The sequence below is a fragment of the Siphateles boraxobius genome, unplaced genomic scaffold, assembly GCF_051911475.1.
Source record: "Siphateles boraxobius isolate OS27281-9 unplaced genomic scaffold, OSU_SipBor_1 49, whole genome shotgun sequence".
Taxonomy (NCBI): Eukaryota; Metazoa; Chordata; class Actinopteri; order Cypriniformes; family Leuciscidae; genus Siphateles; species Siphateles boraxobius.
In genome coordinates this window covers 5,445,346-5,517,434 of record NW_027509130.1, presented here as the reverse complement: position 1 = coordinate 5,517,434, position 72,089 = coordinate 5,445,346, and the positions used below count along the sequence as shown (strand labels likewise).

The 72,089-nt window shown below is 38.0% G+C and overlaps 1 protein-coding gene across 1 annotated transcript; it reads right to left on the bottom strand.

Moving 5' to 3' along the window:
• Positions 1 to 30,357: 30,357 nt before the first annotated feature.
• On the bottom strand, positions 30,358 to 49,886 carry LOC143710959 (interferon-induced very large GTPase 1-like). Its single transcript, XM_077202225.1, has 4 exons — positions 49,773 to 49,886; positions 40,613 to 40,720; positions 39,478 to 40,484; positions 30,358 to 35,116 (listed from the first exon to the last, which is right to left on the bottom strand). Exons 2-4 carry the CDS (start codon positions 40,614 to 40,616, stop codon positions 30,428 to 30,430), a joined length of 5,700 nt encoding a protein of 1,899 aa, XP_077058340.1. The 5' UTR covers positions 40,617 to 40,720; positions 49,773 to 49,886; the 3' UTR covers positions 30,358 to 30,427.
• Between the last annotated feature and the right edge of the window lie 22,203 nt (positions 49,887 to 72,089).

Genomic DNA, 72,089 nt, shown 5'->3' with positions numbered 1-72,089 from the left:
TCCATTGTCAATTGCGCTCATTCCTGTTGCGTATCCTCAATCTGGCAACCAGTGTGAGCGTCGAGCCTAAGGAGGGGGCTGGAGAGACAACTCTCTACAATATTTTGGTAACAATATTACCAAAGACCTTAGATATACAGTGCTATATGAGATCATCATACCCCTTTAAAATAGTTATTTTATTTGTTATACAGCAAAAAATCAAAACCCATTCCAAAAAAAAAAAGCTTTTCCTGCTTTTGCCTTACAAAATCAAACTAATGAAAGAAAAAGGCTACAGTTCTGAAAATTTGTTTGAAAAAAACATGAAAATAACAGGGTTGGAAAAGTCATCTGTCCCCTGATTCAATACTTCGTAGAGCTACCTTTTGCTTTAATTACAGCCAATCTTTTTAGATATTTCTGTACTAGGGTTGCAAAATTCCGAGAAGTTTCAAGGCTGGAAACTTTCAATGGGAATTTGCTATAGTGAGATACATATTTTCTATATTTTCATCTAAATAGACAAGGGGAGCTCTAAGCTCACTTTTGGGCCTAGACCCTTGGGTCGCTTCCCCACTACTTTCTGTAGTCCTAGGTTACCATGGATTAAATCCATTTGACTAGTATCCCTGTACCAGTCACCACAGAGTTTTATCAACCATCATGAATCACTCCCTCTCAGATACCTTTTTATCAGTTAATTTTTGTCTCTTACCAGTCTGAGTTTGTGCCACCGCAGTTCTTTTTGATGCTTCCAGTGGTGTTTCTCCTGGACCCCCGGCGGTCGGCCCCTCGTCTCTCAAGTTTATGAGGTAGGGCTGGAACTGCTCAGTCCAGTTGGCCAAACACCGTCGGCTCTCGGGTCCAAGAGGCACATCCAAGAAATCATGCCGACTACGCCAAATTGTTGTGGCAAATAAAATGTTATCACTGAATAAGAGACAAACATTTCCAATTGTCTTTAAGGTTTATTTTATTGCAAGAAAAGGCATATAGTCACGCAGAGTGTGATAGTGAGGGGAGGGCATCCTTCTTTTATAGTCTTAACTCTCAGAATGAATCTCTCTGGGCCAATGATGGTATTTTCAACCATATGTGGAACATTCTTAGACTTGTTCATAATATTTTATCCTTGAGTGGTGGACCTCCTGTCACGTACCAACACTCTTTTCCATTCCAATGTAATTCCATATTAGAATAAGGTTTGTGTGTGCTTTTACTGTCATATGATGCTCACACACATTTTAAAGATAAAATTTCTTCCACAGTGTGTAAAAGGAACTTCTTAATAAGCAGGTAGTGTAAATATTGGCGGGTGTAACAGACAATAGCCTACAACTCTCAATTCAAAAATACATATAGTTTCTAAGCAGCTTTACAGAAAATGCATGTCTATAATCTGTTATCAAAAAAACCGGACACAAGTTTAACTCAATTGAAGTGCTTGTACTAAATGTTATACTCTCAGATATAAGAAAGAAAATCCATACTATCTCTTGATTTGGCTATCATAGATCTCAATCTTTTGATTTCTTAAGAGTTTGCAGATTTTTCTCAGTCCTAAAAGGTCCTTCAACCCCTAACTGTCGAGGCTATGGAATACGACTTAGGGATGATGAAGGCACTTGGTTACCCGTTTACCCAGGATGATAATGTAATCAATGTAAATGACATGGAATGACATGGAAACTGAGGACAAAACTGGCTGGGCCCCAGTTAGATAGTCCAGGTCAAACCTGTTTGGGCCCCACATGGCTTGTGCTGGCTGGGTTACAGACCCTTGAGAAATTCTGTGAGCTTTAAATACACTTACCAACAAATATTGTGCAATAAGTAAAACACTCACAATTAAAATGTCTTTTGTCTTTTATTAATATTACTATTATTATTATCAGTATGTATGCATGTTCTCTAATGTGTTAATTATGTATGCGTTGATTTGGCATGAACTTGAATAAATCCTGATTTTACTGTCTGACCTGCAGAACAACATACCTAAAGATGATCAGAAACTGGTCCACCCTCTTAAAACATTTACCAGGAAGAGACTGACTTACAGAACAAGTGTGGGCCTGAGACGAGAGTTCAAGAGATTTCCACGACGCATGCGTGAAAACTGAGAAGAGGACGTTCTTCTTCTAATACTTCTTGTTCAGTTCTCGCGCATGCGTCGTGGAAATCTCCTGAACTCTCGTCTCAGGCCCACAAGGAAGAAAAGGAATAGTCGAATAAAGTCGTTATTTATGTTTTTTTTTTTTTCGGAAAAAAAGTATTCTCGTCGCTTGATAAACGTATAGTTGAGCCACTGTAGGCACATGGAATATTTAAACATGTTCTTTAATGACTTTCTGGGCCGTCAAGTTTCATTCCCTCAGGCAGCCTATGTAGCAGTGATCCACCTCTCAGATTTAATCAAAATAATCTTCATTTGTGTTCCGAAGATGAACGAAGGTCTTACGGGGTTGGTACAGCATGGGGGTGAGTAATTAATGACTTAATTTTCATTTGTGGGTGAACTAACCCTTTAATATGTTGCTGCAACTGTTCAGTAATTGCCTCAACACTTTTGCCACTCACAAAAACAACTGCATCATCTGCATACATTTGGAAACCTGCGCCTGGACATACATTTGGTAAATCATTAATGTACAATGTGAAAAGTAGAGGCCCAAGAATTGATCCCTGGGGAACCCCCGTTTTCAGCATTGCAAAGGGGGACTTTTCATTATTAATTATTACACATTGTTGTCTATGTTCCAAATATGTCTTAAACCACTGTAGAGTTGTTTTATCAAAATTCAGCTGAGATAATTTCTGTATAAGTACATCATGATTAAGTGCGTCAAAGGCTTTTTTTATATCCATAAAAACTCCTCCAACTATTTGACCTTTGTCAATTGCTAGTTTAATTTGTTCAATAAAATAGCAATTGGCCGTTTCTGTCGAGTATTGTAGCCGGAATCCAAATTGCAGAGGATGCAGTATGTCATTGAGCTGCAAAAAAGACATTAGCTGATTGGCTACAATCTTTTCCAACACCTTAGAAAAAATTGGTAAGATGCTGACTGGTCTATAATTGCATGCTAAATCAACCTTCCCAGATTTATATATGGGTATAACCCTAGATTGTTTCCAAACACTTGGAAACTCTCCATTTTTAAAAGAGAGATTTACCAATTTAGTTAAAGGTTTTACCAGTATTTCTTTATTTCTTTTCAAAAAGGAAGTGTCTATCCGTTCTTTGATAGTTTTTCCCCTCTGAGGATCTTACCGTTCAATAGTCAGTAAACCCTGTAGGTCTGGATCGACCTGCTTTCATCTTTTACAGCAGTGGTTCCCAATTTTTTTCCCTTTTTTATCTTAACATTAAAAATCTTTTGCTCAAGGAATGTTGATTACATATAACAGTGTTGTTCAGTTGTTGTGTTTAAAGATCCATAAGAAGATTAAGTGAGAGTAAGATGAACACAAATATCATCTAAATTAGGGATGGGCATTCAAGCTAAAATAATATTCAATATTCGCTGGGAATTATTCCATTATTATTAGAAAATCGCACCCCTCCCTCACATGTTCACCGGTTAAACGGCGTTAACTCAAATCCCTCTCTGACATTAAATTTCTGTTCTGTACTATACGTGTTGTAGCCATTAAAGAAAACTCATTTAGTTTCATATTTATGTTTAAATAATATAATGTTATTTTTTAATTTAATCTACTGTATGTTGATTGTATTAAAAGTGAACAGAATGAGTAAGATAGGATCACAAGATGTGCAATATATCGGAAGACAGTTTTGTTTTGTAGAGAGCCTTTCTTTAATGTAAAGTTCGTTTTGTATAAATTGTATTTTCATTTTAATCAATGTTTCATCAACCAATTGCCTGGATTTAATAAATAAGAAGCAAATATAGGCTAGCAGACAATAATCAAGACATGGAGACGCTGGCACGATCACTTGAATTGCATGTGATCTGTAGCTCGTCTCATAAATGAACCGAAACTTAACGTATAGGCTACTTGCCTCACAGACATTAGAAATATATCTATAGAAAGCTTGAAATGTCTACTTTTCAACAAAACAATTAAAAACTAAAAGAAACAGACAACACTCTGCTTATGTAATCCATACGAAATGTACATTTCTCTCTAGGCGCGTTCATTACAACTGACACTGACACAGAAAACATTCGTTTTTAAATAAACAATAAAAATGCATCCTTGCTATATCTGACACATTCACAATCATTACATTTACTGGTTCTTTGTGGAAAGCTTTATGCATTTTTTTTATTGAATATGTATCAAACAATAAGCAGACAAAGGACAGAACAGATAGAACTTCTACAGGAATCAAATTATATCGAGTTCCATAGGTTAGTTCACGTAGTGTAACAGCGCAGTGCTTCTGTGTTGTACACCACACGCATCACACACGACACACATTGACCGTCTGCCAATAGTGAGCCTACGTGTGACGTACAACACAGAAGCGCTGCGCTGTTACACTATGTGAACTAACCTATGGAACTCACTCGAGGCCCACAGAGAAGGAAATGAATAGTTGAATAAAGTCGTTATTTTTTTATTTATTTTTTTCTACAAAAATTATTCTCGTCGCTTGATAAACTTATGGTTGAGCCACTGTAGTCACTTGGACTATTTTAACAATGTCTTTAATAACTTTTCTGGGCCGGAAGGTTTCAATCCCTTAGAAGCCTATGGAGGAGTGATCCAGCTCTCAGATTTAAAGCTATAGTATACGATGTTAAAAATCGGTCGAGAAAGCCTGAGACGTTAGGGAAGTTTTAAAAAACTCATCCCGCCCCTCCACACACACACCCCTCCCCTCTGTGCTACCTGATCCCTCCCACCGGGAAACGAATTGAACAACGTCACTCAGTCAAGCTGTGATCACCGGTAGTAAACATCAGAATTGAGATGTACGCTGTCATTTACTTTCACAACATTGCTTAGTAGCTTCAATCTAATGACCTCGCTAATGATACATCATATGTAAAATTGCCTTTAGACACTTGAACTTAGTTGCTTCATTAACAATTCAATGTCATGTTTGAGTTCACGTCAACGCAAGATTAGCAACACATGAAATGTTCTACACTCCCCACCACCATTAGTATAATACTACTACTATTGCTAAGGTTTTCAGTAATTGTTATTCCAGCACACAGCGCATCTTGTTCAAATTTCGATAGGCTCGAACAGAAACCCGCTAGGCCTACTGAAATATATTCAAGGACTTCAAGAAATATAATTACTTTGACCCGTGATAGGCGATGCTAAACGGCTAACATTCCAATGCCGACCGGCAGCTAGAGCAAGTTGTCAAACTGATAAAAAGCTATTTATGTAACACGTCACACCATAAAAGTATAAATAAATGTTTACCTGCTCAACAAAAAGTCAGCCGTGTCAGCGTCGGTCTTCAGTCCCAGATCTTCCTGAAGCTTCCTCCAACGGTCAATGGTGGACCCTATATTTATCCTACTCAAAGTTCGGCGTTCTTCACATTTTTTTTATCTCTGCTCGTTCCTCTAATGACTTTCTCTTTCGTCCTAACTTTACTGTAGGGGAAAGCAGGGGACGCTTGCTGCTGTCTTTTTTTTTATCCATTGCTGATATGCTACTTAGCTAGCTACCATAGACTGTCAGCTGCTTACGCGCGCGGGAGGGGGGCGGGGGCGGGTGCGGGGGGTGGAGACGCGAGCGCCAGGCGGAGTTTCAAGTGGAGCTGGTAATTGGATGAGAGCAGTTGACCAATGTAAGCTGTCCGGCCGGACAGCTTACATTGGTCAACTTCTCTGCGGCTGTACAGCCAATAGAGTGAATGGATTTTTTTCATTCTTTTTCTATTCATATTGTTAGGATTGTACTATATAACCATAACCAGCATCTAAACGAGGATATTAATAATGAACAATCTTTGAAATCGTAGACCATAGCTTTAATCAAAAATATCTTAATTTGTGTTCCGAAGATGAACGAAAGTCTTACAGGGTTGGAACAACATGAGGGTGAGTAATTACTGACAGAATTTTCATTTTAGGGTGAACTATCCCTTTAACGATAATAGTTCTGTAACTAAAATAATACAAATGGGGAAATTGGACAGCCCTGTCTGACACAGCAAAATCCCCAGTTTAGATATGTACACTCTCGGTGTACATATAGGTCCAACTACAGGGTGTTAAAAATGAACACTGAAGCAGTGTTGAAGTTAATGAGATAATTAAGTGATTAATTAAGTGATGATTGGCCATTAGTGGTGACACCTGATGTTAATAAGCAGAATCATTGAAGGAAAGAGAAACAACAAGAACAGAAAAAAGAGAAACACAAGAACTACTGACTTCGAGCCTTTACACATTATTGTACTTATTATTACCAGTGTATTTCTGTCATACATCTATACACATACTTTTATATTGAACAGCAGTTTAGATGGTAATGTTTTATGGAATGTTTCGTTTCATGTCACCATTATGGCAATCAGTGTTTGCTTTAGTTGGGCTCTTGACCCTTTGCTTTTTATCATTAGTTTTTCTATGGCTGCTCCAACTGTGTGTTTATAAAGCACATGTGTTACTGCAAGAGAAACCATTTCATTGGCTGTGTTTCGTGAAAGCATCGTAAGCCTAATTTGATTGTACAGACCTTATATTGCAATTGTTCTACGATCAGGTTAGGCTTAAAATGCTTTTGGGAAACACAGCCCTGGTTATGTATAAGTAATGAAGTTAAAATCCTATAGTGTCCTGATTCACTCAACCAGCATAATAAACTGATTATACAAAAGTTCTAATCATATTCATTACAGTAGCTAATTCCAGCAGTGCTTTAATAATCAGATGGTTTCAAAATCCCACACCGACATCAAGAATCTACATATGAATCTCAACAATGGTGACAATCACACAAAAGATTCATGTTGCAGTGCATGATGGGAGCCACCAATCAAAATGCACCCATAGCTCCCATCATGCATTGCAGTATGAATAAATTATGCAGCTGAATTGTCCTGTAATTTTCATTTTTTTCCCTGTTTGTTTTTATTTTGCTATTGTTTTGTTATGACTTTAATAGCTTGTTTTGTGATGTTCAGAGTTGATCTGTTTGTCACTAGTGTGTTTATTGTCACCATTGTTGTGATTCATATGCTGATTCTTGATGTTTGTGTGTCTAATCACAAGAGCTCCAGTGCACAAAGAATTTTCAAAAATGTTTATATTGCTGTTGGATCTCACACTGTAGAATCTTAGGGCTACAATCACCAATGCTAAAGCGCAGCATCAATCAAATCGTCTAAGATTTAGACTCTGAATGACATCAGTGAATAAGGTCACTACGTTATGATAATGTCATCATCACATCATATTGTTAGAAGGTTTTCTCGAGCAATAACAAATGTGCTTTATAAACACACTGTTGCAGCAGCCTGAGAAAAACTAACAATAAAAAATGAAAAGGGTCCAGAGCCCAACTAAAGCAAACACTGGTGGCTTGAAATAAAAAAATTCCATAAAACGTTGCCGTCTAAACTTCTGTTGAATCTCAATAACTTTTGTAGATGTATGACAGAAATAAAGTCACACTAGTAATAATAAGTGCAATAATGTGTAAAGGCTCGAAGTCAGTAGTTCTTGTTGTTTCTCTTTCCTTCAATGATTCTGCTTATTAACATCGGGTGTCACCACTAATGGCCAATCATCACTTAATTAATCACTTAATTATCTCATTAACTTCAACACTGCTTCAGTGTTCATTTTTAACACCCTGTAGTTGGACCTATATGTACACCAGGAGTGTTCATTTAACACTGGGAATTTTTGCTGTGTGGGTAATGAAAAATCTCTTAGAAGTATTGAAGCTAATTAAGACAGAGCTGCTAATATATCCATTTCAACAACATTAACAAAAGTCACCAAAGCCAAATAACTTGAAAGTCTGCAAAAGAAATCCATGCACAAGGGTGTCAAAAGCTTTATAAAGTCTAGGAAAAGAATCATGGCTTTAGAATGTATAATCCAAAAGATCTAAAATAAATCTTATATTGTTAGTTACTGATTTGCCTATCTTTTATAAAACCCGATTGTGTCTCTGCAACCAACTGATTAAGTATGACCTTTAATCTATTAGTTAAAACCAAGGCTAATTTCAGTGTTGGGAGTAACGCGTTACAAAAGTAATGCATTACAGTAACATATTACGTTTTGCTGTAACGCAGTAGTGTAAGGCATTACTAATCAATTTTCAGTAATATTTTACTCGGTACATGTTCGGTAAGGCTTGCGTTACAACAGACTTTTAGTTTTAATTGTAAAACAAACAACAACAAAAAAACAGCAAGACCGCCAGACATGAACGAATAAAAGATGCAAGTAGCTAAATTACCTGTTCATGGTCAGTCAATAGCCGCATGTGGTGTCCAAGTCTGTAATTAAAGACTAAATGGCAGCGTCTGATATATTTGTATAGCGATTTATTTTGTACAGGAGTGCCGTGAGGTATGATTTCGGCCTCTGTGCTCGCGCTGGCCAGAGGGAAAGCGGCTAATGGTGAAGATGGCATGGAAAAGACTACATTCGCGAGATGGACGTATGCGCATTAGGCTATTCGTTCTGTGTTTTCTTTCTAAACAGTTAGGCTATGTTTATGTGGTATTTTTCATGTTTTCATCACGCAATCATGTTTTTGATGCGGTGGTGACGCGTTCATTTAAGGGCGGCGGCGCTGCCGATAGAGCACCTAAAAGCTGTCACAAAGAACCGGCAAAAGCAATGATTATGAATATGTCAAATATAGCAAGGAGACATGTTGATTGTTTATTAATAAAGTCAAGATGAAGTTGACGATGCTGACTCGCGATCTTCGCAGTAGGCTAGTGAATGCACCAGAGAGAAATGCACATTTCATAAGCAGAGAGCAGTCTGTTTTCTTTCGTTTTGAATTGTTCTGTTTACAAGTAGACATTTCAATATAGATATATTTTTCAGGTCCGTACAATTAATACAAAACGAAATTCACTTTAAAGAAAGGCTTCGTGTCTTCTGAAAGGTGTCTGTGAAAGTTTTAAAGCAGTCTTTTAGTGCCGCTTCAGAGCGGTCGCGTCCGTAACGGAGAACTGTCACGTCTGTAACATTGTTTTTTCCTCATAAATGCGAACACGAAAAATAAAATAAAATGAATATTTTATGTTCTGTGGAGAGCCAACCCTTCTTCATTAGATTTGTGCAGTGTAATTCACAGAATTACAACAACAACAAAAAATCGTTGCCTCCTAAAAGTTAAAGATTTTTTTTGTCACACATGACTGTCGATTTCCCTAATATTAAATATAAAACGCATGTGTAGACTGATATTTTTCTAATGTCTGGACTCCTTTCTGGGAGGAGCCTATGGATAAACAGAAGTTTCAATATTTTGGTATTAATGCATTTTCTGAGAATTTATATAATTAGGCCTATATAAGTTTTGACTGCAAGTCTGCAAATGTCATGTCCATAACGCTGGAATTCCCAAATTTTAAATAATTTATCCTCAACTAGTTTTGTGGTGTAGGTCTACATATTTTATAATGTTAAGGGGTGTGTCGCCATTCTGCAGGTTCGTGGATCTGAGTGTCACGATTTCGGTTTCATATCGCATATCGTTACAGCCCTAGTCATTTTAGAATGTTAAGTTCTACTTCTGTATAGTTATTTTGGTGAAAGTAACTCAAAAGTAATACAGGAGTAATGTAACGCATTACAATTCTGAGACAGTAATATTGTAAGGTAATGAATTACTTTTAAATAACAGTAACAAGTAATATATAATGTATTACAGTTTGGAAGTAACTTGCACAACACTGGCTAATTTTATAATCAATAGTCAGGAGCGTAATTGGACGCCAATTATCTATAAAAGAGTGTCCTTTTCCGGTTTGGGAACAAGGGAGATAACGCCTTGTTTCATTGATGCTGTCATTTCCTTTGAATCAATACATTCTTTATACATGCAAAGCAATGGCTGTTTGATTAGTTCCCAAAAATGAATATCTGCAAAAATGAACATCACTGTCTGGAGATTTTCCTTTCTTCATTGAGTGAAGCGCTATTCGAACTTCCTCAATGGTCAAACCAGAATCACAGAAGGCTTTGAAGTCAGTATCAATAACTGGAATATGAGCTTGAACCTTCTTTATAAAATTGTTGCCATTGTGTTTATCAAACACAGATGTGTAAATGTTTTTATAGAAGGCTGTGACAAAATTAGATATCAAATTAGGATCTGTGCAGTTGACACCATTAATATTAAGAACAGTCAGAGAATTTCATTTGCAGTTCCTTTTCTCTAATGCAAAAAAAATAACTAGAATTCACCTCTCCGTCTTCCAGCCACTTAGCCCTGGACCTGACAAAGGCACCTTTGGCAATATCTAGATATGCTTGATTAATTTGTAGATGTAACTCCCTTAATTCTAACGCCTCTTCCTTAGACAGATTACCTATCAATAAAGAAATTATTCTTTCCATTTGTTTAGTTATTTTTTAATTTTTTAATGTTTTTAAATCTTTATTTCTTTTTATAGCTTTTTGTCTAAATTGTTTTTAAAAAATCCCAATTGGCTCTATACTCGTTATGAATTTTATTTAAAAAAAACATATAATTAATTAAAAAACATATATATTGTCATTGAAGATGTTATAATTTAAAAGACAGTTATCAAATTTCCAATAACCACGTAACTTTGGACTCTCCCCATTACAGCCTAATTTGAAAATTAATTGTTTGTGATCAGAAAGGGGGGCGAACGAATGAGATTGCAGGGCTGATGATGGAACTAACATTTTACCATTTGACCAAGTAAAGTCCTGTGTGTCAGGATGAAAAAAACGCCAAGGATCTGTGAGGGAGAGAGAAGAACATATTGATAAAACATTATTAGAATTATGATTACTATTGAGACCTTTATTGCTTCTTGGAGGAAATCTGTCCAGTTTGTTAACTAAACATTCATTAAAATCACCGCCTAAAATTAGAAAGGAGCCCGGGTATTTACAGTATTATGCAATTCTGTCAATTTACTAGTAATTTGAGAAAATAATGTTTTGTTAGCAGAGAGGGAATTACAGCCATATAAATTGCAAATAATAAAAGTTGACTTATCTTGCTTTAGCGACATCATAATCCATCTGCATTCACTTTTACCTCCAGAATTTGCCCCTTAAATTTGTGTAAAAGAATTGAAACCCCAGCTGAGTGATTAGAACCATGGCTACAATAAATTAAATTTCCCCATTGATTCTTCCAGAATTTAACATCCAACTCACAAGAGTTAATTTAAAAATTAAATCAGTTTTGCAGCTTTTACAAAATAAAAAAAATAGATTTACTCTTTACCACATCACGCATACCTCTTACATTTAAGGGCATAACAGAGAATGAACTAAACTTGAAATCCATAACAAGTAGAAAAAGACAAAAAGAAAGGATAAAGTATGTACCAACGACTGAAGAAACTGTACGGAAACTTTACTTTAAAGGAAAGAATGATATACAACCAACTGTGGTCATAGAACAAATAAAATGACCTGTAATAATCTTGAACCTATATTATCACTTCTTAAATATTAAATGAAAAAAAAGAAAATCGAAACATATAAGACAAGCATCAAGTCTAGAAATAAGCATTGAAGATTGGAACATTGATAAATCAGTCTGGCCAAATATGAGGCATTAATTTACCAGGGTAATCAGCTAAAACAAAATAGCTGAATACCACCTCCACGCGGAGAGAACAGAGTAATGCATATATCCTACTTCACATTGGCGAAATCAAATCTCTTCCCGTCAATCAGAGCATTAAAACCACGGAAGGAAGCCTTTTTCCCTTCATCTCGGGCCTTCTTGACCAAAGGCCAGAGTTTTTCTCTTGCCACCCTGTCCTAAGGGGATAAGGCCTCAGTGAGTCACAGCTCCTTGTGATTAGTCACCTCAGTAACAAGCTGATGTACGGTTGAAGACAAACTTTCGATTTGCTTTGCAGTAACGTTAGTTGTCTTGTCAATTGTTTAAATTTTGTGGAACATCTCATCGCGAAATTTGCGAATGGCCGCCAAAATTTCAGCGGACGTGTCATAACGCTCACTGTTACTCTGTTATAAATTCTTCAACTAACCATTCAGAAATGTCCTGTTGCTTCTACATGTTGTCATTTCTTCTTGAGTCTCTCCATCATTGTCTGACTCCAGTTTGAACATAAAAGGCTAAAAGTTTTAGAAATTTTCAGTGCATGTCTGTGTGAGGTAAAAGGACACAACCTCTTGAAGCTCCACCCTCTGTGCTTGGAGCTGCATCTCATTTGCATTTAAAGGGGCACACACAAAAACAGTGTTTTTGCTCACCCTCAAAAAGTGACAATTTTAACATTCTATATTAAAATAACTGTGGGGTATTTGAGCTAAAACTTCACATACACACTCTGGGGAAATCAAATACTTATTTTACATCTTGTGAAAAGGGCATTTTACCACCCCTTTAATATTCTACATAAACTTCCGGTTGATTGGGTACGCTAGCGCGTTTGACCAGGGGCGGCGCCAGCCGATTTTGCCGGGGCTTCAGCCCCGAATGTTCTGAGTCAAGCCCCGAATGTAATGACTGTCACTGAGCAAATATGAAACTGGACAATAGCCTATGTAAACGCCCGAAATCATAAGTTGCTTTATTTAATTGCGTTTTGGCTTTGCATACTGCATACAGCCTGTAAAAATAGACCTTAAAAATAATCTAGCCTATAGAATACATTTCTTTGCTGTCGGTAGCCTATGGGCTACTCCGTGTCTTCCTCTCTGTTGAATATGCAGCAGCAGCAGCAGCAGGTAGGGGAGGAGCTAGCACAGTCAACCGCAAGAGTGCGAGTTAACAACTGAGACAGTCAGCGAGCGGGAAAGAAAAGAATAAAGAAAAATGAAGCAAACGAGACTTTGGGGATTTTTCGGAAAGAAGTCAGTGGGTAAGAATTCATATTTTTTTATCCTTAAAGTCTGAAGATGGATCACCATCTGGCTGGCTTTCACTGTAGGCCTAACTTATTTGTTTAGCTAGCTAGTTATTACCATAGGCTAACGTTATACGTTAGCACTTCCCAGCGGGCACCTTGACATCAATTTAACATCAATATGACATCAAACATTATGTCAAAATGACGTCGCAAAATAGGTCAAAAATGAAAGTCATATTGACGTCAAAGTGTCAATGTCAATTTGATGTCAAGATTTTGACCTCTGCTGATGTGATTATTGAAGACACCTGATGTTAACAAGCAGAATCACCAAAGGAGAAAATCAAATTTTTAAGCCACCATTTTGGTGGTCAGTGTTTGCTTTAGTTGGGCTCTTGACCCCTAGATTGTTAATATTTCAATTTTGTTTGGCTGATGTTAATGTCACTGCCAGATGAACATTGAGAAAAGGTGTTCAGGCGGTGTTGGTTTTGTTTCGACATAATCATCACTTGACCTAAATCACTTGAGTCAAATAGAGTGTCTTTGCATTGTTAATTACAGCAACACTGTGATTCTATAGCAAACAATTATCAGCATTTTCAATATAATCCAAATCATTTCGTAAAAGCTGTTCTGATCGGAAGACTTGAAATTTTTTTTTTTATTTAGACACACTGACATCAATAATCAGCCTGTGAATCTCAACAATGGTGACAATAATAAGTTGCAGTGCATTCTGGGTGCCACCAATCAAAACTCATCCATGGCTCCCATCATGCTTTGCGGTATGAATAAATTATGATCTGATTTGTTTTAGTAATTTCCTTTTCCTAATTGAATATTTTGTTTGTCACCATTGTTGAGATTCATACACTGATTCTAGATGTCTGTGTGTGCCTAAAATACTCACTTGTTTTATCAGAACAACTTTTAGGAAATCCTTTGGATTAAATTAAAAATTCAGGATTATATGCTGTAGAATACCGTGATGCTGTGATTACCAATATAAATCTTAATCAGAGATTAGACTCTAAATGAGTTCAGTGACACAGGTCAAATGATGATTATCTCAAAACATAACCCACACCATCAGATCACCTTTACTCTTTGTTCATCTGGCTGTTCATCACTCAGTTTCAGCAGCCAAACAAAATCTAAAGTTAAACACTTGATCACCAAAATGGTGGCTTAAAATTGTGATTTTCTCCTTCAGTGATTCTGCTTGTTAACATCAGGTGTCTTCTATATTGGCCAATCATCACTCAATTAATGACATCAGCAGAGGTCAAAATCTTGACATCAAATTGACATCGACACTTTGACGTCAATATGACTTTCATTTTTGACCTATTTCGTGACGTCATTTTGACATAATGTTTGATGTCATATTGATGTTAAATTGACGTCAAGGTGCCCGCTGGGTTGTAGCCTACTGGCATTTTCTATAACATGCCAGATAAAAACACAGGAGAAGAAGAAGCTGAAACAAGTGATAGAAGATTGCTCACTAACTCAAATATAAAATAACGTTATCATCATCAAACATTAAACAGTGTGTAAATCAAAAACCCGCTTAATATTATCAAAGGGGCACCATCTGTCCCGCATTTTGTGAAGCTGTGAAGAATGTGAAGCTTTGTTGTCCCGCGTCTCGCAAGTCATAAGGTGTGTGCCGCATTTTAATTTTGTCTGCATCATTTTATTTTATCGTCCTTTAAATTACAATTGTAATGTTGCCTTTCTTTATGAAACTTACCAACATTCAAGTGTTGATAAAAAAAACAATGCATGAAGACAGTGAAATGTCTTTAAAATTAAAGTACCAATCAGTGTTCAAAAAGGATAACGTTTTTGGTGTTTGGGGTCTTTTAAAGAGCAATTTCATAAGGAAATATAATTTTTTATATGGAAAACTATATATCTTTTTTTATTTACTTCTCAACTATACATTTATGCTGTGTTTTTGTGGAAATTTGGAAGTTGTTTACCTATTTACTGCACAAATACTTAACTAGGCCATAAATTGGCTCATAAACATTATTTTTTAAAGAAAAAATCACTTAAATGACGATCTTAATTAAATTTAAATTGTTTTTGGACATTGCTCTATGTGTTAGGGATAGAATACTGACATCTGCAAGTTTGTGGAAAAACTTTAGAAATTATAATTAAAGAGAGAAAGTCCAATGACCACATATAAGAGGTGGCCTTTTCTATATCTGAGATCGGCCCGTGAGGCTGAGAGTTGCGAGACTCTCAGCCTCACGCATTTCTTGTCGGGTAAACTTTTTCCTCTTTGTTCTAGAACATTTGATGGTTTGCATTGATTATCTTTCAATTGATTATGGAATTGTAATAATACATTTGCCTGACATAATAAATTGTTATATTTGATTATTCTAACAGACTTTGACTTTATTTTCATTGGAGTTAAAAGGAATAGTCAAACATTAACGTATATTTAATGATGCACAGATATATTTGAAAAACCTTTTCATTTTATGGAGTCAGATGAAACGAGTTAATACATAAGATAAAATGTATTGCATTTAACCAAAAATACTTTGCCACGAGAAAAGACAGTAACACGCAAAGACCTTCACCGCTAATTCGAATACCGCCATTGGATCGAGTTAGACGGCCTTACAAAGTGGTGACCTCGACGTGATCTCGCATCACAAGCGAGCAACGTCTTATCCAGCAAAGTATTGGGATTTTGAAATCAACTTGAGGTTTGAACATCTTCTCTTTCTTCCGCCGTTATGGTAAGTCAACTTTTTCTGCCCTTTTTTAGAAGTGTTGAGAAAATGTTGTTTGCATTGTTACGGATCGGAAAGCCATTTGTTTAGTCCGGAACTGAAACACGTGAGGACGTGATGGTGGCGGCGCAGATGAAGAATGAAAACCCTTGTTAATAGATTTTAAAGATATCCTTGTTTGCCTACGCAACGAGAAACGAAACCTAAAATTTGAAAACATCTTCCAAATTATATTCTATTATTCGATTAAGATCTGTAAATTTGAGCCTCAAGATTTAAAGTGAGCATGTTTTCTCCATTGTTGCATGGCCTTGTTGAAACAAACGAGCAACACGTGATTAAAAATGAGCAAACAACAGAAAGAAAATTCTAAGTTTGTAAACGATTGTTTGTGATTGGAAAACATGTGATTTTATATAAAAAGGCAAGTCGATGCATTTGTTTATGAAAAGCAATTTGGGAAAAAATAGGATTGTATGATCACAGGTTAAAATTTAGATTTCAAGGCTAAGCTAAATGCTATGACCATGTTTCTTCCAAAAACGATTAACAGGATATGGGACTAAAAAGCACGCAATAATTCTGTTTGTATTTTTGGATTTGTAATTGTGCTTAACACATTGTGCTCATAGAACACACTTTATGGTTGTTTGTGCTACTATATGTGCACATAGGCTAGTTTATTCTTTGAAACACATGATTGCTTAACTGTAAGTGTTGTAGCACTTAGGTTAAGGCTGTAGATGACATGCATTCTAGGCCATGTATCTTGTGTATACGGTGTAAACGTGTCTATGAGAAATTTGTTTGCCTCCTTGTACAGGAGCATAGGATTGCCATGTGGTTACAATGTGTTTTCACAGTGCATTTGAAATCTACAAAAGAGAAACAACAAACGCGCATCTCATTAATCCTGAAACAAAAACCCTTTCACGTTTGAACTAATTCTGGATTGCTCTGAAATTATTTTTCAAAATAGATTACCGGATTCGTATATTTCCACAAGTTTGCGCCAGACATTAGTGATGACTAATACTGAATATCAGATTCAAGTGTACTTGAATGAGGGGAACGAGTTATTTCCGTCCAGAATCAGCAAAATGCTGTTTGATCAACCTGGAATCGGGTGTGTTCCATAACCTCTGTTCTAATTTAATGTTCTATTAGATCATGACCTCTACTAATTGAAACAATTAATTTAAGTTCCTGAGGTGGCATTCAAGGGGGCTATTCAAGTGTCTGTTATTGTGTACGTGTGAATACGGCACATCTCAGATATTTAGCCAATTACCTCTGTTTTGATAAGTCAGACTGGCGAGATTGTGTCGTGCATCCTTAGAAGAAGGACTGCAAAGTGATATAGTTTCCTGATCTATAAACGAAAAATATAAAGTAAGAGAAAATAGAATAATCAAACGTTAAAATGGCCACGTTGCCTTTATGTAGTCTTTAAAAAGACTAAATTAAACGAACAGGCATTTGAAATCTACATCAGAAACCGCGAATGTGCTTCTAATCAGCCCTGAGCCAAGAAACCTTTTCATATTCAAATGTATTGACATGAGAATGAGCAGAGATTTGACCATGTGTTTAGCATGTGCTTGCGGTCATTGGGTGTTAACAACAACAGAATTCCTCATTGGCTATCAGCCTGGCCGTTGTTGTACATACAATGCACTGACCAGTAAAGCTTTGACACTTTGACAACTAAGTTGTTCCAGAGACTCTTTAGAGACCAGAAACAATATAATTTAATTTATATTCCTTTTAATGTAATATAATTGTATTATAACTCAAATTATGATATACATTATATTGTAATCGCCAAGCAGGGCATTAATTGGAGAAGTGTGACATTAATCCTTTCAATTCGATTTCATTGGCCTGCTACCCAGTGCCAAAAGGGGAGGGGATGTGCTTTTATTTTTTGCCTTTACAAAAACACAACCAGAAGTGTGGCACAGGTAATAGCAAACCAAATCATCCTTGACTGGGACGCACCAACTAAAATTGAATCTGATCAGAGAACTAAATTTACAAGGAGGGTGTGAACAGAAGTATCACAGCCTTTTGCATGTCACAAGAGATCTGCACACGTGTGAATGACACCACAGAAAAGCAAATGCTGAGCGGGCAGCGCCGAAACAGGTGAACTCATTTCTGCCCACAGATCTGACTGTAAAGAGAGCAACTTTGAAATAAAGCCATGGGCATCGACCCATTTGATTTTATAAAAATATGAGTGAGAAAAACTCTGGTTAATCCAGAATATTTCCCCAGCAGAACTGGGAGCTCTAATGCTCATGACACAGCAGACTGTGAAGGCTCCACTGCAAGAGCAGCTTTTAGGTGTCACACACTGCACTGAATTGACATGATAATGGAGCAAGGAGAAGAATTCCACATGTCTGAATTTGAAACTGTTGAAAACATCAGAATTAACTGTGGTTCTCTCTGCATTTGTTTCTGTCTCAGGTGTATTACTGCAATTCCTTGAAGGACGGATGCCAGGATGGGCCGGACCCAACCTGCATCAGAGCCAGGACAGCGGGATTGTTAGAACATAACCTGAGACTCGGGAGATGGGTGAAAAGACACTTCAAGAGGCCATTAACATCACACTATAGCACATCACTATATAAGCATGGCCTCCCAGTATAGAACTGGAACTAAATTTACAACACAATTATTATAGATTAGATTCCACCCATCTCCTAGACATGAACACTGAACACACTCCTCCATCACTATCTCTACACACTCCTCCATCACTACACCCTCACATCACCATCACCTGGAATAGATCAAATCTATCCAGGCTGAACACTATACATCATAAGAAGATCACCTCACTAAAGACCTATTGTACATCTTCACACTAACAGATCTGGATAGCTTCACACACATAGGATGGGAAAGCTGATCCCATGACATAGCATACGCGATTCACAACACTCTGCCAACTCATGAGAAAACACTGGAATATACATATTAATGGCTACAGTCACAAATCAGTGCAATGCAACCCTGTCATTGACTGTGACTTAGCCAACAACACACACACACACACACACACACACACACACACACACACACACACACACACACACACACACACACACACACACACACACACACACACACACACACACACACACACACACACACACACACACACTCTCTCTCTCTCTCGCTCTCTCTCTTTCTCTCACACAAACTCTCACACTCACACACAGACACACACACACACACCCTCACACAAACACACACTCTCACACCTGTTGCAAGGAATGAACAATCTCCATTCTTGAATACATTTAAGCATGTTCCAAGTCACTTCTTAGATTTGCATAAGTGGCTGGCATTGGAAGATTCCTGAACAAACACTGATTATTATATACATATCCATTTATTGAATAGTATTGTTGTTATTACATGACTTCTTGATCCATAGAATCTATTTGATTGCTTTGATTACACTGACCTCTTGCTGCATTTTCTTTATATAATTCAGACCAAAACATATATATATATATATTTAAGAATTGGATATTTAATATGAGACATCCTTACCATTCAGGACCTTCAGAAACATATGAGACAAATGTACCATTCGCACTTGCTGACAAGAACATGGTATTTTACATTGAACATGACATGATTTTGTTTTGTTGCATTATGTGTTCGTATGCATTTCCTCATGGCTTTGTAAGGCCGTCTAACTCGATCCAATGGCGGTATTCGAATTAGCGGTGAAGGTCTTTGCGTGTTACTGTCTTTTCTCGTGGCAAAGTATTTTTGGTTAAATGCAATACATTTTATCTTATGTATTAACTCGTTTCATCTGACTCCATAAAATGAAAAGGTTTTTCAAATATATCTGTGCATCATTAAATATACGTTAATGTTTGACTATTCCTTTTAACTCCAATGAAAATAAAGTCAAAGTCTGTTAGAATAATCAAATATAACAATTTATTATGTCAGGTAAATGTATTATTACAATTCCATAATCAATTGAAAGATAATCAATGCAAACCATCAAATGTTCTAGAACAAGGAGGAAAAAGTTTACCCGACAAGAAATGCGTGAGGCAGAGAGTCTCGCAACTCTCAGCCTCACGGGCCGATCTCAGATATAGAAAAGGCCCTGAGCTCTCGCTGCGTTTCATTATATACCCAGACCTCATTTCAAATCTAAACATCCTTCACAGTGGAAATTTACCTGTAAGTCACCATTTGCTAGCAGTGGAAAATTAGCATTCAGTCAAATGGTCGAAGGTGTTAACTCAAAGACACACCCTCAAGTATTGGAGGGTGTGAAAGATATTTCTAAACTTCCTAAGAACTTTATTACCTTTTGGGTTTACTTCTTTGGGAATGAGACATTTGTACCAGTCGTACCGAGACATTTCAAATAATACTAAACATGAAAATACTCTGTGATAATCATTCACATTAAAACTACATTTTCTTGGGTGCATTCAGGTGGGGGTGAGGGGAGATGTAGATTAAGTTGGTTCGGAGGTGAGACTTTCATCTCAATGGTGCATGAAGGCCAGTTCAAATGGTAATCTCCACAGAGGTCCTTTTGCCCTCTCAGTGTCTGGTCACCCCCGAAACAGACTGTCTGGAATTTCCTAATTTATCAATTCTTACAAGGTCCATGTAGGGACTCATTTCTTTTTCACTTAATTTTCTTGATGCTTCAACTTCTCCTCACAACTTTATGATATATATTTTGTGAATATATATATATATATATATTTAAACATTGTGAAATACATAAAAAATCTATTTTTGTCAAAGTCAGAATTAGTTGTCGTTGTCTGATATATTTTGAATGATCTGCTTTTGCAAATTATTATACATACATTTGCAGAAACATTACAAGTCACATTTTCCCTCTCTTTCTCTCTCTCTCTCTCTGTGTGTGTGTGTGTGTGTGTGTGTGTGTGTGTGTGTGTGTGTGTGTGTGTGTGTGTGTGTGTGTGTGTGTGTGTGTGTGTGTGTGTGTGTGTGTGTGTGTGTGTGTGTGAGGGAACATGCTTATAAATAAATTTTGATTGATTGATTGATTTGTGAAATTTTTTCAGATTTATGCCAGTTTAGTTGATTTGTGTGTGTATGAGATAGAAAGTTTGCTCCACTTTGTCTTTATGCTCTAGGACCAGACCTTGATTTAAATGTAAAAATTTTTAGATTTATGCCAGTTTTGTTTATATTATTTGTCAATTTCTGTAAAAATGCTCTCTGTTGCAGTCACATACATTTGTGTGTGTGTGTGTGTGTGTGTGTGTGTGTGTGTGTGTGTGTGTGTGTGTGTGTGTGTGTGTGTGTGTGTGTGTGTGTGTGTGTGTGTGTGTGTGTGTGTGTGTGTGTGTGTGTGTGTGTGTGTGAGAGAGATGGAAAGTTCGTTCCACTTTTTATTTATGCTCTAGGACCAGTCCTTGGTTTAGCCTATATGTAGAAATGTTCAGATTTATAATGGATTTTTTTGACAAACAAAATGAAAAAAAGTCATTTTTTTTTTCATTTTCCCATTCATTTTCAATGTGGGGTCATTTTGACCCCAAACACCTTAAACGGTAAAAAAAAATGTACACACCTTTAGAACAACTAAATCAAGCCCAGTTTTTTGTGCTTAGATAGATTATTCAGGAAAAGTCACAGAGTTTCATGGCCCTGAGATGAAGGTAACACTTTTAAAAAATGAAGGAAAAGTCCAGTGGGGTCCCCTGGCACCCCAAACATTGATTAAGGGTATTTTTTAATAAAAAAAATAATATCTACATTTGAACATAATAGTATACTGCAAGTGCAAAAATAATACATAAATAGTGAACTATAACAAGTATAAGTTTATGTTCACTTATACTTGCAGTATAAACCACTAAACTAGTAGTTTACTCAGAGTACATTTCAGTGTGTACTTTCATAAACTAAAAAAATACTAATTGTATTAAAATAGTAAACTACTACTATAGTTGTGTACTTAAAGTTTACTACTCTTACACTTATAATACATTTAAACGAATAATACTTCTTCATAAAATTAACTTGAAGTATACTTCTTAACAATTAATCAGTCATTTTACTTTGGAGAAAGTTAAAAGTGAAACATTGTTTATACCAATGCTCCTAGTGAAAAGTTTTTGACAGATGTACATTGAGAATTATATACAGTTCGATGCCATGGTGTGTCAATGAACGTAGACTAAAGTCATTCATTGCTTTAACTTAGGATCTCATACATAATTTTTTTTCATACATCGACTATTTATGTCAAAAAATAAAAATTATTTATTAAAAGGCCCCTATTATGGCATTTAAAATGTTCCTAATATTGTTTTGGGAGTCCCCAACAACAGTTTTATATGCATGCAATGACAAAAAACACTTTTGTTGTCTTATAATATGCATTTATTTTTACCTGATTTGCTCAGCGACTCCCTTATGAATCGTTCAAAGATACATTTTTCCAAACCCCTCCTTTGCGTGACGCTTATCTTTGGTGATTGGTCAATTTGATTTATGTTAGACCATAGCCCAAAGTTTAGTGGTAAACACCCAATCGGTCATGGTTTGCATTAGCTCAACGCATAAACAGATTGATAAAGCACTGCAGTATTACACCAAGGCTATTGATAATATTGCTCCATTTATGACAACTCCAATATAAAAGACACACATTTCACATATTTCAAAACAAGTGGTAAAAGAGAAAGACTCTTGAGAGAGTTATATTACTCTCTCAAGTGATGAGAGAGTAATATAACAAATATAGAAGGACACACCAGATAGACAGCAAGAGGTGAATAGTGTGTGTTGAGAGAGAGAGAGAGAGAGAGAGAGAGAGAGAGAGAGAGAGAGAGAGAGAGTATGTGTGTGTGCATAATGTTAAAGATGTATTTTGACTGAAAGTAAATTGTTACTGTAATAAAAAAAAAACTCTTCGAGTGATCCCTGTATTTACATAAAATGGTCTGGGCTAAGCCCCGGATGTCCTTCAATGCTGGAAACGCCCCTGCGTTTGACTACCACTCCACTCACCGTCTTCGTTTGTTTTAATGTTAACGTGGGTTCTGTAACCCTGCTGTTTTCATTTATCAAGTAATTATACACACTTGCAGTGTGGCGGGACTATTGCACACACTTTGGATTGCTGCTTTTACCTTTTTTTTGCTTCTGTGTTCTCTGGAGGTCTCAGGAACTGCAATTTAACATCAGCACTGTATGTGTACTGCAGTTTACATCATTTTAATGCCTTGTGTTGAGCATTTCTGCCTCTAAAGCAACTATCATCGCTACCGTCTATCGAACACCAAAGGCAAATGAAGCGTGTCTGTCTGAGTTTGCTCACTTGTCAATATTGTGTTTTAAATTCAAGAGAATTCTTATTTTGGAGGATTTCAATATACAAAGTAACCAAAATGACTGTGTGAATGCAAATTAATTTTTATTTTTACTGGATTCTTTTAATCTGACACAGTTCATTACTGGCCCAACACACAACAAATGTCATACTTTAGACCTTGTGATTGCAAATTATTAATTTGTGTCTTTGATGTCTCCTGTTGACATTGGTCTTTCTGACCATTTGGAAATCTTTTTTAATGTGGATCTTCCGACCTCCTCTTAGTACATCATCTTCACATACTGTTATTTTTTTCGTAAATGGAAATCAATTAATCCTACAGTGTTTTTCTGAATTGGTCTCTTCATGGTCTTTCATCAGCTTCTCTTGAAGACAAGATTCTACAGTTGAATAATACTTTCACCTCTAATTTGGACTCTTTTGCTCCCTTGAAGTCCTACAATTACACTTTGGCTCATACTGCCTCTTGGTATAATGACTGCCTGCGCTCTAAGAAGGCAGGTTGTTGTTAAATGGAGCACAACAAGTGCCGTAACTCTGGCTTTAATGTATTTGATCAAGTTTGGAAAGACTGCTTGGGGGAATACAGAGCTGCAATTGAGTCTACAATATCTGCTTATTTTTCTCAGATTATTGATAATAATCAAAGCAATCCCAGGCATCTTTTACAAACTATAAACAGACTCCTCAAAAAAGGTTGGCTCCTCTATGCTTGTTTTAAATCAGTTGTGTACTTCAAATTCTAAATTCAAATTGACAATGTCCATACCCTAATTCATGCTACACCTGTTTCCCCTTCAACACTTTGCTTTCTCTGATAGTCTACATCTTTTTAAAAAAATTCTCAAATTGACTAATAGTTGCCTTCTAGGGAGGTATACATTTTTTTATATTACTTATTGTTATATTACAATGCTATTATATTTTGTAAAGGGAATAAGCTTATTTTGTTGTGGGAAATCACTCTTTTTGTGTGTCCAAATAAAAGTCTTTTGATCAGAACAACTTTTAAGAAATCTTTTGGATATTGAAAATACTGAAAATAGTATACTGTAGAATCACAGACTGCTGTAATCATCAAGGTAAACCTGACTCTTACAATGAGTTCAGTGATTCGGGGGTCAAATGATGATTATGTTAAAACATAAATAACACCACCTGATGACATTTTCTCTTTGTTCATCTGGCAGTTCTAACTCAGTTACAGCAGCCAAACAAAATCTAAACTTAAACATTTAAAGGTCAACTGCCCAACTAAAGCAAACACTGATATCCATAATGGTGACTAATAATGTGCTTTTTCTCCTTCAGTGATTCTGCTTGTTAACATCAGGGGCCTGTTTCAGAAAGGAGGTTAAGTTAAAACTCTGAGTATGTTAACCCTGAAATGAGGGAAACTCTGGGTTTTCTGTTTCAGAATGGGGGGTAAGTCAAACCTGAGAAAGCAGGGTAAGTCAAGCCCGTTTCTGAAAGAGAGGTAACTTATACTCAGAGTCAGTTACCCTGGTAACTTACTCTGTGAACCTAACCTGGTCGGGAGCAGGTTTACTTCCGTAAACCCAGAGTTTATTTCGGTCTCCTCCCCTTTTTTAAAGAGGAAGCGGTGTTTAAACACCTCATTCATTCTTTCGGTACATTTATTTATTGCTGTTTTTTTCCCAATTTTTTTAATAAGATGAAGTCTATATAACTTCTTAACTGGCAACCGAAAATACAGTAGATTAGAGTTACATCATGTAGTTCTAAACAAATTCTACAGAATTAAACTGTGGCATTCACTGAAAATCACTGAACTGTGTTCATCTGTGCACCAGAAGTTGATGGACCTTCCTCCTGCTGTACTTCCACACTCTGGGGATCGGGGAGAGATAAGAATGTCCTTTTATACGTAGATATAAACTTAGATTCTATAGGCTACTCCACATAAATAATGTGAAGAAACGTGAATGTGTAGATTGTTTGATGTGTAGACACATAATATTAACATTTCCTCTGTAGGCCTCTCTGTGGCAGCAGAAACTGTTTCTTCATCCCCGTTGTCCTGTGAAGATGAGCATTTGATTGAGCACATTTTATCATAATTTCTGGTGTATTGAGTAGGCTACTTCCAACTCCCTGGGGTTCTGTTGGGACAGGAGGCTCCAAAAGACAGATATTACCATCAGAATCTGCTGGGTGCAACAAAAAACCCAACCCAAAATAAAATATATGGAAATATCAAAAACAGCCTTTATAAAAAATAACACATGTAGACCTCTTACATTCTATGAAGGCACTTGAATCTTCGGGAGTGACTGGCTCTGATGAAGTCACTCCAGGAATTCCCTCAGCCATTGGCCTTCCAGCATTCAGGCTCAGGGCCATCTCCATCTCCTCTGCATCTCCATCTTCTCTGCATCTCCATCTCCTCTGCATCTCCATCTCCTCTGCATCTCCATCTCCTCTGCATCTCCATCTCCATCTCCTCTGCATCTCCATCTTCTCTGCATCTTCATCTCCTCTGCATCTCCATCTCCATCTCCTCTGTATCTCCATCTCCATCTCCTCTGCATCTCCATCTCCATCTCCTCTGCATCTCCATCTCCATCTCCATCTCCTCTGCATCTCCATCTCCATCTCCATCTCCTCTGCATCTCCATCTCCATCTCCTCTGCATCTCCATCTCCATCTCCTCTGCATCTCCATCTCCTCTGCATCTCCATCTCCTCTGCATCTCCATCTTCTCTGCATCTCCATCTCCTCTGCATCTCCATCTCCTCTGCATCTCCATCTCCTCTGCATCTCCATCTCCATCTCCTCTGCATCTCCATCTTCATCTCCTCTGCATCTCCATCTCCTCTGCATCTCCATCTCCTCTGCATCTCCATCTTCATGTCCTCTGCATCTCCATCTCCATCTCCTCTGCATCTTCATCTCCTCTGCATCTCCATCTCCATCTCCTCTGCATCTCCATCTCCTCTGCATCTCCATCTTCATGTCCTCTGCATCTCCATCTCCATCTCCTCTGCATCTTCATCTCCTCTGCATCTCCATCTTCATGTCCTCTGCATCTCCATCTCCATCTCCTCTGCATCTCCATCTCCATCTCCTCTGCATCTTCATCTCCTCTGCATCTCCATCTCCATCTCCTCTGCATCTCCATCTCCATCTCCTCTGCATCTCCATCTCCTCTGCATCTCCATCTCCATCTCCTCTGCATCTCCATCTTCTCTGCATCTCCATCTCCTCTGCATCTCCATCTCCTCTGCATCTCCATCTCCATCTCCTCTGCATCTCCATCTTCATCTCCTCTGCATCTCCATCTCCTCTGCATCTCCATCTCCATCTCCATCTCCTCTGCATCTCCATCTCCTCTGCATCTCCATCTTCATCTCCTCTGCATCTCCATCTCCTCTGCATCTCCATCTCCATCTCCATCTCCTCTGCATCTCCATCTCCATCTCCTCTGCATCTCCATCTTCTCTGCATCTCCATCTCCTCTGCATCTCCATCTCCATCTCCTCTGCATCTCCATCTCCTCTGCATCTCCATCTTCATCTCCTCTGCATCTCCATCTCCTCTGCATCTTCATCTTCATCTCCTCTGCATCTCCATCTTCATGTCCTCTGCATCTCCATCTCCATCTCCTCTGCATCTCCATCTTCTCTGCATCTTCATCTCCTCTGCATCTCCATCTCCATCTCCTCTGCATCTCCATCTTCTCTGCATCTTCATCTCCTCTGCATCTCCATCTCCATCTCCTCTGCATCTCCATCTTCATCTCCTCTGCATCTCCATCTTCATCTCCTCTGCATCTCCATCTCCATCTCCTCTGCATCTTCATCTCCTCTGCATCTCCATCTCCATCTCCTCTGCATCTCCATCTTCATCTCCTCTGCATCTCCATCTCCTCTGCATCTCCATCTTCATGTCCTCTGCATCTCCATCTCCATCTCCTCTGCATCTCCATCTCCTCTGCATCTCCATCTTCTCTGCATCTTCATCTCCTCTGCATCTCCATCTCCATCTCCTCTGCATCTCCATCTTCTCTGCATCTTCATCTCCTCTGCATCTCCATCTTCATCTCCTCTGCATCTCCATCTCCATCTTCTCTGCATCTTCATCTCCTCTGCATCTCCATCTCCATCTCCTCTGCATCTCCATCTTCATCTCCTCTGCATCTCCATCTCCTCCGCATCTCCATCTCCATCTCCTCTGCATCTCCATCTTCATCTCCTCTGCATCTCCATCTCCTCTGCATCTCCATCTCCATCTCCATCTTCATCTCCTCTGCATCTTCATCTCCTCTGCATCTTCATCTCCTCTGCATCTTCATCTCCTCTGCATCTTCATCTCCTCTGCATCTCCATCTCCTCTGAATCTTCATCTCCATCTCCATCTTTGCGAGCATCTTCCTTCTTTCTGTTGGCTGAGTAGAAGTCAAATGAGAATGAACATTTAATTGTGTTAATTAGACCTATGTCAAAAATGGTGATGGCGCAGTGGATAAGACACATACCTTTGGTTTGAGAGACCCGGGTTCGAATCCACTGTGAGACACGAATGTGTCACTGAGCAAGACACTTCACCCCTAGTTGCTCCAGAGGCGTGCGACCTCTGAAATATATAGCCATTGTAAGTCGCTTTGGATAAAAGCGTCAGCTAAATGAATAAATGTAAATGTAAAGTCAGGTAGCCTATATCCATGATATGCTCAAGCCTTACCTGATTGAATTATGTTTTTATATTTCATTTTCAGCTGCTGCCATGTTCTTTTAATGCCTGCAGGATTGCACCTACATGAAAATTAAAATTAGGTTGAATAACATACTGTTCTTCCAGTTTTACCTCTGATATTATAACAGTTGGGTAAGTTACTCTAAAATAGTTATTAATTACTAACTACAAATGACATCTTCAACAGTGTAATTAGATTAATGTAATAATTACTATCTCTAGAAAGTATTGGTCTACTTATTACTAATTACTAAAGCTAATTACTTTCTAAATCCCATATCAACCTCAACCACTTGAACAATACAAAAAGAGACAGTAAACTGCACTTTTAAAGCTTCCAAATGAACAATACAATTGCATGAATTTTGCTTGAATTGGCCAAAGTGTGTAGAGAAAGAAGGTTACATAAAAATATACCTTTTAAAAATATTATGTTAAATCCACTATTGTTTTATACAGAATTGTTCTATAGTCTTTGCAGTATTTAATGCAATGACATCATATTTTACCTTATATTACAGAAGAATTAAGAGTAATCCCTTTAATTTAATTACAGTATTTAGATTACTTGGTAATTACACCCAACACTGTATAACAGTAATTAAAATGTAAACTTACGCATTGACTCGAGCAACTATTTTCTCCCAAACTACTCTCTCGATGGCTGCTGCTGCCGTGTTGCTTAAACATTTATTTTTTTTGCGTTCTGCTGGTGAGAAATATGCAGACCTCTTTTTGTGTGGCGCTGTTACCATGGTGACTCATAATATCTGCGCTCCATTGATAATGGCTTTTTATAGTTGTGGTGCACGCGCTTAACTCAGAGTCAGTCAACTAGAGTTGATTGAACTTACTCATTTCAGCTGTTCTGAAACCGAAAACTCAGAGTTTCCCATCTCAGGGTAAGTCAACTCAGAGTTCAAGTTTTAACTCAGAGTTGGTTGAACCTCCTTATTGAAATGGGCCCCAGGTGTCTTCAATAATGGTCAATCATCACTCAATCAATCACTTAATTAGCTCATTAACTTTAACACTCTTGAGTGTTAATTTAACACTCATTTTAACACTCTTGAGTCTGGAGCCAAATTAACTCCCAGGAGAGTTCATTTAACACTGGAGTTTTTGCTGTGTGAGTTCATGGGTGGAATAAAAATATGGCAGGACTTTTACTTTCTGACCCCTGGACTTTCCACCTCTGCTAGAAGTATATATGTTGTATTCACTTAATATTGTTGATTGGTAAATGCCCACTAGGGGGAGTTGTTGTATTATGTGTGGAACTGGTACACTTTGTATTTTGGGTGTGAAGAGAAAGTATGTTTTTGGGAATGAAATGCTTAAGTAAAGAGATGTGCGTTACCTTGTGTGATCTCTCTTGTTTTTTGTGACTACACAACAACATTGAAGAGAAGAGTAAATTATGACCTAATTTATTAACAGTAAATGTACTTTCATGGCATCCCTAGCTCAAAATCAGTGCATTAAGTGCATTTATATGTGACCAAAAAAAGCAATATTAAGTTTTAAATAATTTCAATAATATCAATCATTTTTGTTTCTTTCCTATTTCATTTATTAATGTATCACAGCAAAACATTCAAGGGTGAATCCATAGGCTGGATTTGTCCAGCCCTGCACCCAAAACTCAGTATCTTCTATCAGCCTGGGAGTTTGACTGAGAAAGCCAGGGGCTGAAATCAGGAGACAAAGTGATGGAAAGCAAAGTTGGTTTATTGAATAATCTTAGTTGCATATGTTCAGTGCTCACACTGTTTCGATGTCTGACTACAAATCCAACCAGAGTTATTATAGCCAAGCAACAGCAATGGAAAATTACTGCATCACAACATCGTCCTGTGATGTAAAAAACCTTGCAATGGAGACATTCTCTTAACTCTTATTCATGAAGACAAACATCCCTTGAAAGCACACAATTATAAAATTAAAAGACAATAGCAACCATTGCAAGAGCAAGAAAATATGTAATATGTAATATAAAAACATAAAATTATAGAAATTAATAATAAAATTATTAAATGATGTAAATCAAATTATAATAAATGATACAATTGTGTAAATCAAATAATGCTGCGAATAATAAATGATTAAACGATAAATCAAATGACAACTAGATAAATGGCTAATGATTATAAGTGATTAAAAATTAAAAATCATTTCAAAAACAAAGAAAATAATAATAAAATGATTAAATGATGTAAATCAGATAATGTGAAAATGAATAAATTGTACAATTATGTAAATCAAATAATAATCAGAATAATAAATGACTAAATGATAAATCAAATGACAACAACACAAATTACTAATGATTATAAGTGATTAAAAATTAAAATCAAATCAAAAACAGAAAATAATAATAAAATGATTAAATGATGTAAATCAAATAATCTGAATCAATTGTACAATTATGTAAATCAAATAATAATCATAATAATAAATGATTCAATGATTAATCAAATGACAACAACATAAATGACTAATGATTATAAGTGATTAAACATTTAAATCATATAAAAAACAAAGAAAATAATAAGACAACACAGAGGTTGCTACTGAGATTCCTTACACAACGCATAAATTATCCAAACTCTGAATAGCATCTTGTTGTTTGTGCTCTCTCCATTCAGGTGGAATCTCACCACGACCCTGGAATTGTTTGTTATAATAATTTTCCAGATCTTTCTGGAATCGGCACACAAACCATTTCCAGTAGGACAGTTCAGAGTGATCAGGGGTGATGCTCCACTTCGCATAAACTCCTCCTGCGCTTCTGTATTCTTTATAGAGAAAACTCCCGTTAGATGCAATAAAGATTTGATTACTTGTTACTACAGTTGTGCAAAAATTAGCACAGAGATTATTTGTGTTACAGTAATGCCATCCATTAATTCCATCCACTCTGTGGAAAGGAACACTGTGATCTCCATCATGGTTTTCTATGGTGTTGGTGCAGATGGCTTTACAGAACGGACACTGAACCCAACAGCACTGACAGAAGTGATCAATCAGACGCTCATCTGGTCTGTCTTTATAGTCCAGCTTTACTGGAAAAGTCTTTGTGAATCCACTGCTGATGTCTGATATTATAGCAGGAAGTTTGTCTCTTATCACATCTTCTAGGAGTTTCACATCAACATCATCATGATTTAGTCCACTGAGGTCTTTTTCAGAGAAGATCAGCACATCTGAGAGCTGCTGTGTGAAACTCTTCAACCATGAACCAACATCTCCACTGTTCACTTGAACATGTTCAGTGGATTCATGTGCTGCTTTCATGATCTTCTGCTTCAGGAGTTTAATGTTCTTCTTCATCTTGGGTAAAACACTGACACTGAACTTATCAGTGATGTACCGGCTGACTTCATCTCTGATGAAACCCTTGAAGTGATCTCTGGGGTTTTTAATGTAGTTCATGTATTTTTCAAAATCTTTCTCTTCTGCCAGTGTCTTCAGGATGTGTTTCTCAAGTTTTGATCTGTTTCCATTCAGTGATTCAGAGTTTTTCATCAATTCATCTGTCAAATCTCTGGCAGTCTTCTTGTAGACACTCTGCTCAATGGGCTCTTTAAGTTTCTGACAGATGATCTCACCAAAAATGGCAGCTGATGATGATCCATGACAGTATTTATGGAAAATCCTATAGTACTCTTCTCTCTTCTTTATAATATATTGGCTATTGGCATCCCTGAACATTTTGTGTTGGTCAGTGATCATCTTGTTTGCTCTCATAAAGATGGAAATAACCAAATCCCAGAAGAATTCATTCTTGAACACATATTTCACTGATCCTTCCTCATGTTGTACTATTCTTGCCTTGATGTAACATGTGAGTTGTTGAATACAGCTGATGTTGTAGCCCTTCTTTGGAATGTCAAATGACTTAATCTTTTTGTCTGTATGCTGAGCAACGTCTGTGACTAATGCTCTTATTTGAACTTCATCCTCTTTAGATGGAGAAAAATTTGTTAAAACTTCACTTGATATTTTTACCTTTACATAATCTGAATAACTGGGCACAGAGAAAATATCTGTGCTCTCCATCCTTTTGTCCTCAGAAACACATCCATAGGTGTCACTGAGGATCTCTCTCACATCTCTCATTATATCAATGTCTTTGATTGCAGGAGTGTCTCTGATGATCTTATTCACACACTGTTCCCAAAACAAATCAAACTCTTTCTTCAGTGTTTCTTCGTCATTTTCTATATCTTTAAGTTTTAAGGCAAGTTCTTTGCTCTTTTCAAATAGAGAGTTTTCATGATGTTTTCTCTGATAATCAATATTTTTCTTCATGTCTCGTTGCTGAAGAACCTCCTTTAATTTCCTCTTGGTTTCTTTCACAATGTTTTCCTGAAGCTCATTGATTTTGATTTCAAATGATATTTTCCACTGAATCAGTATGTCTTTATCTTTGTCTTTCTCAAAGAATTCTGGCATTGATTTTTTCACATCTTCACTTGTCTTCTTCAGTTCTCTTTGCAGATCAGTTTCCTCAACCTTATGAATTGCTTCATTTTCTATTTGGTTGTGTAGTTTGTTCTCAGTTTCCTTCAGGGCACTGCGAAGCCTCCAGGACCACTTGCTGTATTCGGTCTCCAGTTTCCCGTAAGCTGAATTCTCCAGAGAATTTCTGAAGCTGAAGACAAATTGTTCATTCAGTAAAGCCCCCCAGAGATCTTTAATACGATCTTTTAAGTGTGTCAGCATCATCACATGTGAATTTGAGGCATGGAAAGTAATGGTTTTCTTTAGCTCTTGAATGTTCTCGCAGTAGTTTGGGTTTGGTGGTGCCATAGGTGGGCTTCCTTCCCAGAGCTGAGCAAAATACTTCACATCATTCTCTATATCAAATCTAATGACATCACTGAAACATTCTGCATCATAGACTTCATCTTTAGCAGCGAGTTTTGTCATCTCATCAAGTGTCTCCTGCAGTCGTCTTCTTCCCTCCATGTTTTTTTCTCCAGCTGTGATGTCTGAAATGTTCTGATGCACAAACACACACCTGGGAGACAGATTTACCTTCTTCATCCTTATGAAGGCCTGAACAACAATCTGAAGAACGTCCTGCATCTCAGATAGGTTTTCTCCAAAGATGTTAATCAAGGTTAGATTACCAAGACCAACAACAAATGTAGCCAGTTCATTGTCATGATGTCTTGTTGATCTTCCAGCCAGTTCTAGAGCACGAAAACCCTCAGTATCAACAACCAGAATATAGTCAAAGTTCATCTGTGTTTTCATCTCGTCTGAGACTCTGACCAGCTGCATGAAAGCTCCTCTGGTGCACCTGCCAGCACTGACGGCAAACTGGAGTCCAAACATGGCATTCAGCATGGTGGATTTCCCAGATCTTTGGATCCCTAAAACTGACAGCACAAATACTCTCTGGTCTCCCAGTTTCTGGATGAGTTCATCTATAACAGCAGAGATCCAGACCAGAGGAACATGAGCAGCATCTCCATCCATCAGCTCCAGTGGAAATCCAGAGATCATCATCTCTGCTGCAAGACTCGGGAGAGAAGAGAAGTGAAACTGCAGGTCTTTCTTGTTCTTCTTCACAGATGAACATGATTCATAGATCTGACTGATCTCCCTCATGATGTGCTCCAAACCAAAGGTTGCAGCTTGAAGATCCTCAGATATTCTCTCAAGTTCTGTTTGTTCAGCTTTGAATTGTTCAGGTTTTTCATTGTTCTCTTTCAGTTTTAAAACTGTGGACCACTTTTCATCATACTTGTGATGAAGAACAGAAAGGTCAACAGATGTGTGTTCATCCAAGATGATTCTGAGCCATTTAAGAAAAAACATCTTTTCATGTTCAGTTTTTGAGTTCATTTTTTTATTAAAGTACGTCATAAACTCACTGATATCACATTCATGCTGTTGTTCTCGGATTTTCTTCATTTCTTCTTTTTTCCCACTTCTTGCCATTTCTATATTATCTCCTTGAGGTCGATGCAGTTCTTTGTTCTTCTGACTCCACTGATGCCACAGTTTTCCCTGACAGGGCAGAAATGATTTTTTGATTTCTGTCAGATCTTTATCCTCCAATAAACTCATCATCTGCTGTGCTGCTTCTCTTCCTCTCCTGCAGTCTTCATCATCTTCCTCATCTACTCTGATGTCTGAGTGTTTGGACACATCTTCAAGTCTGAAAGTGGAAGATGATTCTGAGAGACAATCCTGTATGGCTCTTCTGAGTTCTTCAGATACATCTGACAGATTTCGGTCCTTCAGACCAATCTTAAATTTCCCTTTCTTCATCTGCATTAAAGTAGATTCATCCTCCGTAAGAAGACAAATAAGCGGCGTTGTTATTCTGATCAGATTCTGGATCTTTTCTGCACTTCTGTCATTTTTCTGAAGTCCTGGTAGAAGAACAACATTGACTGAGGCCATTTCAGTGAGCATCTGCAGCTGTTTCTCATGGTTTCCTGCATCACCGTGTAGATTACAGAACGCAACACAGTCAGTGAATTTATCATCATATGATCCAGAGGGACAGAACCAGGCGATCTCCACCACTCCATCCATCAGGACTCTGGTTCTGCTGCTGCCTGGGCAGTTCCTGTGGAAGAACGTGTTGTGTTTCTCATTGATCAGACTGTTCATCAACTGAGACTTCGATGAGGACACAGAGCGAAACCTGAAGAAACTCACCATTGGAGTTTGTGCCTTGTAGACCGTGTGGGTTTGACTAATGATTTCATTGTTGATGTTTCTCATCTTCCAGCTCTTGTTGATTTGTCTGAATGTCCAAAGAGGAAACTCAATCTGTTGTGTGAATGGATCAGGAACAAGCAGAGGCAGAGCGTACTGACACTGGGACAGTTTAGTGACCAGCAGCTGCTTCAGGAAACCATCAGCACAATGAAACACGGCCATCTGAACATCCATCGGGTGAATGCGATCAGATTGACTTGTTCTTTTGTTAGACATTGTCACTGCTTGGAATACATCACCAATGTCTGCAGATGTGTCAGTGTCTCTTTGTTGGGTTTGATCATGTTCATTGGCCTTATTAACATGAATGTATCTTGCTCTGTAGTCCATCATCAGTAGTTTTTGTAGGAAAGTCTGAATCATTTTCTCTTCAGCAGAGGACTCATGGGACTGTAATGAATGGGCAGTTATCTGAAGAACATCTGCAGCTCTCAGTTTATTGTTCCTGTGAAGATTAAGTCTGTGAAACAGGTGCTGTATTTCTTCACTTTCAGTCTTTTCCTGACGTGAACTGACGTTCTCTCTCTGTTTAATAGACACAATAATAACAGATTTATTTAATTTTGTATCATTCAAATGCAATCATTCAGTATTGAAGTTCACAAGTTCACACTTACATCAATTAAACAGAGTAACGATTATGCATATTTGGCGTGCTGTCCGGGGGGAGGGCTCCGACCTCGGAATTTTTGCCTGAACCCAGAGTACTACCCCCGTTGTTGTAAGAGTATTTAGGACTAGAAGTGAGGAGTTCGGTTGATGGAGGGATGCTGATAAACTGTCAATGAACGTAGGTAAGTTTGCTGTATATATACACCTCTTAACTCGTTGATTGGGTTGATTAACAGGGTGTTCTCCACTCGTGTCTAATTAGGTTTAAATATCTGAATGTGCTCAACGTTTTTAATTAGGTTTAATTATCTGAACATGCTCCTCCCGAACTTTGTTAATAAAACATTATTAAGATTAAAAGTAAAACACATTCTTTTAAACCAAGTTTATTGTTCATTGAGTACAATTACCGTAAAACATCAAATAGCCGAGTCCCAAATAGATGCCTGTCTCTTTTACACACCTGGTGTGGCTACAGGTTTGGATAAAAAAAGGACGATCTCAAATAGAGGCCTGGTCTGTTTTTTAGTTTCGGGTTGTATTTAATCTTCTAAACCCCGTCAGATCGTATGTTTAAGCCAGTTCTATGGTGCAGATTGCGCACACAAGAGAGCCCTGCGCATCTCTGGGCGGGAGCTGTTAGCACAAGCAAGGCAGGAACAGTTAGCGGAGGCCAGAGAGGGAGAAGTGGAGGAGACCGATGACGAGGAGGAATTCGCCAATGAACTTGTAGTTGAGGATCGCGGTGATGATGTTAAAGATATAAAATACTGGATGACGTGTAATTTCCTGCTATTAAATTCAGATAAAAAGGAGGTATTACTTATTGGTCCCAAAAATTACCCACAAAACCAATACAACTTTAATTTAGAAGGATGTCCTGTTACTTTATCCTCTACATTAAAAGACCTGGGTTTTATAATAGACTGCAACTTGTCTTTCCAAAATCATATTTCATATGTTAGAAGAAAAGGCTTTTTCCACCCTAGAAACATTGCTAAGCTACGTAACATGCTATCAGTTTCTGATGCAGAAAAGTTAGTTCATGCATTCATGACCTCGAGACTAGATTATTGTAATGCTATATTAGCTGGCTGTCCTGCATCTTCAATAAACAAGCTACAGTTAGTGCAAAATGCAGCTGCTAGAGTTCTTACTAGGTCAAGAAAATATGATCATATAACACCGATTTTATCATCTCTACACTGGTTACCTATTAAGTTCCGTATCAATTACAAAGTATTACTACTGACCTATAAAGCCCTAAATGGTTTAGCTCCTGTGTATTTAATGGACCTTCTATCGCCCTGTAATCCATCGCGTTCTTTAAAGGTCCCCTGACATGAAATTTTCCCTTCTGAGGTTTTTTAACATTAATATTAGTTCCCCTAGCCTGCATTTGATTTCAGTCGGTGTAAACCGAGTTTTGGCTATCTTTCTCTGCCTGTGAGAAAATGAGATCTCAGACGGGCTGATCTTGAATCTCCCCTATATGACGTCATATAGGGGAAAGGTTACCTCCCCTTCTCTGCTTTGCCAGCCCAGAGAATTTGACCCACCCATGAGAAAACGAGCTATAGGAAGTAGGAACGCGCGCGCGCGATTTTAGATTATCCTTAAGAGATATCATGGCGTGTGACCGATCGAAGCACAAAAGTTGAATAGAGAGATATAATGGCTTGCAAACGAGCAAAGCATGGCAGTTGATCATTGTTTGGATGTACAAATGAACACAAAAGTATTTTTTAGTTCCTTCATCCGACCCTCTGAAGAAACAATGGGTTAATTTTATTTTCTCTGGAAATGCGCTGACACAACTTCTCAAAGTTTTGGATGGTCCAAACATTTCACCGACGACTGTTTCCTCAACTTGGGCCAATACAGAGCTGGCCTCGATCAACGTCTGAAAATAAATCGATCGAGCTACCAAGCAACAATTCAAGTTCAAGTTCAGAAAGGTAGGCTAATCTTTCTCTCAAAATCGTTCAATACTGTTAATGCATCAGTAAGTCAAGCCAGTGACTAAAATATCACCTTCACATCGTTTCTTTTAGTAGGATAAAAAATAATCTTATTTAAATTGTGAACAAATTATATACAGAAATCGATCAAAGAACAAATTTTCACACAGCGCGAGTTTATCTGGACAACTCGTTATGAAATCAATGACACACCTGACTGCACAACGAAGCTCTTACTGTATGTACATCATCGTGTTTGCATTGGTGAAAGCATTAGAGAGAGTGCAGAAACTGCGTTGCAATGATAAGATCTTCAGTCTCGCGATCTACAGACTGTCATCTGCTTGCTCAATGCTCATCACAGCAGCATTTTATGTGATGGGAATAGATCTAAATACTTTAAAAACTTCTCACGATTCGTTAATCTCGATAGCTGTATTAGTAAAAACCTATAATAGCAGTAGTAAAGGTATTCGAGAGACTTTCACATGTAATACGTAGCTATTTCATATGCACGCATGTCAGCCAATCACAGCAGTGGCCGCGTTTACACTGAATCCCACAGCAGACACGCCCCTTCAAACAGAGTGTTCAAATCAGAGGCTAAAATCAGGCTAGGAAAAATGCCTTTTATTTCTAAATTATGACTATTTTTGATCTAAAAAACATACTAACATTATAAGGGCAACCCAGGAAACATTATAAAATAATAAAATAACCCCATGTCAGGGGACCTTTAAGATCACTAAATTTGAGGCTTCTGGTCATTCCTAGGATATCCAAGTCCACTAAAGGAGGGAGGGCGTTCTCACATTTAGCTCCTAAACTCTGGAATAGCCTTCCTGATATTGTTCGAGACTCAGACTCGCTGTCCCAGTTTAAAACTAGATTAAAGACGCATCTCTTTAGCCAAGCATTCACATGCTTACCTTTTATACTACTGTTGAATCAGATCGAATGCATTAATATTATGAACATCAGCTATGCTAATTATTTCTCATCTGCCTTTCTGCTGTTATCTCGGGACGCTAGTCCCGAGGTAAATAGCATTCGTCAGCTCCAGTTTGTATCCAGCCTCTCACGGAGACTTCAGATCCCCCAACACCTGCGATGAGATGACTAAACGCCTGTGAAGAGACGACTCAACGCCGGCGATATGTTATGCCCTAAATTAATACATGATTAACTGTATTTTTCTATGTACATTTCTGAAATGCACTTTCTGTAAAGCTGCTTTGAAACAATATGTATTGTGAAAAGCGCTATACAATAAATTTGAATTGAATTGAATGTTAGTGATGAATAGGGTCATTTTGTATCACATGATTGTTTTACAGGATAGCCTTCATTCTTTCTTGTTGATGTGTTTCGGGCAACTAGTTCATTGGCTCTATGGATATTACCGGTAACTTGTATTGTTCAGCCCATGCTGTCACATCGTTTCGTTTTTTTATGCTGCCAATAATCTAAAGGGTCGCACACCATACGAGAAGCGCAGCGCCGCGTTGCGTCTATGACAAATACGATCATAACATGGTACAAACATGATCTTAATTCCATATCCTTAAACATAACAATATTGCTGGCCATAAACTGACAAAGTGTGCGTCCGGTGTGCGATACCTCAAGTTGTCATAGACGCAACGTGGCGCTGCGCTTCCCTTTAGACATACGGTAATATAGTAGGCTAATTCTTACATTAACTGATTTGTTAAACACAAGCACAGATTTGGTAACCTCCTAATGTCATGCTTTCCGTCTATTAGCCTATGCAATTTGGATCGTTATCTCTAGGCGTACACTCAATGAACAACATCTCAACACTAAATTAAAGGCCTGTCTCATAGACATTCATAATATGACATTCATGGGTTTATCTCCCCCTTTGAGCCTGCCAGGCACAATTAAAACATTAAGAGCTGTCCTCTCAAATCTGTCCCAAACAAGTTATAATGCTCCCTTTCCTGTTACTCTCTGTTACAGAAGTGCATGTCAAGATCAATTGCAATTAGACCTTCAGTTGGGTAAACATTTTGAATTCTCAATGACCTCATATATTACTCACACTGTGAGTATCATATGACGATGTCACTGTGATCATCACATGATTCCACATGTTGACTGGGGATCCTGTTCTTTTCCATATTTTGAATTTACTTTTTGTTTGTTTGTTTCTTTTTGTTATACATTTTCTTATTTTGTTACTTGCTCCTAAACCATAGACTGGGAGTAATGTACCAGTTATGAAACATAACTCGCATTGAAAGCACAGGCATAAATTGCACAGGATGCCACACGAATCTGCACTCTTACCTTCATAGCTGATTGTGTCTGTGATTTTCCATTCTGTTGTGATCCATTAATTCCTGTTCCTGCTCCTGCCGCAAGTCCACCTCCTAGTGCTAGTGATACTTTTTTAGATATTGTTGCTGCTGCTATTCTTAATCCTACAATTAATGTTTCCACAGGTAATGCTGCTTTCACTCTTTTTACTAAGTCTACCGCCCATTGTAAGTTATCTATCACCCACTCTATTTTATTAATTGCCCACTGTAATTGTGTTCTTCCTGATGCAACCATTGCAGCTCCGGCCAGCGCTCCAGTTACTGCTGTTCCTGTTAGTGATTGTGTTCCTAACAATAAGTGCAATATTGCTGTTGCTGTTCCTGCTAGGCATCCTGCTACTGCTACTGCTATATCTGCAGTTCTTTTCTTAGCTTCTGCTTCCCATAGTGATTGTAAAATGCTTATTCCAGCTGCTGCTCCTGCTGCTGCCCCTGCTACTGCTGCAACTATTGTTAATGTTACTGAATTACCTACTACTAGTGCAACTAGGGCAACTGTCAGTGCTATTGTTACTGTTAGTGGTGATTGTAGTAATTCTGCTTTCACTCTTTTTACTAGGTCTACCGCCCATTGTAAGTTATCTATCACCCACTCTATTTTATTAATTGCCCACTGTAATTGTGTTCTTCCTGATGCAACCATTGCAGCTCCGGTCAGCGCTCCAGTTACTGCTGTTCCTGTTAGTGTTTGTGTTCCTAACAATAAGTGCAATATTGCTGTTGCTGTTCCTGCTAGGCATCCTGCTACTGCTACTGCTATATCTGCTGTTCTTTTTCTAGCTTCTGCTTCCCATAGTGATTGTAAAATGCTTATTCCAGCTGCTGCTCCTGCTGCTGCCCCTGCTACTGCTGCAACTGTTGTTGATGTTACTGAATTACCTATTACTACTGCAACTAGGGCAACTGTCAGTGCTATTGTTACTGTTAGTGGTGATTGTAGAGTTGCCCTTTGTTCTCCTGCTTCTTCTCCTGGCACTGCAATATTAAAGAAGAATTGTCTTTATGAAATGTTGTCATCATCACAGAAAAGCAAACACCTCCGATTATGCTCACTAATGTGTATAGGATATTGATGTTATCCATATATAATTTACATTTCTTACCCATGTTGCTTGATTTTAATTTGCCAGGATGACACAGATCTTCCCATAAGAACCCTTGTCAGGTTTACAGCTCCTTTCCCCCTCTTTATTCCCAAGCCATTTGCCCCCCTTCAAAGAAACAACTGTTAAAACATTTTGTAAATATTTTTTTGCCATGCAGCAGATAAAGATTACGTAGGTAAGCAATAGCACAGTCAGAATGTTCATGGTGGATTATTAACCAAGTCTTTTCCTAAGGAGCACAGTAGGTAAACAGGCGAGTATGTGACTAAATGGGAATATATAGCTGGAGGAAACCAGGATATGACAGAAAATTGACATAGGAGGTAGCTGGAGTTCAATGGTGGAGATCGCTGGAGTGGAGACTTACAAGCAATGTTCCCTCTAATTTTTTTTCTTGCTGAGCAAAACTTTTTTCTATTGGGCGGACATATTTCGCCACCTGAGCAAAAATATTCTTTAAACCTGACCTGTACAGCATACGTAGAAACACAATGGTTTCAACATTCAGTTTTAACTTTTAACTTGAATGTGCCATTTCTATTTTATTTGACCCTTGATGTAACTTATTGGTATTAAATCATATTTTTGAAAAACAAGCAGTTAATTAAGAAGTCACTAAATGAAGCACATTTTAGGTTACCTGATATTTTTTTCACAGTGCTGTTAACTGTACAGTCTTTACCAAGAAATCATATGAAAAATAATTTACAAAATCTTCTGCAGGACAGTTCAATTCTTTACAATAATAGAATATAGTATGAAAGAAAAGTAAGCTGTTACACTGAGATGGTTTGGGAAAAACATAAAGTGTTTTTGTACAGTCAATTAATTGTGTACAGGAAGCATTAAACCATCAAAGTTAAATGATTGTTTATTTCTTAACAATTTCCAATATTTTCTTTAGCAGGGGGTTTCAAAGTTTTTAATGGCAATGAGCCCGTGAGATTCTTTATTTAGGCTTATTATATAATAAAATATAGGCCTAATATAATATAATATAAAAAAAACGAATTAACGATAATTAAAAAACGAAGTATTTGAAATGATATAATATATCAGTTTAAAAGCTTCAATTTGTTTACATATTATATTATTATAATATGAAAACAAACTGAAGCATTTAAATAGATCAAATAGCTAAATATTTTCAAGAAAAGTGAATATGTGAACTCTTTTATAGTAATCTAACCATGCATGAAACCCCCCCCCCCCCCCCACACAAAAACATCTTTTTAAACTAATGATGTATTTTGAATTTGCATGCGGGTGGGTGTGTAATTGTTACCGTTCTGTGTCCATCAACAGTTATTTCTACCACTTTAATCAAACCACTCTTCTTTAAAACATTATGATGTGATTTTATTTCACATGTCTGCATTTCGCGTTGCCTCTCGTATTGAGCTATTTGGTCCGCACGCAAGACTCACTGCCAATCACACGTACTCACATCATTCTCTTTCTATGAAACCTGTAAACTGCATTTACCAGTTTTCACTCTATAGCGGTTGACCAGAGCACTGAAATTATTTCTCACTTAAACTACAATCAAATGGATTTCCCCACACATTTCGCGTCAGTCCTCTGCGTGGCATTTTAATCTTTTCTGCGCGGCCACGGCTTCAGAAGTGCGCGGCCTCAGCATCAGAAGTGCGCGGCCGCGCTCACGCGCAGCTTTGAGGGAACATTGCTTACAAGCCAACCACCACGGCAAGTGAAGCTGTATCCATCACAGAAGCCATGAGTTCAGTGATTCAGGTCAAATGATTGTGAAATAAGAATTGTTAAAACACAACCAACACCATCAGATTTTTTTCCCTCTTCGTTCAACTAGCTGTTATAACTCAGTTAGAACCTCCAAACTAGATCCAAAGTTAATAATTAAGGGGGCTTTTACACTGGGCTCGTTTGCTACGGTCCGAGCCCGAGCAAGATTGTTCCCGGCACCCCCCGTAGTGTTGGTCTGGTTTCACACTCAATTTGATTATATCGAACCCTGGTGCACGCCGCATGATATAAAACAGAGCGTGGGTCAATATGTTGTGTTTTTTATTAATTCGGTGCTATTATGCGCAGTTGAGTGAACAATACAGGTTTACTGTGAGTGTTTGTCACATAAAGTGCCTTTCTGCTGCTTGCAAATGGACTCTTTTGAGGAGACAGTGGATTTCCAAATTTGTTGCCCTGATTCCACGCAATATGCGCGAATACAATGCAGGCTCACTCTCGCTCGTATCCAAGGTAAATCAACAACACTATCATCCCTTACATGTGTTTTATTTAACTAAATACATCACAATCAGCTAAAAAGTATGCGCAGGTCACTTTACTTCCTGAACAAGTGCGCACCCGAGTCCGTGTTGCTTTCACATTCACGCGAACTGCGGCACGGTTCAGGAGTAGCCGAACTCAGACCACCTCCTCCAGGTAGTCTCGGGTTCAGTACCCCAGTGCGCACCCGGGTCCCATGACAGTGTTCACATTAGCGATTTTTCATGCGAACCGTGCCCCTTTCCGAATTAACTGCCTGTGTGAAAGCCCCCTGAAAGACCATGAGCCCAGCTACAGTAAACACTGATCACCATAATGGTCACTTGAGATTTGTGATTTTCTCCTTCAGTGATTCGCCTTGTTAACATCAGGTGTCTTCAATAATCCTCAATCATCACTCAATTATTCACTTAATTATCTCATTAACTTTAACACTCTGAGTGTGGACTCATATAAACACTGAGCAGTGTTAATTTAACACTGGGGATTTTGCTTTTTGTGAGTATGGAGTAATGGAGTAAAAAAAAAATTATAATATATTTTTTTAATCCTTAGGGTCACTGGAAATCTGGGTGTCTACATGGGTATTTATCATTCACATTTAATTGTAATTTTGCAGGTTTCATCCTTCATACTAGTCAGATGCCTGTATTGATCAGATTACACATTACTGGAAGCATTTATATACCAGTTCCACAGCCTATTGATAGTGTTAAATTGATCATTTAAATTACCCAAAATGAACCATTGAACTGACATTGAATTATACAAATTTGGAACATATACAATACAAAACAGAACCTAAAAAAGATGTGTTTGTCACTTTCACAAACCTACACACACTCAAAATAATGATATTTTGGCTTTACTTAACTTTATGTCAACAGGTTCCCAGGTTACACATAACTGGGTTACGTTAAACAAACATAATTTGTTCATGTAACTTCAACATCATGGATTGAAGTCATTTTAAGCGACCCAATTAAACTCTGAGCAGAGTGTTAAATGAACGAAGCAGTGTTAAAGTTAATGAGATAATTAAGTGAATAATTGAGTGATGATTGAGCATTATTGAAGACACCTGATGTTAACAAGCAGAATCACTGAAGGAGAAAAACTGAATTCACCATTCACCATAAGTTACCGTTATGGAGATCAGTGTTTGTTTTAGTTGGCCTATTGACCATTAAATAATTAACTTTAGGTTTTGTTTGGCTGCTGTACATGAGTTATAACAACCAGATGAACAAATAAAAGTGATCTGATGGTGTTGACTTTAACTCAGAACTTGGGTGTTATATGAGTTCAGTGATTCAGGTCAAATGATTGTGAAATATAACAAAATCATCATATTGCCTGTTCATTCACTAAAGCAGGGGTCCTCAACTCTGGCCCGCAAGATCCACTTTCCTGCTGTTTTTACCTACAACCCTAACCAAACTCACCTGAACAAGCTAATCAATGTCTTCATGATTACCACACCTTAAAGGAACACAGCAAAATCCCCAGTGTTAAATCAACACTGCTCAGAGTACATATTGTCCCAATCTAAAGAGTGTTAAAAGTGGTAAATTTAATGAGATAATTAACTGATTAATTAAGGGATGATTGAGCATTAGTGATGAACACCTACTGTTAACAAGCAGAATGACTAAAGAAAAGAAAAACTGACTTCAGCCAGAGTCTTAGATGAATTCAACTGAAGACATTAAATCTCTGAAGATCTCAGCAGAGGAGGATTAAACAACTCCACAAACAGCATTACCAGCTTTTCTGATTACTAACCAGACTGACTTTATTTCTGTCAGACTTCTACATAAGGTATTATTCTGTAGAAGTCTGATATAAAGCAGAATCACTGAAGTAGAAAACCGGAATTTCAGGTCACCATTATGGAGATGAGTGGTTGCTTTACTTGAGCTCTTGACCCTCACATTATTAACTTTAGATTTTGTTTGGCTGATGTATCTGAGCTGCACCTGCCAGATGACCAATGAAAAAAGTGATTTGATGGTGTTGGTTATACTATCACAGTCATTATTTGAACTTTATGATTTTGATTTATGTTGTTGGTTACAGCATAACTGAGATTCTGCATAAATATCCAGAATTTGAGATATAATATAAAGGAGTTCTTAAAAGTTGGAAAAAACAAACAAAAAAACTCTATTTTAGGCACAAACAGATATCGAGATTCAGTCAATGCATCTCAACAATCCTGACGCGCAGAATATTCAATTAGGAAATGTAACTTACATAGACAATTCAGATCATAATTTATTCATACCGCAATGCATGATGAGAGCCATTAATGAGTTGTGATTGATGGCAACGAGGATTATTATTGTCACCACGGTTGAGATTCACAGGCTGATTATTGATGTCTGTGTTTCTAAAAAAATGCATTAAAAAGTGATTTGATCAGGACAATTATTATTAAATGTTTTGGATTATAAGGAAAAAACACTTATCATATGCTGTATAACCAATTAACTGTTGCTATCAAGTTAAGCCAGATCATCTGAATGAGTTTCATTTTTCTGATCACAGCATGATTATGTCAAAACATAACTAACACTATCAGATCACACTTGTCTTTGTTCATTTGACTGTAATAAATCAATAACAGCCAACAAACAAAATGTAAACTCAAAGTATAAGGATCAAGAGCCCAAGTAAAGCAAACACTGATCGCCATAACGGTGGCTTACAATTTTAGATTTTCTCCTTCAGTGATTCTGCTTGTTATCATCAGGTGTCTTCAATAATGCTCAATGATCACTAAATTAATCACTTAATTATCTCATTAACTTTAACACTCTTGAGTGTTAATTTAACACTCATATCTGCATCATATCGTCCATCTGAAAGCAGGTGAAGGCGATTTACTACTAATCAAGGAACCGGCTTTACTGATTAGATGCGCATAACAACATCGTGCGATTAATCGTGCAGCCCTAGTCTGGAGCCAAATGAACTCCTAGGAAAGTTCATTTAACACTGGAGTTTTTGCTGTGTGAGTTCATGGGTGGAATCAAAATATGGCAGGACTTTTACTTTCTGACCCCTGGACTTTCCACCTCTGCACATTTGAGACAGATTTGAATCTGTCATATTCAAAAATAAAATAAACGCGTGAGAGCGTGTTATAACTTATAATTAGGGCTGGGCGATATATCGCACGATATTGTTATGCGCATCTCGTCAGTAAAGCCGGTTCCTTGATTAGTAGTAAATCGCCTTCACCTGCTTTCAGATGGAGCGGCATTTACTCTACAGCACAAACTCCAGTGTTAAATTAACACTCAAGAGTGTTAAAGTTAATGAGATAATTAAGTGATTAATTTAGTGATGTTTGAGCATTATTGAAGACACCTGATGTTAACAAGCAGAATCGCTGCAGGAGAAAATCTCAAATTGTAAGTCACCGTTATTGCGATAAGTGTTTGCTTTAGCTTAGGGGTGGTGATGGTGCAGTGGATGAGACACATACCTTTGGTGTGGGAGACCCGGGTTCGAATCCTCTGTGAGACACCAATGTGTTCCTGAGCAAGACACTTAACCCCTAGTTGCTCCAGAGGCGTGCGACCTCTGAAATATAGCAATTGTAAGTCGCTTTGGATAAAAGCGTCAGCTAAATGAATAGATGTAAGTGTAGTTGGTCTCTTATCCTTTAAACATTCCCTTTAAATGTGTTAGTCTACTGTTATTTAATTATAACAATCAAATGAACAAAGAAAAGTGTGATCTAATAGTGTTGGTTGTGTTTTGGCATAATCATGCTGTGATCTGAAAATGAATCTTATCCAGATAGTTTGGCTTAACTTATTGGCAATAATTTTGTGCATCTAGAGCATATATGAGTATAGGTATGTTTCTTCTAATCCAAAATATTTATTAAACACTGTTCTGATCAAAACACTTTCAAATTGAACCATTTGGAAACACAGACATCAATAATCAGCCTGTGAATTTCAACAATGGTGACAATAATAAAGCATATTGCAGTGGCTGCCACCAATCACAACTCATTAATGGCTCCCATCATGCATTGTGATATGAATAAATTACAGGGGTGGTAAAAGTACTCAAAAATTATACTCGAGTAAAAGTATATATACCTAAATAAAAAATGACTCCAGTAAAAGTAGAAAGTCCTCCATTCAAATATCACTTGAGTAAAAGTACAAAAGTATCCGATTTAAAACGTACTTAAGTACCGAAAGTAAAAAGTAAATATTCAAACTGTAAATATCAATAATTAAACATTGCATATCACTCCCAAAACAATTGATCTGTTTTAATTGAACAAATTATTAGATACTGCAATTAAGAATTTGTTAGATTTGCAATCAGTCAAGAGACAATGAAGCACCTTGCATCAATTCTAAACAATTTCATTAAGTTTAGTGACAGCATATTATGGTGCAATGACTGGTAGGCCATTCTTTGATACAAATTTTACAATTTCAATTAAATTATTGTGGTTTGATTCCGATCTTGATTCAATAGATTCATTTTGATAAATATTTGGTACAGTAGATGCATGTTAATTTTTAAATTAAGAAAATCTCACCTAATTCTGTAAACATAGGCTACAGAGAGCCCTGTCAGCTGGTATTATTATATGTTAAAAATACATGTGATTTTTATTATAATAACAACTTTATAATATTTTAATGATATAAGTAAAAATATAATAAATATATAGTGCACATTAAACAAAATACTAATTTATACTAATATTACATATATTATAAAATACAAATTTTTCTAGCCAACTAACATACTATGGTCATTAAATGTTTTTTTTTTTCCTGGGGTAAATGTAACGTTATGTGACATTGTTCTCCAGCTGTTTTATTGACCTCTATCCGCAGTTGAAAAACACTGATTTATTGATATTATGTATAAGGTATATACATTTTGGTAAGTTGTACTGTATCTTTCAACATAGGCTACCTATTATTGTTCATTTGTGTTTATTTACAATTAACTAGTAGTAAAGAGATTAACGGCACCCCATAGCAGGCGCTAGCTATCTGTCACATCACATTTAAAAGCTCCAAAACGGTATTTATTGTTTGAATTTCATAATAAAATTGACAGAATCTGAGAGCTGAGAATTTGTTCCATATCAAAAGTAACCTACTCTGTCTTGTCTGTTGGTGTCAGTGTCCTCTTTGCTTCGCTTGAGAAAATCTCTCTGCGTGAGAAAATGGATGTGTGTCGTGAGAACGTGTGGAAAGTGTCAATTGCGTGAGTCTCACACTGAATGAGTGAGAGTTGGCAGCTCTGCAATAGACATGTTCCATAACATTAGCTGCATCAAACAGAAGATCTGCAAGATACAGTGTAAGCGGGAATCTCTGGGTCATTGCTGGGCAGAGCTGCACCTTCACCTGTTTCTGCGGTCATCTTCCACAATGGCGAACTGACTGCTATGTGAGCGTATGCTGGCAAAGAGCTTGCGCGTTCTTTTTTTCAAAATAAAACCAAGTTTTTATTGGTTTGGAAAGCCAGTGTAATAAATACTTGGAGCAGGCATGGGGAAATGTAACTGAGTAAAAAGTAAACTTTGTCTTCAATATTGTAGTGGAGTAAGAGTAAAAGTAGATGCAAATAAAAAATACTCAAGTAAAGTACAGATCCCCGAAAAAAATACTTAAGTAAATTAACGAAGTATTTCTACTTCGTTACTTACCACCACTGATAAATTATGATCTGAATTTCCTTTTCCTAATTGAATATTCTGCTCGTCACCATTGTTGAGATGCATAGGCTAAATCTTCAAGTCTATATGTGACTGAAAGAATGATTTTTTTTATTAGAAACAACTTTCAAGAAATCTTTTATATTATAGCTAATACTCTGGATATGTATACAGATTCACAGTTATGCTGTAACAAACAACATAAATCAACAACATAAAGTTCAAATGATGATTGTCATAATCTAACCTACACCATCAGATCACTTTTTTCTTTGGTCATCTGTAGGCTATAACACAGTATACCATAGTTACACCTTCAGCAGCCAAAAACAAAATCTAAAGTTGATAATGTAAGGGTCAAGAGCCCGACTAAAGCAACCAATGATCGCCATAACGGTGGCTTACGATTTGAGATTTTCTCCTTCAGTGATTCTTCAGGTGTCTTCAATAATGCTCAATCATCACTAAATTAATCACTTAATTATCTCATTAACTTTAACACTCTTGAGTGTGGACTCATATACACTCGCAGGAGTGTTAATTTAACACTGGAGTTTTTGCTGTGTACAAAGAGCCGTAGTTAACTGACAAGCTGAGCCATATCGCATTAATTATCGCTGGCGATACATCCGCGATATTGATGCGATATGGCTCAGCTTGTCAGTGAACTACGGCTCTTTGTAGTAAATGCCATAATGTCATATTATTGCCAGATATGACGACGCTACTGCAAAACGCATCACTGCAGATGAGAAGCTGAGCATCTATTCATCAAGTCAAGGTGCAAACTATCGCAAATCAAAGTGAAAGTAAGTCGAAGAAACTTAACACATAATCATCACCAAAGAAACGAAATGATCTTACCAGGGCTGTTGCAGCGGTCTCTCTTATTGTGGTCTTTGATTTAGAAATTTTAGCTGATCAATAAAATGCAGCTCACATCTGTTGCTTTCGGTGACGTGAACTCCATTAAATCTCCATTTAGCGCGGGAATTGAAGATCGGAGTTAAATCCGTTTTGCAAAAACACATTTATGTGACCAGGTGTAAATGGAATCGTTTTGATAAATCAGATAGCTAGGTGAAGTGGCCAGGTGTAAACAGGCCCAATGATTTCACTCATTTATCACATTTTTAACTGGCTAACACTCTAATTGTGAAGTCAAATTTTACTAACCTGAAGTGAATCTGGATTCCAAAGAGCAAACGAAGGTTCTCTGCTGAATATCATACAACAATGTCTTGAATCCTTAAATCACATGAGTGATGTAAGCCACTGTAACTGCATGTGTTACTCTGATACAGTATAAACTGTGGTAGCCTGTGTCTTAAATACTTGTACTTACATTATGCAAATCTATGTCAGCCAATCAGAGGTGATCTGTTGGCTACTGCCTTCAATTAAATCTCATGGCATTAAGGAAATTAAATTTCTTAAGACTTTTGAGAACTAAAACTGATGTTTTTCTTCAAAATGAGAAGGAAATCATTCTGCCCACACACAAATAACTAAAGCAGCAATGTAGTCAAACCAGCCAAATGTTTTCTGAATATAACTGAAATGCCTGATAAGAAGAAATTTAATACATATGTGGTGTCAAGAGAACTACTAAAGTAAACGCTGATAACCATGATGGTAACTTCAAATGAAACAATTATTCATCAACAGGGACGTGCAGAGAGTTCCTCAGGGGCAGGGGCTCAAATGTAAAAAAAAAAAGGGCATATGGCATCACATAAATAAATAATATATATCAAATAGTATAGTAAAACCATTATTTTAAATTGTAATCATTTTTTTTCTATATTTTTTATCAAATAAATGCAGGCTTGATACACATAAGGGACTTCTTAAAAAAAAAAAAAGTAATGTGTGTGCAAATGTTTGACCAGTATACTGTACTATTATACTATTGCTGCAAAATTATCAAAAATGTTAAAATAATAAAGTCACCATTTCGCGTGTTGTTGTCAGCCTACACTTCACATTATAGGCCTGTACGCCTGGGCTTCATTTAACAAACTATGATAGTTTCATCAAATGGTAAACGATGTATCAATATAGACTAAATACAATTGACTTACTATTCTTACCATTAATAGGCTACTACTTTTGGTGCTGGTTTTGTGCAGTGCTTTGTAGTCAATTAACACCCGTTAGTTCAACGACACAGATTCAGATCGCTTCATAAACATAAATTCGTCTGTCCATGTAATTTTAAAAGATTTATTTATAAATGACCGGAAAATTACGCTCCACTTCACATTGTCCAATGAAATTTGAACTTGTTGTGCCAGATGACGATTGGTCGGTGTATTATACATGACAAACAGGCTTCAATTAATTATGTAATATTTTAAAATATGTGATGTGGATTTTTAATTGAATCGACAGAAAAACTTTTATTATTGTGAAGAAAAAAAAGTTGAAAAATTGTTTGGTTTATTTTGTTTCTTGCCGTCGAGCCATATTTGGCTCTAGAGTATCGGTTCTCGAGCAGACTTTGGGATACGTTTACACTGGTGCATTTTCATTTTAAAACGCATAGCTTTTGCTACGGTTATGCCTGCCGTCCACACACACTACTCCGGGGTTTTAGACCCTCGAAAACGGAGACTGACCCCGTCAGTCAAGACCTATTTTTTTACAGTCTATGGTCAAGTCAAGACCGAAGCAAGAAGACCCGCGCAAGGCGCAACTTGACGCAACTGACGCAACCCATAGCAACGCCCCAGCCAGCACAGCCATGTGGGGCCCAAATGGGTTTGACCTGGGCTATCTAACTGGGACCCAGCCAGTTTTGCACCCGGTTTCCATGTAGGCCCCACATGGGTTTGCCCAGATGAAATGAACACAGCTCAGTGTGCACACTACAGGCTGTTAAATGTAACACTGATCAGTGTTGGAGTTAATGAGATAATTAAAGGTGCCCTAGAATGTTCTTATTTTTTATTTTATAATGTTTCCTGGTTTACCCTTAGAATGTTAGTATGTTTTTTAGATAAAAAATAATCATAATTTAGAAATAAAAGGCATTTTTCCTAGCCTGCTTTTAGCCTCTGATTTGGACACTCTGTTTGAAGGGGCGTGTCTGCTGTGGGATTCAGTGTAACCGCGGCCACTGCTGTGATTGGCTGATATGCTTGCATATGAAATAGCTACGCATTACATGTGAAACTCTCTCTCGAATACTTTTACTACTGCTATTATACGTTTTTACTATAACAGCTATCGAGATTAACGAATCGTGAGATGTTTTTAAAGTATTTAGATCTATTCCCATCACATAAAATGTTGCCGTGAAGAGCATTGAGCAGATGACAGTGTGTTGATCGCGAAAATGAAGATCTTATCATTGCAAAGCAGTTTCTGCACTCTCTAATGCTTTCACCAATGCAAACACGATGATGTAAATACAGTAAGAGCTTCGTTGTGCAGTAACGTGCGCCATTGATTTCATAACGAGTTTGGCAAGTGTCCAGATAAACTCGCGCTGTGTGGAAAGATTGTTCTTTGATTGCTTTCTGTATATAATTTGTTCACAATTTAAATACGATTATTTTCATCCTACTAAAAGAAACGATGTGAAGCTGATATTTTAGTCACTGGCTTGACTTACTGATGCATAAACAGTATTGAACGATTTTGAGAGAAAGATTACCTGTCTGAACTTGAACAATTACACATCAGAAAGTGTTGCTTGGTAGCTCGATCCGATGCCAGCTCTGTATTGGCCCAAGTTGAGGAAACAGTCGGTGAAATGTTTGGAAATTTCCAGAGAAAATAAAATTAACCCATTGTTTCTTCAGAGGCTCAGATGAAGGAACTAAAAAATACTTTTGTGTTCATGTGTACATCCACCCTGAGCAACTGCCATGCTTCGGCTGCGCAGTTCCGCCTGGCAATGAGGGCTGGCATTATGCAAATATTTGGAGGCGTACATATTAATGATCCCGACTATTGCGTCACAGTCGGTATTGTGTGGAGAACCAACCGTTTTTCAGGGGTGTTTTTCATAAACGTGAATTAAATGAGAACGCGAAAACAGTCCAGTTTGAGATTCACTCTATGTCATGTCCATGCACTGAACTCTTGTTATTTGACTATACCAAGGTAAATTCAATTTTGAATTATAGGTTACCTTTAAGTGATTGAATAATGATTGAGCATTATTGATGAACACCTGCTGTTGACAAGCAGAATCGCTGAAGAAAAGAGAAACACAAGAAACTACTTCCAGCCACAGCCTTAGATGAATTCAACTGAAGATAAAATACACGAAATCTCTCAACATCTGATTAAACAACTCCACAAACAGCATTACCAGCTTCACTTATTACTAACCAGGTTTACTTTATGTCTGGTAGACATCTACAGAAATTCTTATTGAAAATTAACAGAGGTTAAGATGTTGATTATTTATTGAAAATAATAGTTTGATTTGATGTCACCATTATGGTGATAAGTGTTTGCTTTAGTTGGTCTATTGACTTTTTAATAGGGTTGGGCGATATATCGCACGATATTGTTATGCGCATCGCGTCAGTAAAGCCGGTTCCTTGATTAGTAGTAAATCGCCTTCAGCTGCTTTCAGATGGAGCAGCATTTACTACAAAGAGCCATAGTGAACAGACAAGCTGAGCCATATAGCATTAATATCACGAATGTATCGCCAGCCCAGTGATAATTAATGCGATATGGCTCAGCTTGTCCGTTAACTACGGCTCTTTGTACACAGTAAAAACTCCAGTGTTAAATTAACGCTCCTGGGAGTGTATATGAGTCCACACTCAAGAGTGTTGAAGTTAATAATTAATTAATTGAGTGATGATTGAGCATTAGGCTATTGAAGACACCTGAAGAATCACTGAAGGAGAAAATCTCAAATTGTAAGCCACCGTTATGGCGATCATTGTTTACTTTAGTTAGGCTCTTGAACCGTATATTATTAAAGGTTGTATCAGCGATTTCAGGCCCAAACAAAAATGATCACATTCATCTAATCTTTCCTAACGATCAGCTAGCTGCCTGCCCCATAAGCAGGCTGTAAAAAAACGCGTCTCTGTAGGCAGCCCAGGCTCTGAGATCTGCACACAAAAACAAATGGGTACAACCACCACTCAAAATCAAAATAAACAGTGTTCTAACCAATCACCGACAGGGTGTTGTTTGTTTTTGCGCTCCTGCACGGCGCCTGCACGCAAAGTCGGAGCAGAAGAATAAGGCAACGTCTATCATCAACCCTATGCTATCAACGGTCCAGATATATTTAACATGGAAGAGGCAATCCCCAAGAAGAGAAGGAGGATTAGGGCGAGGGAATACCCTCGTTTTTCGTCAGAGAAACGAATAATAATCGGGAAGGGTTTTGAACGGTGGAGAGAACTCAAAGAATTGAAAATTTTTAAATCGGACACCGAGGTAGCACTGTTTCTTCTGGACAGGTGAGTAGCTTCTAGTGCTGACTTTTTTGTATGTGAACTGTGTGTGAAAATATAATTCTTGAAAAGTGAAGCTCGACTAAACCTGGATAGCTCTAGCGAATATCAGATTGTAGGGATTTAAGTGTGTGAGATTGGCATGCTAGTGAGCAAGTTGATTCTGACGAATTGGAATTCGTTGAGGGAGGGGCGAGCTAACTTTGTTTGGGATCTCTCTTCAAACACAAACAGAAGTGACTGTACCCACAATCGCTGATACAACCTTTAACTTTAGATTTTGTTTGGCTGCTTTATCTGAGTTATAACTGCCAGGTGAACAAAGAAAAAAAGTGATCTGATGGTGTTGGTTATATTATGACAATCATCATTTGAACATTATGTTTTTGATTTATGTTGTTTGTTACAGCATAACTGTGATTCTGCATAAATATCCAGAGTTTTAGCTACAATATAAAGGATTTCTGAAAAGTTGTTTTCTAAAAAAAAAAAGTCTTTGTGACTTTTCGTAATGGAATATTCTGCTCGTCACCATTGTTGAGATGCATAGACTGAATCTTGAAGACTGTGTGTGCCCTAAAATCACACACAGACTTCAAGATTCAGTCTATGCATCTCAACAATGGTGACGAGCAGAATATTCCATTAGGAAAAGTAAATTACATAGAAAATTCAGATCATAATTTATTCATATTGCAATGCATGATGGGAGGCATTAATGAGTTGTGATTGGTGGCAGCCACTGCAACATGCTTTATTATTGTCACCATTGTTGAGATTAACAGGCTGATTATTGATGTCTGTGTTTCCATGTTTCCGCTGTTTTTTGAGATAGAATATAAAGGATTTCTTAAAAGTTGTAAAAAAAAAAAAACTTTCTTTCAGGCACACACAGATAACAAGATTCAGTCAATGCATCTCAACAATGAGCAGATTATTCAATTAGGAGAAGTAAATTACATAGACAATTCAGATCATAATTTATTCATACCGCAATGCATGATGGGAGCCATTAATGAGTTGTGATTGGTGGCAGCAAGGATTATTATTATCACCACGGTTGAGATTCACAGGCTGATTATTGATGTCTGTGTTTCTAAAAAAATGCATTTGAAAGTAATTTGATCAGAACAAGTTTTAATAAATGTTTTGGATTATAAGAAAAATGCAATTATCATATGCTGTAGAACCATTAAACTGTTACTATCAAGTTAAACCAGATCATTTGAATGAGTTTCATTTTACAGATCACAGCATGATTATGTCAAAACATAACCAACACTATCAGATCACACTTGTCTTTGTTCATTTGACTGTAATAATTCAATAACAGCAGACAAACAAAATTTAAACTTAAGGTATAAGGATCAAGAGCCCAACTAAAGCAAACACTGATCACCATAACGGTGGCTTACAATTTTAGATTTTCTCCTTCAGTGATTCTGCTTGTTATCATCAGGTGTCTTCAATAATGCTCAATGATCACTAAATTAATCACTTAATTATCTCATTAACTTTAACACTCGTGAGTGTTAATTTAACACTCATATCTGCATCATATCCATCTGAAAGCAGGTGAAGGTGATTTACTACTAATCAAGGAACCGGCTTTACTGATTAGATGCGCATAACAATATCGTGCGATTAATCGTGCAGCCCTACTCTGAAGATCTCAGCAGAGGAGGATTAAACAACTCCACAAACAGCATTAGCAGCTTCACTTGTTACTGACCAGACTGACTGACTATTTCTGTCTACAAAAGTTTTTATTGAGAATTAACAGAAACTCTAACTAGTGCAGCAGATTAATGGCATATCTCAAGAGAATCGTTCAAATTGGTATAGAAGCATGACATTTGGCACAGATACTCTCCAAGGGTCATTTTTTGGGAAAAAGGCGTTGGCCACCGAAAAATTCAACATGGCGGACATTTTTTCAAGATGGCCGCTATTTCTGTCAAATGCTCATTATGTCAATCGTTCAAACAGTGATATCATGTAGGCATAACATTTTGTGAAAATACTCTCTTCAGAATGTTTTTTTGGAAAACAGTGCTTGTCCCTCAAATTCAAGTTGGCAACCATTTTTCAAGATGGCCGCCATTTTTCTTGAATCCTTACATATTTTTTTCAAAGGGTGATGCTATCATGAAATTTGGTACAAATATTCTTCAAGGAACATTATCATGGAAAAAGGTGTGTGCCAATCAAAAATTCAAGATGGCGACCATTTTCAAGATGGCCATAGAATGTACATTTCCAGAAGAAAATGTGAGTGGGTGCTTGTAGTGGCAAAACTCGCCACTCGGTTGCTAGGGTGTGGTACATGATTGCATACGAGCCAACAAACAAGTCTGTACGATGTTCTGGTGCCGAGATATGGCTTATTCATGTGTTCAGGTGGTTGCTAGGTGGTTGCTAGAGTGTTCTGGGTCATTGCTATGGTGTTGGTAGGCGGTTGCTAGGGTATTCTGTGTGGTTGTTATGGTGTTGGTAGGTGGTTAGTAGTTGTCACAGATGGTCACTATTGGAGTTCTTAGCATTTTCTTGGCATGATTGAGCACTTACTTAATCGCTATTAGCATGTAGCTGTTCACAGCTAGCATGTGTAGCATGTTGGAACTCCTGTTTGCTAGCATGAGTCAAAAGAGCCAACCCCCATCTCTATACGATGTTCTGATGTAGAGATATGCTGCCGTGCAAAGGCAAAAGACCGTAACTTCGTTTTTGGTTGAATATGAGTTATTGATTTTTTGGCACATTTTTGGCCTGTGTACTTACAGCAGCCATCAGTCCCTGTAACTTCTGATGTCCTCAAAGCCTTGTCCTGCACTGATGCGGTCAGATAGTATGCTCTTAACCCGCTCCATCGACAAACGTGTGATATCGATCGCGAAGGATATATGCAGAGTTGACAGAAAAGTGTTACACATGCCTTAGCAGGTGAATACATCAAAGAACTAAAGCCCCGCCTCACCCAGTTCGGGTACCGGACCTGGTTGAAACAATCATGCATCTAGCTGGCAGAGTGCCAGAACTTTGCCGGCGCCTTCAGTAGGGCTGTCGCGGTGAAGGAATTTCCCTTGCAGTAATTTTGAGTGGCTCAATAGAGCGATATGCGGTATTACCGCCATTTATTTATTTCTATTTATTTGTTGTTATATAAATACGTATGATATGGTCAGCATTCACAAAAACAATGTAACCGAACTAAACAGCGTCTCTGCGCATTGAAAGACTGTCACTCAGCGCGCAGTTACATTGTTACGCCAACGGACTGTCGAGTGAGTCATTAAACCGTTCATTCAACGAAAACGTTCAAAAAGCTGATTCCTTAAATGATAGATGTAATGAAACAAGGTGTTAATTATTTTTTAACTTTGAGCTCCACTTTTAAAGGCTCAGCTGGCCAGCAATGCTTCACTTTTGGGCAAAAGCCGAAGCAATGCTTCACTTAATAAGAGACCAATGGCATTGATTCAATGCGTGACTCACTGCTTTCCCGCCCCACGGCTTCCTCGCGCTGTCTAAAGCTGACCAGCGCTGACGCCATTCATGGTAAATACCACACGTTAAAAGGATGATACGACAAATATTTCGCTTTCCTTGGAAACGGCAAACTTTTCACGAATATACTTGACTTCAAAGAGACGCACGCAGGTAATCGCACGCGCTCAGTCGATCTCATTCACTGTCTGTTTAGGCTTAAGTCCAAATCCACAAAGCCTCTGTACAAATCACCATCAATAAACAGTGTTCCAACCAATCACTGACAGGGGCGGGTGTTGCTCCGATTTCGCGTCCAGCCGTGCACGAGCGCAAAACCTCACAACACCCGCCCCTGTCAGTGATTGGTTGGAACACTTTATTTTGGTTTTGAGTGGTGGTTGTACACATTTGTTTTTGTGTGCAGATCTCAGAGCCTACGCTGCCTACAGAGACGCAGTTTTTGGACGGCATGCTTATGGGGCGGGCAGCTAGCGGATCGTTAGGAAAGATTAGACATTTATTTTTGGGCCAGAAATCACTGATACAACCTTTAAAGCCCATTACGTCTTTGGTACGTCATACAGTTCTTCCCTGAGCAGCTTTTTCACTTTTGTGCAAACAGGAGCGTTAATTTAACACTGTTTTTACTGTGTACAAAGAGCCGTAGTTAACTGACAAGCTGAGCCATATCGCATTAATTATCGCTGGCGATACGTCCGTGATATTAATGCGATATGGCTCAGCTTGTCAGTTAACTACGGCTCTTTGTAGTAAAAGCCGCTCCATCTGAAAGCAGGTGAAGGCGATTTACTTTTAATCAAGGAACCGGCTTTACTGACGAGATGCGCATAACAACATCGTGCGATTAATCGTGCAGCCCTACAAACAACCATCTATAACATCGACATGGGGGAAACAAAGGAGACTCCTAGAGTTGCAGAGTTGTGAGCAAGATGGTGCGTTAGTTGAGATAAAACTATGAAGTGTTTTCTTTGCAAAAGTGACCATGGAAGTCCAAACAAACTTGTTAAGCACTTTAAGGTAATTCATGGGCTATGTACAGGCAGGAATCTTTTTCTGAAGTGTGGTCAAGAAGGATGCTCACATTCTGTTGGTAGTTTTTCTGGTTTAAGAAAGCATCTTAATAAGTGCAATGGAAGCAGTTTAGTTGATTCTGTAGAATATGATCTATATTACCCTAGGCCTTTTGACCTACAAATGTCATATGGAGGGAATGACACAACTCTCCTTGTCGTGCCATATTGCTTTCTCGGGTAAACATTGTTATGATGTTATACATGTTTCTGTCAGAGATAAGCAAAGGGTTTGCTATGTAAATTCACTGACATTGAAATGCGTTTTTTTACAATAAATTGTGAGTGCTGTGATCTAGTGTTATTGTGCTTGTTTTCAGTAGTTGATAGTTCTATGATTAAGTAACACTGCATCTTATGACTTTTATTTTTTTTAAAACACTGTAGAGAAATTAAAAGTAAATATTACACTTAAAGTGTCTTTTTTAAAGTAAAATTGTAATTAAATTAATTCTATACAGTGTAATCAAATTACTCTTAACAGTGTGATTAAACTACAGCGTTAAATACTTTTACACATTTCATTGTTATTTTCTACACAATATTGAGTATAATTAACTCTAAAAACTTGACACTGACCAAAGAGTAAACTTTACACTGATTTCGAGTGGGACCAAATGTTATCTGAAACAGAGTCAAATTCAACTAGTTCAATTAACACTTCTGTTTTTACCGTGGTTGACTTTGCTTACATGATGGAATATCATACATCTCACAAGTTATTTTGGAAAAAAATGAATTTATCCAGATTAAATGTTATTTGGGCTAAAAGTGGGTTACACATAGCCGGACTATATCGGGTCTATATTTAACAGAGACGTTGAAATAACGGCTATTGCTTGCTGGGATAGGTCCAACTACAGGGTGTTAAAAATTAACACTGAAGCAGTGTTGAAGTTAATGAGATAATTAAGTGATTAATTAAGTGATGATTGGCCATTAGTGGTGACACCTAATGTTAATAAGAATAATCATTGAAGGAAAGAGAATCAACAAGAACAGAAAAAAAGAGAAACACAAGAAATACTGACTTCTGTCGTTTGTGCGACTAAATCTGCGAACAAAATACAGGCTGATATCCAGCAGTGTTTTTAATGTTGATCATATTATACGAGCAACAATGTGTAGCCTACCGGTATCCACACGATTTCAAATGTGACATTGATTTTATATAACAGTTCAACAAACAAAAGGGTAACATTAAGTGATGTACTACATTTAAAACAGTATCGTCAGTAGGCTTATTGCTCTATTTTGAAACGAAAGCCCGAACTGCAGCACACAGCGGTGATGCGAGAACGAATCGTGAGATTCAATGATCCGTTCATAAATACAGCCACTTGCTTTGTGAATGAATGAATGAATGAATCGATGACTCACTCATAAAAACAGTGACTTACCTCCACCTACTGGGGATTTTAGTTTAATATTTAAAAGTATCACTTTTTTTTGAACATCGTTTTATTTAAAGCATTATTTATTTTTTATTTTATAAAGGTAAAAATTAACTGGAAAAATCGATTAAAGGGGGCAAATATTATCCCTTAATGGAAAAGGTGTGACTGCAGTTTAACTAAGTGGAAGAGAGTTACGGCACTCTAAAAAATGGGAGAACCACACCACTGATCTAAGGAAAAGGGATATGTAGAATTGCACAAGTGCTACTGCTAAAGATTGCAATGTCAATACAGCCTGTTACCTTGATTTCTCATAAGCTTTATTGAATTAGGCTAGAGAGAAAAATAGTAATGACATTTTTTTTGTCTAAAGACTATAAAATAGCTACCAAAATTAAGTTTAAGTTGACAAAAAATGCAATTACTTTTCGTCAACTAAAACTAGACTTAAACTATGAAAGACAAAATGACTTAAATGTGACTAAGACCAATAAGCATTTTCATCTAAAAATGAAGACTAAGACTAAATCAAAAATGGCTGGCAAAATTAACACCACGCATAAATGTTATTTTCTCAAAAATACAAACGTTTACATACTATGTAATTGTTTGTATTTTTGAGAAAATAACATTTATGCGTGGTTATTGAAAACACAAAAATGGTAATTCACTGCAGTAAGGCCATTTAACATTAATAATTTTTTCACAAGACTTTTGAGAACTGAATCGTGTAGCCTTTATTAGTTCTCAATAAGAAATGTAAACGTCTGACAGAAATAAAGTCAGCCTGGTTAGAAATTTTGTAAGTGAAGCTGGTAATGCTGTATGTGGAGTTGTTCATTCCTCCTCTGCTGAGATCTTCAGAGATTTAATGTCTTCTTTTCTCTCTAGTTGATTTCATCTAAGGCTGTGTCTGAAGAAAGTTGTAGTTTGTATTTTTATTTCTGTTTCTTTCAGTGCTTGTTCACCGCAGGTGTCTTCATGATTGAAAGAATGATTCAGGAACATCACGCTAACCTTTAAATAACATTCTATTAACATTAAGGAAACTGGACATTTTATGTTCCTAGAATGTTGAATTGTTAATCAAAATTAAGTTGAAAGAACGTTTGAGGAATATCATACCTTTTAAAGCACGTTCCTCTAACGTCAAGAAAACTGGACATTTTTTACGTTCCCAGAACCCACACTGAATATTTGGAGAATGTTCTTATAACAAAAATCTGTTAGCTGGGAAAGGCCCCGTGGAAGTTGTATTTCCTTGTGCAGCAGAGCAAGTTCAACCTGCCACAGGAGTTCACAGCAAACCACAGCAAAATCCGAACTTCTGTGGCAGGTTGAACTTGCTCTGCTGCACAAGGAAATACAACGTCCGCTGGGCCTGTTTGAAAATGGCTTTGGGGAAACTGTAAAGTGATATAAGACAAGAACAGGAATGTGCTAAGGGGGTAGAGCCACTGAGTCACTAATTTTGCCTTTGCCATTTTTTATGCTGTTGTTATTATTAATTTTACAGTTTTTCTGAATTGCTAAAACACATTTCCATAAACCATCACTCACTTTTTCAAAACCTTAAACACAAAACCAAATTTTCAAACCACATTCACAGAACGTCTGACTGGCAAAATCAAACAATTGCCTCAAAACCATTTTATCTGTGCTCAAAATCAAGCAATGCTTTCAGATCATACACTATAGTGAGTCAATATTATAAACACAACAGATCATTCGCTAGACATCAAAAAATGGAGAACACTGAATCCAAAGCATGCAACAAATTTTGCAATTACGTAAAAAAGTATAGTAATGACAACTTACAGTAGTAAGGTGAATAAATTGTATACTGTATGCACTGCAAGTATTGTATTGCACTGAATATTGTATAGTAGGCCTATCGAATGTCTGAATATTCAACACTTACTGTGAAAATACAGTGACCACACTACAAAAGCCGAAAAGGTTACAGTAAAAAACTCTAAATAAAAAGCATGTTACAGTCACTCAGAAGAGTTGTGCAACTGCAAAATCAAGATCAGCGAGATAGATTTTACATGTATTCTGCTTCTGCATCATTTCTTCATGTTGGGCCGGAGGACTTTGTCCACATCACAGACAATGTCATGTCTGTGTGATAGATTTTTAAACTGTATATTAAACTAACCATGTTTCTACCCAGCAGGCACAGGATATAGACTACAACGTCTGTTAGACGTTGGATTTTGGTTGAAAATGAAAGTCGGGTTGACGTCTAAATCCAATGTTTGTTTGACGTCAAGCTCCAACGTTGGGCAGTCGTTGAATTTTGGTGGAAATAAACCAAACAAAAAGGTGAAATGCATGGCCGTACACTTATTACCAGCTTCACTTAAAACTAACCAGATTTACCTTTTTAATTTCAATTTTAATGAAATCATATTTTGTATTTTAAAGTCACCATGATGGTGGTGAGCGTTTGCTTAATTGTGGTCTTGACCCTTAACTCTTTAAAATACATTTTTCTCTGGCTGCTATAATTGTGTGTTTACAAAGCACAATGCTTGTAGCTAAAAAAACCGTGAGAGCAGGTGATGTTTGCTGTTTATTGATGATGATGATGATGCCATCATGTAATTCCCTGAATCCCTGATCTTATTCAGTGTATAATGCTTTGATTATGTAGGACCAACGCATTCTCATCCTTTGGCGTCATATAGGTGACGCCATATGACATTTTGTCGAAATCTTACGCACATGGCATCCTTTAGCGTCAATTTATAACGCACTGTTATGGGTAGGTTTAGGTCTGGGGTAGGGTACGGTTATGACGCCTTGGGATCTGCGTCTCATATTCACGCTAAACGATGCCATGTGCGTTGGATTTAGACGAGCGTCACCTGTATGACGCCTTGGGTTCTGCGTCTCATATTGATGCTAAAGGATGCCATGTGCGTAAGATTTCAACGAAATGTACAAAGCGTCACATGTATGACGCCAAAGGATGAGAACGGGCTGGTAGGACTTGTGGTTTTAATATTGCTTAATTCATAATAGAAATCATATGATTATACAGCATATCTTGCAGTGTTGTTTATCAAATAATATACTTTTTTTTTAAACTATTTAGTGCACAAAAACCTTTAATTTATAGCGTTACTTGGACACACACAGACATCAAGAAACAGCGTATGAATCTCAACAATGGTGACAATCAAACAAAATATCCAGATAATCAGATTAACTCTGAGCATAAAACAAGCTACAAAAAAATCCAGCTGCATAATTTATTAATGCCGCAATGCATGCTGGGAGATATGGGTGAGTTTTGATTGGTGGTACCCAGCATGCACTGCAGCATAAAGCATTTCATTTATTGTCACCATTGTTGAGAGTCATACACTGATTATTGATGTCTAAGTAATAATGTAGAGAAAAAAAGTTTAATGCACTAAATGTTTTTACAATCCTTTATATTATTTGATATAACATTGCTCTCATTCTTTAAAAAAAATGAGTTTGTTATAAATCAACATTAAAAACATAAGTACAATGTACTCAGAACTTTCAGGCACTTATATGATGATTACTTCATCATCAATAAAAAAACAATATCACCTGATCTAATTTTCTCTAGGCTTTTTTGCCACAATAAATGTGCTTTATAAAAACACCCAACTATAGCAGCAAGAGAATATTTACACTAAAGAGTCAAGTGCCAAGTGTCCAACTAAAGCAAACACTCACCACCATCATGGTGACTTTAAAATACAACTATTGATTTCATTAAACCGGAAATGAAATAAAGTAAACCTGGTTAGTAATAAGTGAAGCTGGTAATGCTGTTTGAGTTGTTCACTCGTCCTCTGCTGAGATCTTCACAGATTTAATGCGCCGCCATACATGTCACATTTTTTTGCGGTGTTTATTCCAACCAAAATTCAACATCTGTCAGACGTTGGATCTTGACGTCAAACAAACGTTGGGTTTAGACGTCAACCTGATTTTCATTTTCAACCAAAATATGACTTCTGACTGACGTTGGATTAGTCTTCCTGACGTCACATTGACGTACTGTGCCTGCTGGGTAACATCTACAGTAACCTTATGCTGACACTTTGAAACACCATGTACTAAAACGTTCTGTTCTGTGTTTTTGATTGTTGTAGGCCTATGTTGCCATTCCCCTGTTGAGTGTAAAAAAAGTTCATTCCTTGGAACAGTGTGTGTGTGTGTGTGTGTGTGTGTGCATGCGCGTGTGTGTTTGCTGGCTAAGTCACAGTCAATGACAGGGTTAAATTGTAAATTGTGTAATTGACTGAAGCGCTCACACTTCAGATCTATCCGGGGTTTTTTATGTTTCTGTTATTATTGGCATGTTGAGAAATCAGGGGCCCTCTGATTTTCCAACCACCCTAACAATGATCAGAAAGTTTAAACATTTTGAAATTTAATAGCAGGTCTGTTTCTGCTTTATAATTTGCATCATCGATTTGTGACTGTAGCCATTCATATCTATATTACAGTGTTTTCCCATGAGTTTGCAGAGTGTTGTGAATAGCGTATGCTATGTGTGTCTCTGTTAGACTGTCATCATTGGATCGGTTTTACCATCCTATGTGTGTAAAGCTATCCAGGTCAGACGTCTACAGAAGATCTTAGCCAGAATTACAGTTTTTCTCGATTGCTTAAACACATTTGCCCACTCTCACATTACATTTTCAAAACAGTTAACACACAGGATAAAACTGAAGCTCAATGGCCAAAATGACTCATTTTGTTAGCAAAATACTCTAACACTCACAAAACATTAAAAACATGCAACATAAGCAAATATTTCCATCGAACACCACTACTTGTGGTCAAATTAATTTATTCTTTCAATCAATCATTACACAATGGACAACAAAATACAAAATACAGCCATCAATATGAAATATGATACTTTACAAACTCAAATGGATACTGGAAAAAAAAAAGCTACCAAAGGAAAATTATGGGTGGAAATACCTTTAAAAAAAAAACACACACATCTTTCACATTTAGTCTATTTGTTCTTGACGATTATGCCACAGGTTCTCATCAACATTGCATTGAATGTTTTCCCTTGCAATGCACCGAGGGAAATACCTCCTTGCATGGCGTATCCATCCCTGACAGTCCTCTGCACCTATTGCCAGGCAACCAGCATTCATTGCCAGGAGGGGCATCTGCTCATATTGCCTGTGATCATACACCTTTCCACCTTCAAGCAGAGAGGAACTCCTCGATTGGGTTCAGAAAAGGCGAGTAAGCAGGGAGGAATTGCATCATAATACGAGGCTGTGCTGAAAACCATTCATTCACAAGGCGAGAGTGGTGGAACACCACATTGTCCCAAATTATGACATACAGAGTCATGCCAGGCCTCAACAGCCCTCTCTCTTCGGGTGGAAACAGTATTTCTTTCAATGCATTAAGACGTGATGAGGCATTCTGTATTGTATGGGCCAATAGTTGGTACACAGCAAAATCCCCAGTGTTAAATTAACACTCCTCGGTGTATATATAGGTCCAACTACAGAGTGTTAAAAATTAACACTGAAGCAGTGTTGAAGTTAATGAGATAATTAAGTGATTAATTAAGTGATGATTGGCCATTAGTGGTGACACCTAATGTTAATAAGCAGAATCATTGAAGGAACGAGAAACACAAGAACTACAACTGACTTCGAGCCTTTACACATTATTGCACTTATTATTAACCAGTTTGACTTTATTTCTGTCATACATCTACAAAAGTTATTGAGATTCAACAGAAGTTTAGACGGTAATGTATTATGGAATTTTTCGTTTCACATCACCATTATGGTGGTCAGTGTTTGCTTTAGTTGGGCTCTTGACCCTTTTCATTATTTGTTGTTATTTTTCTCTGACTGTTCCAACATTGTGTTTATAAAGCACATTTGGTACTCCGAGAGAAATCCTGCTCAAAATATGGTGTCATGTTGACATTATCATCATGTAGTGACATGATTCACTGATGTCATTCAGAGTCAAAATCTATTCCTATATGCTTTATGTTTGGTGATTTGTAGCCCTGAGATTTTACAGTTTGAGATCTAACAGCAATATGAACAATTTTGAAATTACTATGTGCACACAAGCTCTTGTGTTTAGACACACAGACATCAATAATCAGCATATGAATCTCAACAATGGTGACAAAAAACAAACTAGTGACAAACAGATCATCTCTGAACATCACAAAACAAGCTACTAAAGTCATAACAAACAATAGCAAAATAAAAGCAAACAGGAAAAAACAATGAAAATTACAGGACAATTCAGCTGCATAATTTATTCATACTGCAATGCATGATGTCAGCCAGGGATGCATTTTGATTGATGGCTCCCATCATGCACTGCAACATGAAGCATTTGTGTGATTGTCACCATTGTTGAGATTCATATGTAGATTCTTGATGTCTGTGTGTGATTTTAAAATCTAGCATTTAGTCAAGCACTGCTGGAATTAACTACTATAATGTATATGCATAAATCATTTGTATAATAAGTTAATAATGCTGGATTTGTGAATCAGGACACTTCAGGTTTGTAATTTCATCATCTAAGCATAACCATCATGACCTGAGCTTCGGTTCCCAAAAGCATTTTAAGCCTAACTTGATCGTAGAACAATTGCAACAAATGGTCCGTACAATCAAATTAGGCTTGTGAAGCTTTCAGGAAACACAGCCCAAGTCATAGTTTATCTTGCCACAACAAATGTGCTTTATAAACACAGAGTTGTAATAACCAGAGAAAAACTAATGTTAAAAAGGAAAGGTTCAAGAGCCCAACTAAAGCAAACACTGATCACAATAATGGCGATCTGAAACTAAACATTCCATAAAAAATTACCATCTAAACTTCTGTTAAATCTAAATAAGAACATGTGTAGATGTATGACAGAAATAAAGTCACACTGGTAATATTAAGTGCAATAATGTGTAATTCAGTAGTTCTTGTGTTTCTCTTTTTCTGTTCTTGTTGTTTCTGTTTCCTTCAATGATTCTTATTAACATTAGGTGTCACCACTAATGGCCAATCATCACTTAATTAATCACTTAATTATCTCATTAACTTCAACACTGCTTCAGTGTTAATTTTTAACACTCTGTAGTTGGACCTATATGTACACCGAGGAGTGTTAATTTAACACTGGGGAGTTTGCTGTGTATGTGACAAAGGACCCCATCATTGGAGATGGCAGCACACATGGTGATATTGGCATGCCTATGACCTGACACTGTGCAGTGGCCCTCTGCCCAATGATGTTCCTCCTGCATCTCCTTTCACGCAGTCTGATTGCATTGTTTGCCACTACCATATCTATGGCAGACTCCTGTTCAATACTAAATATATTTCCTTTGCCACCAGTGTGTGGTAATGTGTGGATTCTATAAAGTAAAAGCAAAAAGCATGTCAACATTGACATTACTGTATGACAGTCACATAAATGGGATTGATAAAACATCTGCATTACTGTAGACACAGTTTGTTCTGCTAACAGGGCAATACAGTAAAGCTGAAATACACAGTGGTATACATTACAGTATCACAGTAACACAGTGGTATACATTACATTACAGTACCTGTTCTCATTCCGAAAAAGCCTGACAATAGATGCCACAGTGCTTTGACTCAGAATGGGCTGGACCCTTTGTCCAGCCTCTCTGAAGGACAAGCCATGATGACGACATGGTCAATAATTGTTGCCCAACTTTCATTTGAAACTTGAGCTCGATTTCATCCTCTTGCTGCTGCAGCTCCTCCACCACGCATACAAACTCCTCTTCCTCAGGCCCCTCTGCCATGGCCTCTTGCTCTCCTTCCATGCCTATGGCCTCTTTGATCCATGCTTGCAAATAGCAATACAGAGGTGGCATCTTTTATAGATGGATGAGGACTGATTGCTGATTGAAGAGTTGTGCAAATGAGTTTCACACAGGTGCATAGAGATTTATAATTATGCAAGTACTTTCTATCAGCTGTGAATAGGTGTTTTCCTTTTGTTCAACACAGTGAATCCAATAGAGTTTGGGGTGTTTCAATGTGATCTGTGTTAACTGTTTTGACAAAGGGTATGAAAAATGTGTGAAACAAATGAAAAAGTGTTAAAACATTTGCAAGAGAAGACTTCTGCTGTGCTAATAATGTGGTGATGAAGATCAAGTGGATCCCAGTTTCATTTAGTGTGTCTTAGCAAATGAGAAAAACTGTAAAACTCCCAGCATGCATTGTAGCATGAAGCATGTCAATGCTTCTACAGTGTAGTTACAATACAATTACAGGACTGTCCATACATTTCCCATCATGCATTTGCATTTGCAATAAAAACATGAATACAATATATTGTTGTAAAATTTATTGTTAAAATTACATCAATTGCTAACAGTGTAGTAACAAAACTTAGACAAATAAGCTAAATTGACAAGCCTTCCTGAGACTCAGAATGGTTGTCATGTGAGACTGTCCAGATATGCTACAGTCCCCCTTTTCGTCGGATGAAGTCCCTGTGTGGACATCATCGGACGACAATCATCACAATGGGTGGATGGCAGGTGAATCATGACGGTCGTGTAGCAGGTGGTTCCTACTTGTCCTCCGCCTTTGGTTCCTCGGGCTGAAGGTCCATTTCGATGAGATTTGACATGGTCTCTGTCGTGGCACTCTCTTTCTGGGGGTCCCGTCGGGAACCTCCAGATATGGCTTTCGTGAGCTTGGCTGTAGATGTTCGCATCTCGTTGAGCCTCTTGTACAGGATGATGGTCAAGCCCAGTGTCAGGGTGTAGTTGATTACCGTAGAGCTACACGGCGCAGTGTCAGCTGCAGTCCAGGATTGGACAACAGGTGAGGTAGTCAAGATGGGCAGTCGAGACAAAGCTTGGAGGCTGTGTCGATAGGAGCAATGTCAATTAGCTGGGACCCCCCTTTCGCAATCCACAATTCTAGTTCTGGATCTAGGGCGAAGTTGTGGTTCTTAAAGAAGGATGGGATTTCCAGTTCTGATTGATACTCTTCGCTTGGAAGATGGTACGATGCCAGCTCATCGAGGTGGAGGATGGCACCTTTCGGTACTTGAATCCACATGCTTTGGTTGAGCAAGGTGACACGGGTGGCCGTGTAATGCTGGTCGTAGGTGAGTGTAGCTGTGCGCACAGGAGTGGTAACAAGCCACCTGTCGCCTACAATCTCTGCTCGTGTCTCAGTGACTTGAGTGCGAGTCTTGGCTTCGGCAAGGCAGCGTGTGTCGCTGACGATGGGTTGCAACCCGCAGATTCCGTTAGTGTTGTCTCTGAGGAAGGTTTTGCTAGGGCAGAGATAGTGAATGTCTTTGGTTAGGGTGCGCATGTGCAGGTTCGGGGCCAGGTACAGCTGTGTGTCGCTGTCGTGTCGGGATGGCGCTACCCAGGGAGAAGGCAAGGTGTATTTGTAGAGGGTCAGTTGGCATGGTGCTGGCGGAAGCACAAGGCTTAAGGGTATCAGGTACGGTGTAATTCTATCAATGGCTAAGCTGTCAATGGAGGAGTTCACCTCCCGCAGCATGTCTCTCATCAGGGCTGTGACCAGCGGAGTTTGAGCAAAGTCATTCTGGAAGACAGTAAACAGCTATTTCATGGAGTTCACTATCTGGTTCAGCAGAATGCTGTGAGTGTTGAAAATTACCACAGTTCCCTTCAATGTCTTGCCGATGGTCTGCAGGGATGCACTCTGTGTGGCGAGTTGCTGTTTTAGCTGTTGGATCTCAGTCTAAATTTCAGCCACATGCCGCCTCACGGTGGCTAGGCTTACTGTGTTGACACTGGACATACCAATGTTAAAAAGGGTTCCGACAGCAGCTGCGGCTCCGAGCAAAGCTCCCAGGAACCGTTTGGTGTGGCGGTCGTGTCCGCCTAACTCAGCTGTAAAGTGAGTACCTCGGTCCGAGTTGACTCTCAGTGGCAGTCCGAACTTGGAGAAGAGGTGGTTCATCAGGAGGTATGCCGTGGTCTGGGCAGTGTTGTTGGGTGCTGGAAGATACTCTACCCACTTTGTGAACTGGCACACAACCGTGAGGAAGTACTTGTTGCCCCTCGTTGACCTGGGCAGAGGTCCTACCTGGTCGATTTGGAGGTCTGACCATGGAAATGTGACTCCTCTGTGTTGCAGTGGAGCTCTGTGGTTTGGGTTTGCCGGTTGAACCTGGCAGCAAACCAGGCATTCTCTGACATATTCTGCCACGTCTTTCTGCATGCGGGGCCAGTGGGCCACTTGCTTCAGTGTCTCATAAGTGGCCCTGGTGCCGTGGTGTTCGGCACATGGTGCGTCGTGGGCATACATCAGCATGACGCCCCCCTTAGGCACTGTGGCACCACAAGCTTTGGCGCAGTGATGTCATCAGGTGCATACCACAGACTGTTGTGTGTCACACGCATCATGTGTTTGATGTTATGTAGACGTCTGAGGCACGGGTTATCTGTGAGTTCAGACGGTGCGATAGGGTGGTTGGAGGGGTCTGAGAGGTGGTTCAGAATAGTCTGTATGGATGTGTCAGAGGCTTGCATGTTTGCTATGTCGTTGTTTGACATCTGTGGAGCTAGCTTTAGAGGCTGTGAGGTTGGCACTGTTGCAGGAAAGGTTTGTTTGCTACGGGTTATCACTGCAACGTTAAAAGTAGGTGGGTGGGTTGGAAGTGACCATAGAGTGCCGTGCAGTGCGCCAGTCTTGGCGATGGCATGAGTTTGGTCATTCAAGTCTTTTTCAAGGCCCGGTTGCCTTGAGTGTCCTTTCACCTTTTTCCAGTAGCCAATCATGTTGTGTGTTTTTGTGATGTCATCGCATGCCTGGAACAGGTGGTGGTGTGTGACAGGCATGTTATTTGAAGTCTTAAAGCCATTTTGTTTCCAGCCTGGAAGGTGGCATGTGAAACTGAGTCTGGCATAGTTAAAGTCTGTGCACATAAGGAGTTCTTTGATGTTATGTGTCAATGCAATTTGCAGCGTTATGAGAATGGCTGCTACCTCAGCATATTGTGATGACTGTGGGCCCAACTTGAAGTATTGTGGTGGGCACGGTATGTCATTTACCCACAGCACGCCCGCACCTGCTTGGCGAGTGCCCTCATGGTGGTAGGAACATCCATCGATGTAGGCTGTGGGCATACCTTGGCACACATTCTCTTTAAAGTACCTGTGACAGGTCAGTTGTTGCTGTTGGGGTTCTTCTACATCCACCGTCGCAGCTGGTGTGTTATCAGAGCAGTTTTGGCAGGCTGCCAGGCCGTGGCCTAGCGCAGACTTGTGATTTTGGTACAGGCCAGCACTGAGACAGTGGTTGGAGAACCCAGCTTCTAGGTAGAACTCTTTTTGTAGGTCAGGGTAAGCCAGACACGGAGCTGTGCATAGATGTCGTTTTAGCTCATTCATTGCATTTTCTTGAACTTCTGTCCATACAAATGGGCAGTCTTTTTTCAGAAGGGCAGTTAGAGGTTTCACAATGTCTGAGTAGCTTTCGCTGAACTGCCGTGAGTAATTGCACACCCCTAGAAAGCTTCGCAGCTCTGAGATGTTGGTGGGTGGCTTGATGTTTTGAACAGCTTGAATACGGCTGGACTGCGGTTCGATGCCCCGTGATCCGATGAGTAGGCCCACATAGTTGACTTTGGTTCGACACCACTGTCCTCTGTGGAGGGCGTTCTTGGCGCCGGCAGTGAATAATTGGTTCAAAACATAGTCTATCTCTTTCAGGTGGTCAGCCACTGTTGTGCTTTTCATGAGAACATCATCAACGTAGATAAGGTTACCTCTCATTCTGGCATCTGGGCATGCTTTGTTCAGGGAGGTGTTAAACTCAGCAGGTGAGTTGGCATAGCCGAACGGGCACCTGGTGAAAGTGAATTGTCTGTTGCTGAACGTGAAGGCTAGCTTGTGCTGATCTTCTGGATGCACAGGTATGGTCCAGAATCCAGAGGCCACATCGAGTGTAGAGAAGATTGTGGCTCCTCTGGTTCTGGGTATTTCTTGCTCCAGCTGGGTCATGGGCCATCGGGACAGTGGCATCTGTTGATTCAGTTTCCTG

Coding starts and splice junctions, on each gene's coding strand:
- LOC143710959 (XM_077202225.1), bottom strand. Junction 35,117..39,477: donor AGACACAATCAGCTATGAAG/GTAAGAGTGCAG, acceptor TCTATTAAACAG/AGAGAGAACGTCAGTTCACG.